The sequence below is a fragment of the Hylaeus anthracinus genome, unplaced genomic scaffold (genome assembly GCF_026225885.1).
Source record: "Hylaeus anthracinus isolate JK02 unplaced genomic scaffold, UHH_iyHylAnth1.0_haploid 12001, whole genome shotgun sequence".
NCBI lineage: Eukaryota > Metazoa > Arthropoda > Insecta > Hymenoptera > Colletidae > Hylaeus > Hylaeus anthracinus.
This window is the reverse complement of record NW_026534348.1, coordinates 19,802,679-19,854,931: the sequence shown is the minus strand read 5'-3', so window position 1 is coordinate 19,854,931 and position 52,253 is coordinate 19,802,679. Positions and strand designations below refer to the sequence as shown.

Sequence of the window (52,253 nt, the reverse complement as noted above, 5' to 3'; positions counted from 1 at the left end):
TGATCAGACGAGAACCGGTGGTTCCAACGTGGTATGATCGTTGACGTATTATCGTAATGACAGATCAAGAAAAATCGTTGTATCTTTGTAATAGAGACATTAGTCTTAATTTCTCAAAATTTTTTCTTTTGTCTGACCCAATATTCTTTTCAATATTTTTACTGAATTAATCTCCTATTCTTTGCATAATTAAAAAGTTGCTGAAGTGATTGGTTGCAGAAAATAAACGTGATTCGGTGACACAACAGTCTATTTCAAAGATATGGTGATGATAAACTGATCATAACTTGCAGACCATTTTCGATATAATCAAAGTGTTCCATAACACTGTCCAACAAATTTAAACTTTTTTTAAATCCTGCGATATCCACTAGGTGATTCTTATAGGGTTCCTCGTCCTCAATACGAATCTGAAAGTGAAATTGCTCCATCGCCTTTAGTTTTCAAGAAATTCGCGATTTTGTAAATACGGTCGATTTTGAGAGAAAACGTAATACTACTTGAAAACTACGAACGCATGGAAGTTCTATTTAGTCTTAAAAGATAGAGGAGTGTTTTCTAAATATGAATACATATTCCTTTAGAATTATCTGCTCCTTTGAATGCCTATAAATGAACACCGAAGTTCAAAGAGTTGGGGACCCGAGTACTTTTCACGAAATACTTTTTTATTTTTATGAAAAGTTATTCGTCTAGGTCGATTTTACTATGCATTATAGGATTCTGCAAACATTTCTGAAGAAAAAACCACCCGCGGTAAATGTTGGAACGTTTTCTAGTTCGTACATATTCAGAAAATATTAGTTTAGAACGCACGAATTCTGTTTGCCGGCGCGCAGGCTTCGCTCGCTTTATATCGGTGAATCAGAGCCGTCGTCATGCGTTCTGTACAATCGTCGCCACGCACTTGAATAATAACCATCAAATTCTGGTAACTTCGTTAAAATTTTGCCCCACATTGGCGAATAGGAAACCATTTGAAAGCTTAATGTTTCTACTTTTCGATACTTTAATCTTTTGTTATTTAAGTTAGTGTTTGGGGGTGTAGACTCTGGTCTAAAGAGAGATTTTTGTATAGGTAGCAGTTTTCATTAAAAATTGACAACAAAATATACAATTATAGATTGAATTAATTGTTAAATAATTCAATTTAGATTTAAATAAAGTTTGCTCAATACCAAATTAGCAAAGGTCGAATAATTGAAGTTACAAAAATGGGAAATTAATGATTAAAATTTAAATAGTGGAAAATTGTGTCCGTTTTGTTGAGTTGCAATATAAATGAAATATTAAAAATGAAGAATTACTTATCTAGAACATGTAAATGTAATACAAAAACCGATAGCGCGTGGCACCGATTAGGCGAATCCTGTAGCGACGGCCCTGACTGACCGAAACATAGCGAGTAATGGCTGTGCAGCGGCAAAACATTGTTCATGTGTTCCGAGTTGACATTTTGTCAAACCATATGGATTAAATACCGTTCCAACATTTGCCGCGGGTGGTTTTCTTTTCAGAAATGTTTGCAGAATCCGATAACGTAGTGCAAAATCGACCTAGGTGAATAACTCTTCATTAAAATACAAAAGTATTTCGTGAAAAATTCACACATCATCACCTTTTTGAAACTCGGTGTTCATTTACAGGCTTTCAAAGGAGCAGATACTTCTAAAGGAATATGTCATCCTATTCAGAAAACACTCCTCTAAAAATCAATCGTTTTTACAAAATCTCGAATTTCTCGAAAACTAAGGGTAATAGAGCAATTTCACTTTCAGATTCGTATTTAGGATGAGGAACCCTTTAAGAGTCACCTAGTGAATATCGCGGAAAAAAATCGTGTTGGACAGTGTAATCCATAAATTTAAACATATGAAAGAAATAATAGAAGATTGCTGATGTGTATAATTGCAGACCAAGCATCTCCAGTCAAGAAAATAGGTAAATCTCGTTTTAGTATCAACTACTTTGTTGTCTCTAGAATTCCAAGTAGATGTATCATAAAATAAACTTAATGGAATGATATAAACGAATTGAATCCAATCATTCTATACAAAATTAAAATAAAATTTATATTAATATGTACATTATTAATAATACAAAGAATACATTCTGTACATCAACAATATATACTAATATAGAATAAATTGGTTTTTATTTAAATAGAAGTTATTTAAATTGATTAGTTAAATGAGACAAGAGAAAGTGAAGTGAAAATTTCCTGCGTTTGTTGAGACCAAGAAATGTTCCTGATAAATTAGTATAGTGTATTCTTATTCGTCATCCATTATTTAAATGAAGTTCTGTCCGTCTCTGTGTTGTGGATACGATACGTTGAATGTGTGCAAAGCCTTAGGGGCCCGTCTATAGATCGGAACGAAATCCGATGACTGATTTACGTCGCGAGCTCTGGCCGCTGTTGCCCGCGTCGACGGATAAGCGGATTCCCGGATAATTGATAACCGGCCGGAGCGATGCTGTGTAAATCAGATTAAGATAAGAAACTGGAGCGGAGAGTGTACGGTTTCGTCGGCTGGTAATTTGTTTTTTGATACCGTGAGCGCAGTGGCGCGATTAAAAAAGTTTCCTGTGGCGGAAAGCTTCGGGAGCCACAGAAGTTTGGGGAAGAAACAAAAAAAAAGTTTCGATAACGTCGATACTAAAATTGACTCTGTTGCATGGACGTTATATTCGTAATCGGTTCTTGAATTTGAGAGGTACTATCCCTAGATACCACGAGTCATAATCTTTATATCTAATCTTCTTTACATTCTTTAAAAGTATATTCTATCGTATAACATTAATATATTTTAATAATAAATTTTTTTTAGAATTCTGTAGTTGTAAGTAGTCAATGCATTTATGATTACTATTTTTCTAACTTTGTGTAACTGGTTCTTTATGCTTTCAACTGTTATTATATATTTTATATTTTTGTGGGAAATATTTAAATATAGAATAATTATTGAAATTATGCTATTCTCGATCATATTGTTTTATTCTTTTTGAAGTAAAATTTGTTTTAGGACATACATATTGGCAAAAATTTAAAATTCTAATTGGATTACAAATATCTATAATTATTATCATTGCAAAGATTTAATTAATTATCCAGTTAGAATACGTAAGCGGGTATGTATGCATATTGTATGTACCATTGCGATAAAAATAGGTAAAAGAATCGATAAATAAAGTTCTAACAAAACATATTATACGTCGCCATTATAAAGTTATAAGTGAAGTTAGATAGTCTTTTCTTTATCTTTTCGCATTTCAAGCAACGTACACATATTTAACTAACATAAATAGAAGAGAATACAATTCACTGTCTCAACAAGAGTGACCACATGTGTTTTTACAAAAGAGCGGAATGAGAACAGAAGGTAACTATACCCAAGTGTTACACTTGACTGACGCCTAATTAAATTTGTACAAGTTGTTGACATATTTATAGCGCGAACGATAATGAAAAATGTGTTACCAGTGCTGCCGGTACTAAAAACCCAGTCTTACAACTGACAGGTTTACAACTCTGCTAGCAGTAAAACAACATGATCCTTCGGCTAATTTGCAATTTCAGCAGCCTTTCGGTTAATTTGCGTCGCGGCTGCCTTCTTCGTTTTTTTCGGGAATCAAATTTTCAATTGGTTTACGAGTGTATGCATAAGTTTCGCAAACAGGAACGCGAGGCATCGAGCGTTTAGAGGATTCGGTTCGTATTAACAGCGAAGTTTTCCTATTTCGTCTCGTTTTGCGTATCTTCAAGTACGATAGATGAAAGTAATGCTCGAGAACAGAGGGGAATACGAGGAAGAAGAGTTAACACGCTCTCAAAGTTTTAACGATGTTTATGTAGAATTTGCATGGTGCTTGAACCGCAGGAACTAACACCTTGGATTCTTCTCTTTCGATTATAGCTCTTGAATTAAACGCTGTCTAAGGTTAGCAGATCGAAAGGTGAAGAAATTTAACTGTCACTTTTGAGGACCTCTTTATCTAATTATTTAATGACGTTACACATCAAAAGTACACATGGGCAGTCCTAGGTTCCTATTACGCGTCACCTACACTGGAGAAATATAAAATTCGTATGAAAATTTTATCCTGAATTTTATCCTACTTTTCTTTTAGAAAATAACTTCATTTTATTTCAGAATGTGGTCTTGGAAGGCATCGAAATATTTCAAAAACTTTTCGACTGTCTTTGCAAACCTTTTCAACGGGTTTAATAAACAAAAAATACTATTACACATATTTCATATTTGTTATATGTATGACTTCAATTTAAATTATTTATACAAGTCATAAAAACATAAATGCTATAGCATACCTATCTTACGTAATTAAAAATTTCTCGTTACCTAAATATATTCGTCACTAAGTATAGAAAGAAGAGCGTTATCCGCAACCCCTTATTCGCTTTTAAGTATTAAACAGGGGTTAAGAACCTCCCAAGCATACAATATATTCGTATATTACAGAGCATCAAGTGGATGCTATTGGATATTCATTTTGATTAAATATGAGACATTTCGTATAACCAAAATACGTGTTTTCTTGCGGGCTGGAAGGAAACTATGACGAAAGAAGTTGAAACTAATCCCGTAGCTGGTAAACGTTGAATCGGCTCCCTTGGAAAACATCGCTATTTAAATTTTAAATTTACTCGATACGCAGAACGTCGTCTTACCCTTTTCTTGCGTTTTTCTACCCGCGGTGGATTCCTTCGCCCTCGCAGGCGCGCTGGCTTCCGACAGATAAGAAAAATACCTCTGAACTTGGATTACGTTCCGGTCCTTATCAACCTTCGTCTCGACGCTGGAATGCGTCCATGGACACGTTTCATCTGTATGCGTGCGTATGCTCCATCCCATTTTGTCGACAGACTTTTCTTTTTATTCGCCGATGGTATCATTCGCCCCTCTCTATACACTATCTGATGGGAATTTTTGTAAGAACCGTATAAAATTCTCCGAATAGTCGGGAAAATGGACAAAAAGCTACACGAAAATCTAGAAATATCACCACAGACAGCATATAAATGAATCGAAGACCCAAGGATAAACTAGAAGAGCCAAAGGGTTGGAAAAAAATAGGAATAAGACTGTGATGTATTTCAATATTCTCGATGCATTGTGTCCAAAAATTGATACTATAGTATTATATTATCCTTAGGAACGTCCTCCAACACTATGTGCTGGTATCAATCAAATACATCATGTTTGATACCTGTTCAATGCTATACACAACTTATAAAAAGTAAGAGAACGGTGGTGTCATCTCCCAATCATAATTGTATAGATTCTAAGATTAGAATTTGATGAATTTTCCATGGTTGATCGTGCAACAATTCTAATGATAAGAGTAAAAGATATGCAACTAGGAGTGATAAAACATATTTCATCGCTAGAGAAGAGTACTGTTAAATATCAAGTTAGAATAAGAAGTGCAAGTTTGATGAGTCAAGCATATTCCTGAACTCTCAAACGTCATTAAATTCTGCGGTAACTCGGAGACTATTGAAAGCGTCGAGTCATTCTCGTTTCGACGAGTTAATTTCCCCAGCGAAACTCCAGTCGTTAAGCAAGCCACAGTTACAAACAACTCGATATTAAATACGTGCCGAGCCAAAGGAACTGTCTTCTGCAAGGACTACCGAATGCATTCCTCTTTTGTATACACACCTAGGAGACGTGATACGCCTGGTCGAGGCATTGCTAGACGTGGACGCCCGAAAAGTATACTTCATTTAGCAAATGAAGCGTCCTGTCTATCCAACGTCCCAGTAATTGTCACTCTCCGCGTCGTTAGAGCGTCTAAACTTGGAAGTTGGCACCTTCGACATACGCATTTGCCGAAGGAATGGTAAAAATAGGAGCTGATAGAATAAATGGACCAAGTGGCTGCTGCATTATTTGTTATTTCTAGTCGTTAAAGAATAGCGTTATTGCTATATTTATCGTCTACATATTTTTTTCTTAAACATAAAAAAAAAAATTATACATGTCGAATTGAGTAACCTCCTCGTTTTTGAAGTCGGTTAATAAATACCTTTATTGAAGAAAACTCAGCAGCATTGTACACGTAAGGTTATTATTCGTTAAAGAAATAATGTGTGCAGAGAAACGACGCACAGTTGGGGTGGCGTTTCTGAACCTAACATCATCACTTTTATATTTCTTATAGAGTGTAAGAATCACGAGCAGAAAATCATGATGAAGACCTGTGTAAACCAATCAATGTCATGTATTTTCACGATTGAAACATGAAATGAGAGGGTTACAAAGTAAATTGGTGTTTCGTCTAGGTTCTGTTGGTGGTCTCGTCAGCAAGGCTGACTTGGCAAACTTTGCCTTAGAGGCTACTAGAGTTTGACCCAACTCTGACTTTACAGTATCCGAAGTCAACTTATAGCTGGGAGCTGTAGATGTTAAATATACATCATCTAGTGGCAAAATTGTTAAAACAAAGTTAGTCTGATTTTAAAGATCGAAAGCGTAAAAAAAGAGTAAAGTTTATAAGATTCAGAAGACAATATTTACTAAATCAATCTTATCGATGAGTTCGCTAATAAACTTTGAACTAAAAGCCAATTTATTTTATAATCTTTTTATTTGATGTTCCAATAACGCAACTAAATTGTATTGATTACCCAATAGAGGCTCTCATATTTACTTTTTTAATTCATAACCTAAAAATTACGCAGTTGAGTCTTTTGTATTCAAATTTGTATTTGGATATTTGGATAAAAAGTTTTTAGTAGAGGATTGAGTGTGTTAGTTATGTTTTACTTCTTTATAATGAAGTAATGTTCTTTGCGTCATTTGTCTGGTATCACTTTGATTCCGAAGAATAATCTACAGTTACTCTAACTCTTTTGTAGTAATCACGTATAGATTCCATATATTAAGTAATAACATTATCTTCAATCCATTTTGAGATTCATACAGAATGTTTGCAAATACTATTCATTTGAGTACAATTCCACGCGAAACCTTCGATCTCGCTATTATTTTCACAGACTCACAGCGTTTGGTTTTCCCTCGAAAACACGAGTCCCTCGTGTGTTTTCACAATTATCTAGATTCCAATTAGGTAGTTCCATTCACCGAGCAGACGAAGCGGAACAACGGCTTCGAATTTGTATCGTTATTACAGTGCTCGGCTTCCCACCGAAGCGTTTTCCAACGTAAACTCCAAAGCTCAACCAACCGTGTACTGGGAAAAGGAATTAACTAACAGGCTTAGAAAGAAAGAGTGAAAAATCTCTGACACAATTTAAGGTACTGTGCACTCTTGCGAACGCGTTTTACATAAATACGGAGCTTATATTGAGGAACAGAGAGTTTCGGGAGGACGTCAACTGTCGCCATTCTCTTTCACTACGCGAAGATACTCGGGAAAACTGACGTTTTTTTTTGTTAATGCTATGAAATTGAGAAAATAAACATGCTTAGAATATAAATTAAGATAATAAATCTCCACTGTTTTATGACTGTACAAGTGTACGAACTTAAAAGAATAATTTTAAAACAGAAAACACATAATTAATTTATTAAGGTTTATCTAAAATCTACTTGTATCGACAACGATAGAAATATCCTTTGTGAGCATGAAGGGATTAAAAGAGGAACCTTATCTGTTGAGTGTTTAATTGTTTTACGTTACAATGAGACATACTTTGATACATACTTTGAGGCATACAATGAGTGTGAACTTTGAGTGCTTGTACATACAAGTTGAAAGACTTAATTGAATCATTTGTCAAAACATTCCCACGACTAGTTACATACCTGGAACGTTTCACTTACTGGTACAAATTATATTAAAAATATAAATCTAGTTGTAATTTTATATCGAAAAATTAATTACGCAAATTGATCATGTTTCCAGAGTCTATCAAGATGTCAAACAGATTTTTCCTCATTGTGATATATACGTGTAAGCACAAGTGCGAGGTGCGTGTATGCATGTTAAGCGATGACACCGACACCACGAGCGGAGATGTGTGTATGTGTAAGACGCGGCGCTCGGGATGTGTTACCTGGACAGTTTTGTTTTGGTCAGTCACGCTGAGGTGAACAATAGCGAGACACATGGCCGTACGTGCACATTCGTATTTCAACTACGTATTTCATTAGTCTATGTAAATAAAGTATAGTTGTAGAGTAAAAGTGTTCCCGACTGATTTGTCTGTGAAGTTAAAGACATCACACTCATAAATCGATCATGAAGGTACACTTCAAGGTCAGTTTTAGCGTACTATTATGACATATTAAAATACATTTAACCAGAAATGCCTATTGTCTACCTCATGGGCTGCGCATCACGAACGCCTCAGTGTGCGGCGAGCAAGTAAACTAGTGGCGACATTACCACCTGTTGATTTGTTCATTAAAGCGATCGAGATACCCAGGCCTGATCTACCTGAACGAATTGAATAAGGCGTACTATTCACTTGATGTGTCGAAGGGTCCAGTTAGCCGGATGTTGGAAGGAAATGGTTACATGTATGTACATGATTCGTTCAAACGCGAGAACTTCTTTAAGAATTTGTAATATCGGTGCTTGTCGAAACCATGTCGTCGTTACCTGCTCGTTTGGACGTGACTGGTCGCTTTAATTTGAACATTTTCACGGAAACGTTTTTACGGAATACGATCCTCGGGCCCCGCGGTGAAACCTCTATCAGGCGCGGTCTATGGAAATTCGAAACGAGCAGAGCACGTGCTACGATTCGCACGATCGTCTAACTCTCTCTTCTTTCGTTCCTTTAGCCAACATCGTTTCTCGCCCCCTCGAGCTTTTTTCCACTTGCACGCGAGGGAAATCGAGAGTAACTCGCAAGGATCGGGACAGTCTTCTTATGCTCTTATTGTTTACGTCGACGAGTTCGAGATAAAAAAACTAACATTTATCCCTTTTTAGGCATCGAAACTTCGAATTTTAAAGGAGATCTTACAGTTCATCATTCCAATTTAGTGTGTGATATTTCCTCGCTGTATCATCATTAGTATGAAACAAAATATAGAAGTATATTTTTTTTGTATCATCCATAATAAGTAGTGAACAAAATCTGTCTGAAGTGTTAAAATTTGAATTTGACCAACGAAAATTATTTGTAGTAATTTCATGACTTTTGTTCAGTAATTTATATAATTTATGTTATTTATAGTAATTAACTTTCTATTGTGACATTAAGAGGCATGAACATCCAAAAAAATCAATCTAGGTCATATTATTCAGGAATTTTCTTCAAGAAAAAGAATTAAACGTATTCATTTGCAATGTATTTCATTCAGGAGTTCAAACTTTAAGAGTAGTTTATACAAAGTTTTGATGAATTTGCCACTTGGTGTAACAATAGATAACGATGACATAATAATTATTTTAAACTTGTCGTAACCGCTATTAACATTGTGTTAAATTTCTTTACTTATACTATACTTGAACATCGCACAGTAAAATCTTGTACCTTCTTCATCTTCACAACTAAAGTATTCAATAATAACTCGAAGGTGCACACTTTGAAGACCCCAACCCATAAGAAAGTTCCAGAAAACTATTTTGCATAAGCGACAGGCAAGACTGCACCCTTAATGAGACCACGGAACGGCCAATTCGCGGTTTGAACGGAATTGAGTGATATATCGTGGAGCACTTTATCAACGATACCCCGGAGGTGCATCGAAAGTTTGCGTTGACGGTATAATGTAACCACCGGCTGAACTGCGGTTAAAGAGTTATTATTCGATTATACCGAACGACTTCATTGCCTATTTGTCATTAGCATTGGCAAAATATTGCCTTATGAATATACCATTAACGTTCCCAGCGTCCCGTAATAAATGCGTAAATTGAATCGATTATTGCTAGAATCATCCAGCGATGAGGGAGGAGGTGGAGGGGCGACGCTCGACAAGTAAATGATGGCGCTAACTTGAAGTGAAACTGATTTAAGCGCGACGAGACGCGGGCGAACGCACGGAAATCAGCGAGATAAGAGAAGACCAGATCGCGTGAGAAAGGGAGACGCAAAACACAAGGGAGGCAGGGACCGTAGGGGAAGCAAAGCCCATCTGCAATTCAGATTTCAACCCCTTATGCCCGTACCTCGCTCTTTCTATCGCATTTGACCTCCTCCGACGGGGATTTTAAATTAAATGAATACAGATACGCGAAACTGATACGATTCAAGCTTTTGGCTGGTTCCGTTCGCCGCTGGAGGGGTTCGGAGGGGTGGTGCGCCATTGATCCAGCATAGGGTGAATCCTTACCTGGCGTGGTTATAATTTCCGTGCCGTCTGACGCAGCGATTAAAACGGGGCTCAGGATTACGTGGTGTTTTGTTAGACGGAATACGTGTAATTTCGTTCGCCTCGGGAATAGAATATGCCTCGTTAAGCTTCACGCTAGCACCGGCTAAAACGGAACACATTACGCTCCGTACAGTGCCGATGAAAACGGTTTGCACGCTCATTCGTCTAAATTATATACACGATTTCGTTTGTGAAATTTCTGGTGTATTGCATCGTACAGAAATATGATAAAATATGTGTGATTTCACAGCTGTTGGGATATGTAGGAGGAGAACTTGAATTTAAAATGTAAAATTACTCTTAACAAACCCTAACATGCAAATTTTGGAAAAATTTAAAATGAGAGTTAAAATAATGTAGAAAATTTTAATTTCAATATATGAATATACACATTTCAAAGAATTTCTTGTAAAATTTGTATCGAAAAATATTGGCAAATGGCGCCGTAACAGGATTTTCATGTGGTAGTCATCGTGGGATCTCAGGTAGTATTAGTCCAATTGACTTCAAATTTTCATAGAATATTCTTATATATGTTATTTCAAATAAAGCGTGGCTGACTTTGAAAATTCTTAATCTTGGGGAAATTGTAGCAAGTTACAGGAAGAATTTAGTTTATTCGCTAAAAGTGCAAGATGAAGAAAAATGTTATAAGAAAATCTGACACTTAGTACATGTTGCATAATTCATACAAGAATATTCTGTACCGTGAAGTCGATTAAACCAATACTTTCGGACTTTGCGTAACAGGTAGGTGAAGAAGTTTTTCTAATATTTTCATTTGAAATTTTCTAAGATATATTTTAAAGTGTACGTATTCATTTATTCCAGTTAAAACTTAATAAACTCTACATTATATCTGAATTTAGTATTTATATCACCTTTTAGTTGCACTACGTCCTTTACACTACTTCCTAAAGTTGAGTATATTTTATATTTTTTTAATTCCTCTTGGTATGATCTTTTTCCTTCTCTGGTAACAAGTGTAATATAGACGTTACATAAATTCAATAAAAATATGTAGCTTCCATCTTAAGAATTTTTCCAAATTAACCAAAATCAATGTATACAAAACAGTTAAGTACGCATGTTTACGTTTCTATAAAGATACGTACTTTCAGAAATTGAAGACGAAACTCGTTTTCTTGTACCCGATCTTTCAGAATTGTTCAATAGTATTTTGTGTTATAACCATAAACAGAGGATAGATTGTAATAAGCAAATCCTATTTGTTCAATACTAACAGGCTTGATATATTTTGTACAAACTAATCTGTCGTCTCTTCATTACTTTTTAATAATCCTGATACAGTCGATTAGTTCAATTCTATTCTCGCTGCAGCTGCTCGCGTAGAAAGACCTTTTACAACCAACGCAACCATAATGCTTGATTTACACAGGGTCAATTCAATACCCATGTCGATTTTGCACTACCCAACTCCCTGGAGTTTAACTACCTATATACACGATACCGAATTCAAGCGTAAATTTGACCCAATTTGTACAATAGTACTGCTTTGTTGTGTCTCGTAATAGTAGACCATTGAATAGCTAGTCAGCAAACAGCCAATAACATTTTCCCAACGTTAATATTAACCGGGGTAGAAGTGATAACATATTCAATACTCCAGTGATGCGGTAGATATCGTATTTCAATTACAAACAGTTAATTTTTATTCAGGATATTAAGGCTAAAATATTAACGCATTTTCATTTTTATAAGATTTTTGTAATAGTTCATGTATCCATAACATTCTACATCTTCCTTTTTGATATTGAAATATAGTGTCCACATAAAAGTAGGGAAGGTATAAATCATCATTTGAATAGTTTTGAAAATATTAAAAGAAATACTACCCCTTCATGTTTGTCGTCTTTACCAATTTTAAACGAAAACTGTTTTCAGAAATAAAGTTTAAATTCCAGAACTCTTAAAAATACTGAACTTCTGTCTTTTCTTCAGTTTTAATTAAAAAGGATACATTTTTTTGAAATCACAATGCCATAGTCAACGCACATACAGTTTTCCAACTGTCTGTTACATGTGTACATTATTTCACTTAGATCAATGTAATATGAAATCTATGTCTAATTTACAGAAGAACACCTAAACCAATAAACAGAAACGCTGAAATAAAAACGCATATTCGAATATCCTTAAAATTCAATAAATTCTGCAATTTAATTAGAAGCACGATTGAACAAAGAATAAGAATAAATTTTCTCGTTAAATTTCTCATCGTTGCAACGTGCACGTTCGGACCATTTGGCAAACGCATCAGCTCGACGCATTATCTTCTCGTTGAATCTACAGTTACTGCATCGATTAGGTCGCACGTTTGATAGAGTCGCCTAATAACTCTTTCATACATTAGCCACGGCCGAGTCGCCGTCGCGTGTATCGTTTTTCTCGTGGCTTTTTAAAGCGGCCCGGAACGAAAAGAGACATTTATTATTTATGCGAGGGTGACCCGCCGGTTTCGGAGAGTTAATGTTTCTGCCAGTCGATTAATCCTTCGTTTGAAAATTATAAGAGGTCCCACGGCAGTGACGACCCGTAAAGAATCGTGGGGTGCATATTTGAGCGGGGCGTTCGACGTCGGCCACCGCCAACAATTTTTTATTCACCTCGAAGCTTCACGGTTCCTTAGATATCCTCTGGGAATTCCGTCATGATCGAACCTCCTTTTTTCCGGACATTTTATCTCATCCCGATTCATGAGAGAAATATCGCACCGCGGACATCCAAACGAAACGAAAACTTATCGTCATGGAAAGTCGAAAATCGTGCATAGAATGATCCATTGAAAGAAATGTGTTTATCTTCGAGAATTCATCGATCAAATCAAATAGTATGTATACTGTTTATTATTTTACTCGTTTCATTTAACGACTGTATTTGTCAGCAGAGATGTAAATGAAATGTAATTATCAGAGATTAAGGATGAAATTGTTTTTTTTTATGGCCAATAACTTAATTTTTTGATGACAGAATTTTATAATACAGCCCCTGAATAGCAATTGTACAAAATTTCAAGTAAAACTTCATGAAATTTCTGAAATTATAGAGCTTGGAGAGAGAATTTTTTAATTCAGTTTATTTAGACAGCAATTATGGCTATCATCAGCCAATGCCTATTTCGCGCCCTCGTGGTCATCGGCCTGTAACATTTATATTTTTGGGAAAATTGGTATATAATACTAAAGTAGTGATAAAACGTGTGTAAAATTTCAAATTAATGTCTTGCATAATTTTCTAAATAAAAAGTGATAAAGAAACCAAGTTTTAGTCCCCGAAAAAAGCAATTCCCCTAAACACTGCGAAAGGAGAAGGTTCAACGAACAAAAGAAGACAATCAAATCTAAAAGATTTATCATGATTAAAGTGAGTTGTATATTGAATAAAATTAGGTATAAAATTACTGTATTTAATAGTTTCATAGAATTTTATTCTATAAACAAAGTTATCCCCATTACATTTATACAAAACTATCAGAAAACTATACGTATTCATCTTTGTATCACTTCCTCGTTAATCTTGGAATTACTAAATAGTGATTGCGCACATTGAGTTATCACCAGAAGTGATGAAAATTCTTATCTGGTAAAAATTTCTAATCACAAGCAACTGATACAGAATACATAGGAAACAATTCTATCCGATCGACGAGTTCGATTTCCATTCCGATAAATAGCAATATCGTGAAGCAATTGCGAGGAAAATCACGCGCATTTCAAGTTATTTCGACCAGCGCGTCTCTCTTTCCGGCGCAGTGTCTATATTGTCACTGCTAATCGAATTCCCGATATCCAAGCCACGATTTTGATCGAACGCTGTAAGGCAAGTCGAAACTGGTCAACTGCGCCGGTTCCATCAATTTCAGGGAGCATTATTAAATCGGTCGTTCTCTCGAACAGTTCGACTGCCACCGAAAGTTCCGGATTGTCGTAAAAAGAAGAATCGATCGTTTCGCGGAGAAGTTTGTCGAGGCTGGCACCTGCAGAAACGACGCAGACCGATAAAACATTTTCTCGGGGCTTGTTAAGCCGCTGAGCCTAACGACCCGTCGGCGTTGAAACGGGGCGCGGGGCGGCAGACGAATTTCATCGAAGGAGCAGCGCACTATTTGAAATTCAATGCATAAGTTAAGAGACGCGTGTCTGAATGGTGAAGATACGTCGAAACGCTGACTACGCGGGAAAAATCGCGGAACAGCGGATATTGCGATTATTCGTATCGACTTCATGTAGACGGCACGATACTCGCTCCAGCTAATTGCAAAAGATGTGGAGGAAAGCTTTCTGTACCGTTAAAAATTTTCTATGACATTCTACTGCAACAAGGCATTAGGATGACCAAGTTCTACCATTAAGAGGTTGAGGAAAACTTCTACTAAAATTAATAATGGACTTCATGCTTGTTGCTATCTAAGTGTTTATGTTCTCGACAAGAATGTGGTCTTTCTTAAAACAAAATATCTACAATAAGTTAGATAAGTATAATTTCATAAGTTCTTTTAAGGAAGCTATCTAATTTGTTGAGTCAAAAAAATTGAATTTTTGGTTAATTTTATAAAAGTATGTACCTTTAAGAATACACACTTTAAGTTTCATTATAAAAATTTGTAAAATTAACACAGTTATGAGGGGGAGGCACGATGCACGAGATAAAATTATACGAGATTAAATTACAAATATTTCGAAAACTATTTAAGATATCACTTTAAAATTCTATTATTTTATTAACAGTTTTGAAGAAATTCTTATATATTATCGAAACATAAGTAACATAGTCAGTGAAGTTTCAATTTATTTTTATTAAGTAGTTTTTATTTTAGTTTACGTCCCAAACAATACCTATTTTCCTAGATAGGAAAGTAGAAATCCCTCTTAAATAAATTACTTAATTTCTGCACGGATTATAGAGAACTTTCAGAACTATGAATTATGAATTAAAAATGACACGGCTCTGAGCTACGTGCTTCGATCAAACGAAACGTCGTTTTAATCCAATTACTTCGAATTGCAGTGCACGAAACAAAATTCGAATGAAACATCTCACTCGCCACGTGAAATGGAATACACATTGCGTCAGCGAGCGAGTTAAAACTTGCGGCACATTCCGCAAGCATTTTGCCTCTCGACCACGTGGAACCAACAGCAGTCTTTTTTTAGGAAAACCGCATGTTGTGTCTTTAAATAAATATATGCATACCCAAACGTATTTGTATAAATTCAAAATACCTTACATGGTTCTTGAATTATTAACGTATCATGTATCTCTTTAAAAAGATTAACTTAGTCCTAAGGAGATATTTAGATATCCTAATTTAAATGTTGCACCTTGTCACGAAGGAAATCAAATAGTCTTTCATTTCTATTACAATTTAATAAAACATCAAATATGGGACCATTATTTAGAAAAAGCAGCACATATTAATACATCTAATAGATGGTCCTTCTTGCCCAATTATTTCGTCAGATGTTATTTTAAAATAATTAAGTGTTGATTTCCCTGAACGAATAAATAATTCGTTTTTGAAGCGTAACATTATTTGGCTATTAATTGTAATAATTTTCTATTGAATTTCGTATTAGATTAAATATTTCCTGAAACAATTGCTCCCATAATTTCTGATTCTGTTATATCTATCGCATACAGGTATCTATACAGATTACTTCACAGTACCTCCCGCACAGAAGCTCACACGCACATATTATACAAAGGTAAATATATAAACACTGCTTAAATAGATTGGTGGAGAGAACATTGTAATTTGCTACAATGATAGATTTTGCAATATTGTTATCTCCCCGACGAAATGTTTGAAATGAGAACAGTTCCGAGAGTAAACCTCGTTACATTGTAAAATAGCCCCTCTCTATCGCCTATTTATGGTTCAAATATCATTCAAAGTACGGTATTCGATGCTCTCAATTATGCAAAATATAGAATTTAAACGTCAAATTATATTTAGGATTAATTGAACAAACTAACTATAGAAAAAATAATCAAATGTAGGTAAACTCATAAAATAAAATACATATACTTTTCATAAGTTATATCTAAAATCAAAATAAAGTAGTTTTATCATTCCAAATTGTTCTTTTTCATCTGAAAGAAAATTTGCCTAAGGTAAAAACAACGTAGTTGAATTGTTTCATTATCTCAAATTGTTTATCATTTTTATCTGAAATAAAATTTACTACAAAGCTTCTACCATTCCACGTTGCAGTAGTAACGTATAGCCGTAGCATCGAAACTCGTTATAGTGTCAGAGGGATTAATTTCCCGCCAGCCATCGTCGCGAGGGCATCATAAAGTGGACACAGTGAAAAAACAAATTTTCCCGAAACAGTGGCAACGGTGTCTTCCCGTGATAGAGCTGGTTGAACGATCCCGTATCTCTTCGCGAGAACGAGACAATCTAGTGGCATCGTATCTCTTCTTGCAGACGAGACCAGACGCATCCTTCACCGCGACGCATCACCGTGCGACGACAACGAATCAGCCCCGATGCATTCCCTTCGCGGCTCCGGTTAACCCACCGTTTCCCACCTTATTAAGGACGAACGAACGACCGCGTCAGCAGCTCAATCTCCCGCAGAAACAGGATCCAAAGGGTAACACGAGACTGGCGGAACGAAGGGACTCAGGGAATCCACGGGGCGGCAGGAAACGCTAAAATAACGAGTTCTCTCGCGTGACAAACAACGCCGACATCCGTAATGATCACGTAATGATAACTGGAATCGGAATAACGACGGCAATGATAATGTCGCGGTCTCCTCGGGACGGTGGCCGTTACGTTCCGGACATAAATAATGACATTAATTCGGTGGCACCGCGGGGCAACCGCTGTTAATGTTTCCTGTAACGGGTACCCGCGGAACAGGTTCCCTACGTAGGTAACGGTGGACATTGCAGCCGTGGCACGTACTAAACATCCACTTGCCGCCGTCGTTTTCTTGGTAATTAGTTGCGGGGCACATGGGAACGGTCCAAAGCACGTGACGATCGTTGCTTCGATCCGAAGCAGAAGCACATCTGTTTTAGTATAACTTTGTATAATTGATTACAATTGCGCTGGGCGCCCTACTGTTTTCTGTTCGGAGGTACGTGGCCGGTATGGATGAATAAGGTTCGGTGGAATATCTAGAAAGTGATATCTTGGTTGATTTACTCAAAAGTGATCCAAGTAATCGTTCACTGTTTTTTATTTATCTTTTATTCTATCATAATATTGCCCACAATCTGTGGGTATTGCTGTCGGAGATTTAGAAGAACAAAACGTCAACGATCATACCACGTTGGAACCACCGGTTCTCGTCTGATCACCGAAGTTAAGCAGCGTAGGGCGCGGTTAGTACTTGGATGGGTGACCGCTTGGGAATACCGCGTATCGTTGGCACAATTCTTTTTTTTGCTACTTTTATTTATAATGGCTGAGTCGTCCAAAATAGAATGCCTAACAGTGACCAACTATATACAATAATGTCAGAGTACATTTAAATTTCAACTATGATTTTACAATCGTAGTTGTAAAGAAATTCATATTAATTAATGTGTCTTTTTACATTGCTAATAGAAAATGATCGTTGGTTCTGAGTTTTATGACGGTGTTTTGGAAAGTTTTTACCTAAAACCGAATAATAAATCTTCAGACCTGTCCTGGTCCTCCGTAGGGGATACATATTATTAATACCATCAATTTACAATTAATAATCGAGTACACAAGTGTCTAGTATTGTTTGAATATAAAGTAGAGTGTAATTTAGAGAATGGTATATCTCACCGCGACAGAATTATAACGTGATAGTTCAATGTAATGAGTGATTCGCTCTTTTTCATTTATCTTTTATTCTATCATAATATTGCCCACAATCGGTACGTATTACTATCAGAGAATCAGTAGAATAATACGTCAACGGTCATACCACGTTGGAACCACCGGTTCTCGTCTGATCACCGAAGTTAAGCAGCGTAGGACGCGGCTAGTACTTGGATGGGTGACCGCTTGGGAATACCGCGTTATTGTTGACCCAATTTTTTACCAACTTTTCATAATATAATTATTTCATAATGGGATATTTTAGTATTGAGATAACAATTGTGTGCAACGAAGGTAAGATAAACTACCGTTTATCTATTATTTTTTTTATTTTAATTATAAAATGAACTTTGTAATCAAATATATCATAGTATACAAACTAGTGTTGAACTCTGCAATGGAAAATTCGGGTAAATCTTAATATGTTAGGTTTACTCGTCATTTCTGCGAATAACAACATGTTCAACCCATGTGCTGCCTTTCTCGACGCGAGAGTAGAAGCAAACGTCACTGATCAGACCAGGCAGAGAACGGACTGATTTTGGTACATTTAAAGGCGACTGATCTGTATCTACGTTTCCTCTAGTTTATTAATTATTGTTGCAATGCGTATTACATATAGAAAATCGAATTGTGAAAAGTTCATTAGCGTTGGGTCGTTATATTAGGAACACTGTGTATTATTGAACTAATATGCTCTGTTTTAATGCTACCATTAATTATTTCACTTATATGTTATTGTTATTGCATTTCTGTACATATGGATACTGTTACTTTCTCAACAGAAACGCTAGGATCAACGATCTTTTGTTTAAGCTTCACAAACAATCAGAATGCAATAATCGTTAACAATCTTTGAGACTTAATTATATATACCCAGAAAACTATTTATATCTTCTAATTAAAAGAGCTCTACTGTACTCAAACTCTTTACGTCAAATAAAAATCTTAGTGTAAAAATCCCTAACGACGGAAACTTTAAATCATTTAACTGTTTAACCGTGCATTACTCTGTTACACGATGTGTTCGTTCGTTTCATTTTAAGTCAAGCTGCCACATTATGCAAACCTCCATCTCAATGATTACGCTCAGCTCCCTGAATAAATTTATGAGGCGCGAAGTATGGCATTTCGTTGATGGACTCTTTCCCCCACTAAAGGTAATAACGTTTAGCAAACATCTAGGCCCTCAACGCTTATCTTAATTACAGAGCAGACAACTTGATTACAAAGTGACGCTTTAATGAAGACATTTACGAGCTTCCTGCTTCAGGTAGAATCGACTGACTTGCGTGAATAGAATGTCTGTATTGTCTATGAGGGGGAAAAGCACGAGTTTCGCAGTTGGCGCCCCGATAAACGAACTTCTCGATTTTCATCGTCTAGATCACGATACCGTCATATCGCGGCCAACGATTAAATTCTCTTGTATCTGACCTTCGGAATCTGACACATGGTGATGATATAACTAAGGTGAAGGGAATCGCATTTCATAGCCTGTAGCAGGTAAAAAACGAAGATGTTACGTGGGAATGTCAAAGTGAAAAGTACCAATCATACGAATGTTTACAATGTTAAGAGGTATAGTTAAGATCTATTTATATTCCCAAATAAATTTTGATCGTAAAATGATTTCTGGTAGGAAAATTTCTAATTCGTATTTCAAATTACCCAAAAATAAAATTATCAGTGACAGTTGTATCAATCATTACCTAAAATAATTCATAATGTTAACAACGAATGAATTATTAAAAATAAAGTAATATGACTTAAACTTAATCCAATTTATAAATTTTCTAATTTGAAATTGCTTCTACAACCACAAAAAAAAGGCTATATTAGTAATTCCATATGAGTAAATCGATTACTACTTACAGTGCAAAATAAATTTGCGGAACTAACCAAAAGTTTGTTATCGTTTTAGATATGCTATCAAGAAGTTATCAAAACAACGAATGTATGAAAGTCTGCAAAGAGAAAATTGATCTTACTGGCTCGATTGGCGTCTCTTTGAAGACTTGACAGAAAAGAATGCGAATGCAGTAATTGTTTCGAACAACTCACCGTCATTAATTCAATCTCCCTTTTTCTCATCGTTTCCCATCACAAAGAATGTTGTGTAATCACTCGCTAAAAGTCGACGAAAAGGAAACGTCAAATCACCGTGGTGTTATTATCGAGGGGAAGTGAATCGTTATTCCATAGCGAGTGGACTCTAGAGCTCACGCGAATTTCCAGTACACCGTGTATGCCACCCGCAGCGAATGGAGGCAGGTTCTCAGTGCGACCATAATAAGGACTCCCGTGCCTGAAGGGGGGCCCAGCCTCCTTTAACACTTACCCCTGTCAACTGCACTCCCAATTCTGTTGTGAGTTATTCAGCAAATTAGATATAATAAATGTTCATGAGTCAATGCACCCATCTCTTCTGCGAGAAGGGCCCGTCGAATATAAAACCATGCGTGTCGTGTTCGCTAAATGCAATTTTTTATAAGTAGGTGAGTATACTTTTTGGAAATGTGAGCAGTAAAAGTACAGTTATTCGTTAATATGTACAATAAATTATATTATATTCTTTTAGGAATATATTATAATTTTATTATACAATCAGAGGAGAATATTCTTTGTTAAATATCGATACACCTAATTGTTGCTAGCTCTTTTTAAAAAATCATTGTTTAAAGAAAGAGTGGTGGTAGAGCAAGGACAAATAATTATATGAAGATAATGAAGGTAATGAACAAGCTATAAACAATATAGGCTATAAACAAAATCATTACGTCATTCAAATAATTACTTATCCAGGATTAGGAACAAAAGTATTAATTCTTAAAGTGGATTATTGATTTTTTTCAATTTAAGTTTTAACCATATCATTATAGGTCCTTTTTAGTGTCCATTAGAGTTGAAATGAATGTGTAAATTTTATTAATAAAATAATTTTTTGGAAAAAAAATTTAACCGACTTCAAAAAAGGTACAGTGAAAAGTATGAAATAATTTCTAGTTAATTTATATGAATACACACTAGCTCTAGATATAATTGCTTGAAAGTATGGGAAAATGCAGTGAAAAGTGTGAAATAATTTCTATTTATACTGCATTATTATTCACCATCGTGTGATGAATTTGGTTAAATTATTAAATACATCATATTAAATGCAATGCACCTTTTTCGGAGGCGGCGCGGATGTAAAAAATTTTTAATTCCGGTTTGGGTTAGCTTTTGGTAGAGGCGGCAATATTGAATGCTGTCAATGTATACATGTTTATTGTCTATGTGGAATTAATAGTTAATGTATATAATATGTATACGGAAATATAGTTTGAGTAGATTTGGGGCTTTTTTGGAGGGGAAGGACGGCAATATAGATTACTGCTAATGTATAAACTCTCTCCATGGAAATACTGTATGAATAGGTTTGGGATAGTATTTGGTGGGGGCGGCGATATTGAATAGTGTTAATGAATATGATGTCTAAAGTGGATGTAATGATAGCAATAATTAAAGACCATATTTTTTGTTTCTCCGACAGAAAGTTAAACCAAGTTTGGCAATTTTGAATATACTTAATTTTAAATTTTGCGCCGCCTCCAAGAAAGGTGAATTGCATTTAATATGATGTAATTAATAATTTAACCAAATTCATCACACGATGGTGAATAATAATGCAGTATAAATAGAAATTATTTCACACTTTTCACTGCATTTTCCCATACTTTTAAGCAATTATATCTAGAGCTAGTGCGTATTCATATAAATTAACTAGAAATTATTTCATACTTTTCACTGTACATTTTTTGAAGTCGGTAAAATTTGTTTCTAAAAAATTATTTTATTTCACTCTTTTTAGTGGCAAGGTATAACTAATAGGTTTCATGCAAAACAATAGTTATGAGCAATATACAGGATGACCCAAAAACGTTGGAGGTCCTTGAAAAGGGTTGTTCCGCGAAATGGGGGGGGGGGAGGTTGAAACAATTTTTCTTAGCGAAAATGTTGCTCGAGACTTCGTTAAGGAGATATTCCAGAAACAGAAACTCCCGACCAATCAGAGTGGTAGCATAGGCTCCGCAGGCGCTCCTCCGACATACTCGCACTCTGATTGGTCGGGGGTTTCTGTCAGTATCTCCTTAACGAAGCCTCGAACAACATTTTCGTTAAGAAAAAATTGTTTCAAATCATCCCCCCCCCCCCCCCGAAACACCCCATTCAAGGACATCCAACATTTTTTGGACACCCTGTATAATTGCAAATGGGATTATCAGGAATACATGTGCAACTACATGTGAAAGGATTGATTGCGTTTGGTAAATTCCTTGTCAAGCTACACTAGAGCATAGCAATTTTGCACCAACAATGATTTTAAACAATGAAAGTGTCCATAAATTTTTGCAAATGGGAACATTTTTGGCCAAACATACGTGAAATAGTACGCTTTTTGGGATAAAATGTGATATAAAGTGGTAAAAAATAAGACAAGGACAAATGTTTTGTTATGGGACCAAATGGCAAATGTTCTTCCAGATGCAAGAAGTTTCAATCTGATTGATCCATCCGTCTCGGAGTAAGAAGCAAGACAAAATTTTTCTGTTTAAAAAAAAAACAGGTAAAAAATGACAAATCACAAAATGTTTCTTTTACGCGACCAACTGGAAGAAATATTCGACAAGATGCAAGAGGTTTCACTCCGATTCATCAAGCCATCTCGACGTAATCGGCAAGCATACCTGAAAATCACGGTTTTTTGGTAAAAAAAAACGGGTAAGAAATGACAAATTGCAAAAAGTCTTGATAGCAGGATCACCGGGGGAACATGCTCTACAAGATGCAACAGGATTCATTCCGATTGGTCAAGTCATCTCGGTCTAATCGGTGAACAGACATTAAAAAAAAAGAAAAAATATATATATATACATATACATGTCGAATTGAGTAACGTCCTCCTTTTCGAAGTCGGTTAAAAATATCGTGACTTTCGAATTACTTTTAAATATTACTATTGGACGTTATGGAAGTAGTAAGAATTCGTTCAAAATGGGATAGTCTATACTAAAATCAAAAGTTTCAATATTGTTGATTATAATATCGCGTCTAACTAAAGCTACAATCAACAATTATTTAATAGATATCAATGTATAAAGCGTATACAATTCAAGACATCTATAGAAGTAAAAATAAAAATTTGATATCTCAAAGGGCAAGATTAATAATAAAAATGTGTACTTAAATTTATTAAATTGTACAATAAATTTTTCTATTCGTTTTTTTTATTCGCTTCTAATAGTCAAAACAATTTCACTCACTTACCAAGATATCGGACGAGAAGTAACAAAATCACTGAAACTTTGATGTTAATTTACTTTATTTCTGCAGATCCTCAACGATGTCTCTGTTCTCATAAAAATATTCCTTTCCGTTGTCTCCAATGAGACTATTTGCTGTTCCACTACAAGATTCGCGAACAGCAGAAAATAATGTAATCTTAAAGAGGTAGAATCAATTGCCACCGTTTCCGCTGTGTTATTGAAGCTAGGGAAGAAGAGAATTCTTCCTTCTACTTTGCTTAATAGCTTCTATCTACTTGCAGAGATATATCTGAACTAAATAACTCCACGCTTTTAATGAACGTGCCGGATTTAGTTATTCGTTGCAGAACGAGAGGCGTTCGTGACTGGAAAATACGTTGATCCAAGCCGCTGCAAAAGCGCAACGGAAAAAGGCAAAGGTTATAGAATACCTTATTAGAATTTTATCGCAACGTTCCAACATCTTAATAGAACGGTGCTGGAATGGTTTTGATATATGTATCATTCGCGTGATTCTCTGACCGCCACTGTAGATTGAAAGAAATTTATACTTCGTAACGAAACGTCACGAAGGGATAAAGAGCTAGGGGAAATTAAAGAATAAATCTTCTTTATAGCTTTCACGTTCGTGACAATGTTGGTAACATAAGTTCAAGAATTCATAAGAGAGTAATAGTTATTAAATTAACTTCTCTTCGCGGGTCGTGATACGATCCATCAATACTGGTAAAATGTTTACAGTCCACGATCTGTAGTCAGTTCTATAAATATTCATATCTTCCATGCCTATTGAGGAAATTTGTCTAAATGAAATGCTAAGTTCGATATTTCTAAATAAATGTTTAATTATAAATATGCACACGAATGAACTTGACACATAGATATATTTATAATGAAAAATTAATTTGGAAACATCAAACCTATCATTTAATTAATTGTCTTCAACAGACATAGAAGGTATGAATACGTCTGGGACTAACTGTATATATGTATAAACAGTGGGCCACAGCGCAATAGTATTAGATACGCTGCAGAGTAGTCGGGCTATGAATGTGTTGAGGAGATCTGTTAGCAATAAAACATTTTTATATACACTACGTTTAAGACATAAGTAGCTTGAATCTATATATATTATAACATATACTTAATAGCATACATGTTTCAACAAAATACGTTATTAAAAGGAGAAAACTGATCCTGTCAGGCATGATATTCCATAAAGAAATATCCATTTGTTTAAATTCAAATAATGGAAAATCACGATGTAACACATTGGTTGAACAAATTTTATTGAATTTTTGGATAGGTAAGAGAAGTGCCAGTGGCTTAGAAGGCTAAATAGCCTATTATGGAATCATATTAGTTAGGATACAGCAATTGTATAATATCGATAGAATTAGTACTTAATACCGCATAAACATATAACCTCAACCAAGATCACCCACGAATTACAAAAAATATTATTATCTGGTTCAAGAAAGTATATCATAAAATTAAAGATAAACACATATGTTTTTTTTCTCAATTTACATATAAATTCATTAACATATCGTTAAACCCTTTTATACGAACCAAGTGTTTGAAGGAGACCTAATGCATGAAAGTGTTAGAATGCTTGTATGAACTACTACATATGTAAATTGAAAGTTCAAATTACAAAGGTTCTCCTACATCTTGAAAAAATATTTATTCAAAAAACTCAGAGCAAAAGTTTGATTAATACCGTTAATTAATACCGTGTCCCATATCGCGACTTAATCTCTCAGATTCTAAAGCAAAATTCCATAGCAAAATCTTTTGGTGATGTGACAGTATTACCTAATCAGGCCAGCGTTCGATAAACTCCGTGCCAGCTGTGATAAGCAACAAATAAATCCTGCGGACCAAAACTCACGAGATCGTATCGCTGATCGTGAGTACCTAGCGTTCACTCGGCTTTGGCGAAAGATGACCGCATGCGGTGTGAAACGGCTCGATGACCAAACCGCCATAGTCGGAGTCCGTGAAAGCTGACGGTCTTTCCGCGTGTGCAAGCGTTTCCGTGAACTCGTATCGCGGCTCGACATTAATCAATCCGGGCATTGATCAGGCCCACAATGGCCGCGTCGTTACACGGATCGCGCGCAATCCCTCGCGCCGAATATACCACACATTAAACGGATAATGCTTCCCAACCTTCCACACACTACGATTTAGAAAAAGTTAATAAGTCGGCTGAAGATGTTTGTTCAGAAAGATATATAAGAAACCAATGCAAGCGTATAAAAAGTATTTGAAAAATATTGTAGCTGTTTCAATGTTTAGAGTTAAAAGGTATTTTCATTCCGTAACCGTGAAACTATGAATTTGCATGAATGTCAGCGGAGTCTGTAGAAAATTATACAGAAATTAGCGGGTAATTGCTATTGTACTAACATTATTTGTCGTCCGGAAACTTTATCACGATATTTATCACCATAGTATTTTTATCCCTTTACCACATGATTTTTATTTCCTTTCATCATTAGTATTCTTCTAAGGAATTTTATTTCATCTTTATTTATACATTCACGAATTAATCAGAAATCTAGGTAGACAAGATGAGAGGGTATCCGTAATAGTATTAGATCTCTTCATACGAAAACTTCGCGTGTAAATCCTGCGATGTTTCCTCGTTAAACGAGTTCTGAGAAAATAAATGAATTCTGTTCTTTCAACCCATCTGAAAACACAACTTTTCTACGGTAGTAAATCATAGATCAGTGATAAATTGCATTCATGAATTCAGTGTATCCGTGTCAATTCTGATCGCAGACACAAAAAAAATATTTCATCCCAGTGGGATAAAAAGTAAATAAAAATCTCGAGCAAGTTATGAAGCCGTGATGTTCGAAATACAGTCACTGCATTATTCAACACACGTGTGAAACGTCAACGCACCGTTGGTGTTGGGGCGTAAATACCTCGACTTTCAACGATTTTCACATGCACACGCAAGATAAATGCATCGATACAGTATCCAACTAGATTAAATAGAAAGTGGCAAATATTCAATTAATAACCTCCATCGTACGTTATGCATGCAAGTATAACCTTTACATTATAATTGTAAATATATGTATATTTTATTTTTAATTTATAAAATAATTTGTAAGGTAACATCCTGAAGAGATCCTAGAAAATGGGAACTAATGACAGACCTTTTATATAATTAAAATAAATAATATTTATTTGTACTCTAGCTCATAAGTATATAGACACTAACCACCTAAAATGAATAATTGATATGGACCGTAAATTATTACTATAAAATTTGTTGGACGACCATCTTTTTAGGAAATTAATTTATATTATCCGCAAATGAGATCATTATGTTTTATTTGTCTTGAAACTTAATTCTACCCTGCAGTTAATAATGACTCAATTGAAGAGAACCCACTTAAACGGGTCACGTATTTAATCGTCAATTTGTTAAATCGATTTCCACGGACGCAGTGTATTACTCAGCCAGAGGTAGAGCGATCTGGTTGAATCGAGTAACAGCCTTGAAACTGTTCCCAGGACAGGAGACGACGTAGAAAACGTCCAAAGGTTGCAATGGGAAAAGGGATGAAAGGATTACGCGGATAGGTTAAGCCTCAAGAATCTCCCTTCACGCCTGGTTATACCGACGTCCACCCACCTGTCCGTCTCGTTGCGATAACCGACTGGCAGAAGTAGGAAGGGTAGTCCAGAGGATGGATTCTGCGCTAAAGATTTCCTACGGCTACGTTCCTCCGATATATCAGGCTGCATGATAGCCCGGGGATGAAAGAGGAGCGTTCATGAGGCATTCAATGTCCGATCCGTCGTATTACCACTCTTGATAAAACGCGGGGTTGCCATGAAATACAGAGTACGGCATAACATGTGGAATTCATTTCGGAGAGGGTTTCAGCACTTGAAAACAGCGAGATAAGTAATACTGGTAATACTGGCAAGAATTCTAGTTTCTCTCCATTGTTCGTTGATGATGTTTGGAATCGTGTGTACAGGTGTTAGTTATTCTCGGAACCACTTCTCCGATTACTTTCTCATTTGATGCACTTCAAAGAAGACTTAATAGTATGTGAATGATAGCAATCTACAATTACTTCTGTATTTAAACGTTATTTTCTGACGTTATTTTCTCACCTAGAAAGTCTTAGTATATAGGCTGCTTAACGAAAGTATATATCAAATCAAAAAGTGTATTCTTCTTTGATGTATTAAGAAAACAAGTACAGAAATGGCAGTCAGAATCATAACTAGATACTACAAATTAATTCATGTTAAGAAAGCTCTAATATTATTGAATTTGAGATGCGGAAAGTTTCGAGTTTCATATCTTCTAGTAGTCATTTATAAAAAAAATGAGAATATCCATTCAATAGAATTGTCTGAATTCGTTTTCTTGACAAGCGCTCCGCGTATTGGAAAATTTGTAACAGCGTTTGAAGTGATGACGACGAGTTATTCAAATATAGAACTGACAGATATGTATTTGATGTATGGACTTATGGAGAGTAGTGCTACAAGAGCACCTGTACAGAAAACGTCCCCCAATAGGACACGTCAATGCTTGACAGTTACGTCGACGACCTCTTATGAAAATGAACACGAGTTACTACAAAGTCTACTACAAAGTTACTACAAAGTGATAAATCACATTTCTATAAAACACTAGGTTTGAAATTTCTCAAAACAAATTAAACTTTATCAAGAATAATAAAAAGTAACCAACAGGTTGAACACCAAATGCTAAAAGGAAAAATAAAAAATTAGTAGAATTGAGAATAAAAAGAAAAATGGAAAGTAAATTAACCAAAATGGTAATACTCATTCCATTGAGAGCAGTCAACTTGGAAAGCTATAAAATCCATAAAAAATTCTCTCTCTTAACGATACCACTAGCGAAGAACAGCAACCAACCAACAGGTAATTTCAATGTAATAGACTCCGAAGAAAACATGTCTTAAGGGAGTAGACTACCGTGCCTTGTATGCTCTCGTACGCACTCACACAGCTCCACATTACTGTATACGTACACGGAACTGCAAGGGCTTGCATTGTTCTATTTTTGTCTCGACAATGCAAATTTGAGACCTCCCAATAGTCGTTTTGGCTAAATAAATGTTCAAATTTGTACGCAAGCTCCTATAGGTAGTATACTTTTGCTTTTTCGTGTCATAATTAATAATATTCAGCAGTATTTCGCGATCAAAAGAAGCAATATGATGGCGCAACAGTGCTGCCGCGTTGTCTGAACTAACGCTGCTGAAACATACGCTGCTGAATATTGTTAATTATGACACAAAAAAGCAAAAGTAGATTACCTTTAGGAGCTTGCGCACAAGTTTGAACATTTATCTAGCGGAAACGACTATTAAGAGGTCTCAAATTTACATTGTCGAGACAAAAATAGGACAATAGCAAGCCCTTGCAGTTCCGTGTACGTATACAGTGATGTGGAGCTGTGTGAGTGCGTACGAGGCATACAAGGCACCCTTAAATCACCCGTTACATCGCCCAGAAAGTAGAACTTCTGCATGTGATCAGAAGGGAAACTTGGGCGAACGAACCAAGCAAATATCCGGACGACCCCGAGGGAGGAAAGGTGAATCAGGTTGAAATCAAGTGGCGGTAAATGCATCGGGCAGGCTGCTAAAGCAGGATCCACGAGGACGAACGAAAGAGCCGGAGGATGCATCCCGAAGAAAGGGAAGACCGAAACGAGACAGAGCGACAGTGAGTATACGAGAGGAAGAGGATCGAAGAGAAACACGGATACAAGAGGAACTGACGTGGAACCTCGAGTGACGTCGCATTCTTCTTCAGCCTCTTTAACTTGCGTCCGTTCCGATCATATTTGCATTTTCGTCGTGAAATACGTCTGGGGATCCGTTGAATTCGTTTACTGCATTACCTTGCTTCCATGAGGTCTCATCAACACCACTAAACAGGTCCCTGCTCGTTATTGTACAGTGTTAATCGGCGAAGTTCTTTATATGTGCTTGATGAGTGTCGTATCTGTCCGGTTACATTTTTGTATAGGGTAGTGGAAAATATTTACACGTGGTGTAGGGAATAATAACTTCTTCGAGGAACATGTTACTGAAAATATAACAGTTATATTACTGTATACATTTGGAGAGATTAACTTAGACGGCGACGTTAAAACTGTTCGATGAGCCTAAAACGAAAGGGTAGTACTCTGTCCGCCCCTTGGAGGAATAATCCTTTGTTTACCTATCGCATAGTCTTGATCAGAACTAAACTTGGTCGCAGAATTTATCATCCGAGTGTTCTACATTACAAGCAGAGCGACTCAGCTTATCGATCGGGTATTCCGCATTTGCAAATTTTACCTACCGAGTGCGCCATATTATCGACAGAATATTATGTTTACCTTGCCAACTGGATACGCTTTTCGCTATCTTGAATCTCTTCTTTTCCAGTGCCCTGCACCTCATAAAATTCCACTACTCTAAAATCTATATAGAAGTACTATTGTTCACTTTTCTATAACTTTTTATTCTAGACTATGTATATTCAAGACAGACTGATGACTATGTGCAGACAAACTATCAAGACTGTGACGGAAACTATCTATCACGGGGAGTGAATAATATCTAGACGAGAACTGCTTGAATGGGACCATGGTGGTCTGCTATCATCATTCGTGATATATTTGAAAAAAATAACTTGAAACAGTATTTCAATATTTTCGAATTGTGTTGATTCGTGGTGCAGATGTAAATATATGGTTAAAAAACACTTTATATAGGACAAGAGAATAGAACAAAAGTTTTCGTAGACTTTTTTTGCTAACCACTGTTTTTATTTTGTTCTAAATGCCAAAAATGTAAACGCCTCAAACTTTACGTTATTACACTACAATTGTCATAAACTTAGAAATGTAAATAAATGTGTTCGACTGCTTTCATTCATTCGTTCACTTTCACATGCATAAAAAATTTAATCACAAAACTGATTCAAATGCTTGTGCCACAAAGGGTTAAGACAAGCCTTAACACGAATTGCGGAAAGGTATCGACAGTCAGAAGGAGATAGCGATCGTGATCTCCATGGAAAATGGCTGAAAGGAGATTACTCGTTCGGGGAAAAAATGCCGTGTGAAAAGCTACCCAAAGAGGTTGAATTTACACCCGACGTCGGGACTTTCATTGAAGAGATAGTTTTGATACCCGGAGGACAATGCGATACACAAGTGCTCGGTCGACCGCGACCAAAGGGATCGATCGTTGAGCGTTTATCGGTGTCGGCGAAGGCGCTAGATAAAATAATTTGACGGTGCCTGGTTACGAATAATGGGCGGACAGGCCAGGAGCTGAAAAGAACGCGAAAGAACCAAGGGGGGTTGGCGCACAATGGAAGAGCGATCCCCATTGTGTCTGTACTCTGGGTGGGTTCGCGGGACACGCGACTGATTTTCGCTCCTGAATAAGATTATGATAATAACGAAGAGCCGCCAGACTCCTCCAGCCTCGACCTTCCGTCCATAGGGTTGATTTTGTTTCGGCTGTTTCATTCCCGTGCTGGTCTCTTGCTTTGTTTGCGTGACTAAACGACGAACGTCTCCGCTGAGGGCGAATCGAGAACGTGTAAAGAGACCCTTCGAGCGAAAAGAGAGTGAAATAAGAGGAAGAAAGGTGATTGCGAAAGTTTCAGCAATAGACGTTGAAGAAATCAAAGGGACATTAATGATTCATTCTTCTCGGAGCTTTCATTCCGCGAGTACCTTTTCATCAGCTGCATCTCCGCGTTTCGTTATTCTTTGAAACACGAATTAGCGATGAGAGGGAAAAATGTTTTAAATGTTTTTACCCTTCTGCCATTTTCTACCTGCATACACTTCCGTAACGAATCCCACGACTCGTGTTTATTGGTTTTCTGGATATCGATTATATGGTTACTAACCACAGCGGTAGCACGGGGGAACGAAGTGTGCTAACTAGTAGGTAATTACGACCGTAATTGACCACGGTCCTAATTATCGCTCAATTTTATTTTAAGCGGAAAATGGAATTTCCTGCGAGTTCCTGGCGCAAGGAAGTTAATATAGTAAAGTTTAATATTACAGCTTAAAGATTTAGTGATATAAATTGCTGCAGCAGTTTCCAAACTTTTTGAAGATGCCCCTCTGAAAAGGGAGAACATTTCTGCTCCAGATAAACGATGGGTTTAAGCCATTAAAACACTAAATATGTTTGACTTCTGACGAAAATTATACTACACTCCTTTCCAAGTAGCTTGTTGAGAAAACAGTAAGTAACAGTGTTGTAAACTGGTTCTTTGTTGTTCGTGTTATTAATGTCATAAGTGGACTGCGGATCTTTATGCAAACTAAAATCTTCGTGAACGTGCCTACAAATATTGAACTTAAATAGAAATTAATTTTATTCTGGAAATATTATAACATGAACTTTACTTTCAATATTTTTTATATTTTTGCATATTGCTTGCATTTTGTAGTTTCTTGCACATTCAAATTTCCTATTCTTGTCTAGTCATAATTAATAACGATATTACATTAGACTTCAACAATGCAGCAAATAGATATGTGACTTTAGAGACGTGCGACATTATAGAGGGGTACAATGATACAAAAGAATATTCTCTTACATCTAGGTCGAATTCTCCATCAATACATGTTGATTATCATATAATAAGTGCATTTAGGCTTTTGATTGTAAATGTCTATATATTTCAATTGTTTCATTGGATTTGTTTAGTAGTTATAGTAATTTGAAAGTTAAGATGCAATGCTTAGCAATATATCGCACTTGCTGAATTTGCTCAATTCACACACTCAGGGCACACTGGTGTATGCTACATTTTTTAAAAGCTGTACTATTAGTAATACGGCCAGCTACCACTGTGTCGTATCCTAATTAACATTTACATTAAAAAAATACTTATTCGAATTTTACCAGTGTCACGCTTCAAATGCCATCTGACAATTTCAATTATCAAATAATAAAAAATGTCAAAGGTATATGAAATCGGCTATATCATATACAACAACCTAATACTAATAGAAAGAATTTTCTACGTTGGAAATTTTCTTTCACATCTTTCTACTTTGGGAAAGACTAATTTAGTTATAAGGCTATAATCATATTATCTAAATAAACTTTATTAAAACGACTTTGACTTCATCATTTCCTTAATATACTCAGTGAAAGTTCAAACCTTAGAAAGTTGAAAACTTACTCAATCTAAAATGACTACGAATTATAATTACTATACCTAATGCAAGCTAATCGTAATCCGATTTACTATCTTCATTTGCCTATGTTAGAAGTCACAAACTCAATTGGTATTAAATGACTTCATATTAAGCTCCACGACTCTTTCCAGAAGTTCTCATTTAAAATGACTGAATAATCTATGCGAACATTGTGTCCATTAATCTGGCTGTTTATTTATCAATCTACTTAGAACGTCGATAATATTTCCGTAATGCGAGTGTTTTGGCGCACGTATCATCGACTCGGGAGAAACATGATTAGGTATAATTAAACGGGAGTTAGTTAATAGTCTAGCCCCAGGCCTTTTAACGATCCAATGCCGATGGACTGGGTCAAACGAACGACTGGCGAACAAAGAGGGACTCCGATGCGTGTGCGAAGAGGCAAAAGAGAGCGACAGGGAAAGAGAGAGGAAATAGGTACTCCGGTCCGAGGGCGGCGAACAGAACCAATAATTATTTGTATTTGAACAATGCCGTCGCGGCTTGATTACTAATGAAATTGTCATTTTCAACGATAGCGCTGTAATGACAGCGGATCCTGCATGGTGTTGGCACTTCATACAAATGCATCCTACGTTTTACCACGACGGATTGAAACGAATGGAAGGGGAGGTACATGGCGGGGATATTTTGTCATTCATCTGTAGGAATAAATACAATTGCATTGGTGATTTCATCTGTTATACTATTTGTTTTTCTAATTGAAAACTCACAAGTTGACCGTAAGTTAATTGAAAGCAGAGAATTATACTTTTCTTGTATGTTTAATGTTTTGACAACAAGTAAATGTATTATGTTGTAACATGTGAGATGTCTGGTAGTACTTGTTACTAGTACTGTTCCTTTATAAAATGTTCTTTTACAGTATGACTAAGAGTATTTTCTGTTTCTTCTACTACATATATGTAGAATACTACAACATTAAAAAAAGAAAATAAAGAAGAAAAATAACCTTTGTCTTATCTTTCAACAATTTTTTTGGCTGGAATCATATACGATATCAATATGACTTTTAAGAAGGGAAGGGTTACATCCTTGACTTGTTATTAGTCTTTATAAATATAATAATGTTCGAAAATAGACATTTTCCGACGAGTGTCATAATTGGCCGACGTGACCTTTTGCGTAGCCTGAATTCACATTCAAATTCTACATTTAAATTTACATATATTTACAAATGCTGTTACATATTATATATTTTTTATAAGATAAATGTTAGATAATAATACTTCGATGATTTTTGTCACTCCTTTAAACTGCATCATCTCTACTAAAAAAATGTCTTGCATCTGTTAATGGTATCATCATTCTTAAAAAGTTAATCAAAATCGGTGCCTTTTAATTGGGTAATGTCGCGTCGCGAACCATTCGGCAGGTAACAGACGCAAAACGTAGTTTAAGGATTGGTTTATTACCATCCTCGAGCAACAGCAGTTACCTTCGATCGCGAAGAGTCAGCAGGTAGTTGCCAGCGAGGGTGCGAAACCACTCGTCTTCCTTACTATTTTTGACATACCAGTCAGTACTCATACAACCTCGTCCAGAGACACAACTAAAAAAAAACCATAGTTCACCTAATACACTAGTATTCTTCTATATGTATATCGCGTAACGGTTTAGCGAGTGAGTTCGAGCATTGCGGGACCCTTCAGGTAATTTTCGTAGACCGCGAGGCCTCTCACAACGCGGGGTCGGGTTTCAGCGAACGCGCTGAACCTGCCTTGCGCCGACTCTGGTCATAATAGTCATTTTCGAATATTGGCCTCTTCACATCAAAATGGAAAATTCTATCTGAACTAAATCTTTGCTGTCACAAAATATACAGCACTATGTTTTTGGTTAAAGTTCTGCAAAGATCAAAATACAGACCAATGAAATTCATTTTTAATTCATCCCAGGAACTAGGTATCCTATGTATCACAACTTACTGGAACTACCGCTGGAAGTGTGGGACTCGGTCTGATTAAAATCATCCACATTTCACTGCGCAACGCATCCTAATCGGCAGGCCGAGACGTGAGATAAATCCTAACGAAGCTTCGACGCGGGCAAGTTTTCGAAATATCCTCGAGATTAAAACCCTAGCTACCTCTTTTTTTGCGGTGTGATCCGACCGCGGAACTCTCGCCGTTAAATATTAAGCGGCGAAATAATTAATACTTTTGCCAGGAGCCGACGGAGAGGTGAAATTTTCAGGACACCGCGTCGTCGAGGAACTTGATAACGTTCCAGGCGCCTTTAACGAACTTGGGCTAAAAACTGGCCGGCACGGTGCTTTAATCGCGTAACGTTATGCTATCCTCATTAACCTCGTTAACACCGTTAACTTCGTTACACTCGCGGTATTGTTGCCAGTGTTCCATCTCCGGTGGGAAAAAACGAACTCTCGGGAAGACAGGTTGAGCAAGGGGTTAACGAGCTTGCGCAAGGTTGGAAATATAGTGGTCCACCTAGTCCAAATCCTGTTAAAAGATGCACAGAGTGTACTTATAGAAGACCAGTGAGTGCTCGCAGTTGGGTATTGTTTAATTACGTGTCTGTGAGACAGTTGATACGCCTACCGATGGACAACGTTCTTTATATTTAGATCAGAGACCGAGATCAGTGCCTCGGTACACACGCTTATGGGTTTATTCTTCTCGAATACAAACTATACCTTAGGTATGTAAAACCGTTTGACCTCGCATCACCATTCAAAGCACAAATACTTTTGGTGAATAATAACATTTTGGTTGTACCTGCGAGGTAAATTGTCACGTCTACTAAAGATGCTTTCTGTAGATAGATATAAGATAGCACTAATGTCTCGATTCACATTGTTAGGGTTTTATTCTTCCCGTTTGATAACAGTGTAGCGGCTAGCTGTAAATGTTTGACAAGACTTCGAACGTGCAAACGGCTAGAACCATAGCGGAACTACATATTTTTGAGAAAGCCGTTATAACGAATAGAGTTTTTGTAAAGCATGTACGTAGCTAGGGTTTGCCAACGGCCTCGATAGTTAAGCGCTAGTGTCATAAACCCTGAGTTTCTTCAAGGGTCTTCGACGAGAGGTCAGGCGACCATCGGCTGGTCGCGCCACGGACCTAGGACCCTGGAAAATTCAGCTGCGTTGTCACCTTCTTCAGCAAACGCTACCTCCGCCAAATGGCACCCCCGCAAGACAACGGGTCACGGGCACCCTGAGGGGGCACGCTACGATTTGCCGGGACTTGACGAGTCAGTCTGGTGCGAGTCACCCTTGGAGACAGTCACGAAAAAATAAACGGAATTTCTCCTACCAGTGATCTATCAATTAAACACGTGTATCATTACCATCCCTTCAACAGTACCTTGGATATGTAAAATCATTTAACGCTACGTCGCCAGTTGAAGTATAAATACACTGGTAGATAAGAACACTGGTATTTCCGACCATTGCGCGTAGGTAGGAATATCGCGTGTACGCGTGATGGCTTCCTGCGTAACTCGCGGCTGTGTGTGTATCCAGTGCAAGGCCTACCGAGTTCCAATCCCAATTACTCACTCTTCTAGTGGATAATGGCCGGATAGTTGGCAGTTAGCCAGGCCTTAGTATGGCGGTCGATTAATTGAAAGGTAAACTTACCGGTCGACTATGGCCAGACTTTCGAGGGGACTGCAGGGAAACGGCGGGCCGAGAGTGAGAGACCACTGGCAGGAAGGGCGAAGGAAGACGTCGAGAGGGGAACGTAGACGCTCGAAAAAGGACGAAGGGTGAAACGATGGGATGAGGGAGACGGTTGGGTATCGTGATAGCACGCAGCTCCGCAGACGACCGCCTTAAGATGGGGTTGAGAGCCAAACGGGCGAACCACTTACCTGAAAATAGAAAAGAAACAGCCGGTTAGCTAAGCTAATACAAATAATTGAGAGAACAGGAGGATAGCCCGCAAGATTCAGCCGTGCAAGGCAACGAAACGCTACCCCGATATCTTTCGCGTTGTATTCTCCAGATGTAATGAAAACGCTCCACCGGAAGGCGTGTCGAGAAAGGGTAGCATCCCTTGCACACTATGATTTCCAGAGTTTACGAGACAAGACTTCTCTTGGGATGAAAGGGATCGAAATTTCGCAAGGAATGGGCAATCATAAGATAAGCTGTGAATTACGAGATGGTTGATTTGTTTACATTGGAGATAGGGGCTATCGATGGATTATAAGATAAGTTTGTTCAATTTTGTTTAATTAACGAACTATTATATTATAGATTTTGTCATCAACTACCAAGTACAACAAGTTACTATACAAGTACGTTATACATATGTTACACAAATAACGTAGAATTGTAGAATATTGTCTGACCAAACGTGGTATCATTCTACTAGCCCACCAAAGAAGTAAAATAACATCGTACTTGTTCCGATGATATTCGATTTCTCTAGTGAAAGTCTTTATTTTAGGGAATTTTGAGATCACGAGCTTTTGACAAGTCCAGGGTATTCAATAACAACAAATTAACAATGGTTTGGAAAATTCAGCATGCTTGTAAAAACATTTATTGTTATCGATGAAATCAAATGATCACTTTTGGGTGCATTTCAGCTTTCAGAATTCCTAATAATAGGGTCACTAAATTATATCTCACTTCAATTAAATACAATTTGCTTATACAGGGTGTTTCCTAATTTTCCGACAACATTGTAGGAGCATAATCTACAAGTGAAAAGAAGAAAAAAATGTTATATGAAGTTTGTTTATAAACGCTTTTTTACGATATTATAAGCAAATATTGAATGTGACCTGAATAGGTCCTCCTACAATTTTGCCGGAAAAGTAGGAAACACCCTGTATAGTAATTTTATAATATCAATATGGATTTTAATTATTAAACGAATATTCTGTATTGTGACTTAAATATCATTGCAAATATTTGAACTCATTTGTCTAGAAATGTTTAGAAAAACGGATAGCAATTTCGAGTAGTCGAAGAGAATTAATCATCTTTGAAAAATGGTACGATTTGAAGTCAATATTAAAAAATTTAGCTGAGGTTTTGTACAAGAAAGAGAGAAGTACAAAATATTAATAACCGACATATTTGCTATATAAATATATTTTGCACATATGCAATATATACAGTGCACAATATAGATATTTACATATAAATAAAAACGTTGCGTAGACTACCATTTTGTCCTGCACTGTACATTATAAGGGATTTCTTTAAAAGTCAATAAATGTCAAATTTTTAGTTAGTTTCAAACTTCATCTTGCTAATCGAATAAGTTTGAAGAATATAGCGCACTGTTTACTACTGTGTCAGAACCTGACACGTGCAAAAAGAATAACTAGGAAGTAGGATTCGAGATGATCTCGCAGAGAGCAATAAACGAACTCGTTACCGAAGAAGCGGGTCGATTTGAATATACGACGCGAGAAACTCGTCACGTACTCGATATTGGCGAATGGCGCGGTAATAACCTATCCGTGGATGCGCTAAAAAACCGTATTAAACACTCCTCTTGAACGAGCCAGGACCACGGAACGGCTAAACCGGTAACTAGCCACGGCGATCCAGCGTCGACCTCCTTACTTATTCGTACCACGAACGCGTTTCCCGCTAGTTGCACGTTAATTGCGAACCACGAAATTGATGGTTTCGCTCCGGACACGGTTGAAACGGTTTTAATTTCACGTCGCTCGGCCAGTAGATAACACGGATCGTTATTCCATGGCGTTCTTGCCCATCTTTCCTGTTCCGTTCACAATTCTAACCTGCTCGAAGAAATCGAGGACGGAAAGACGCAACGAGTATCGTCCAAGCTCCCGATCGCTAATTAAAGGCAAGCCCGTCTACCGATTAATAGACTTCGCATTCGCGACTCTTCTCTTTTCGTTCAGTCGTACGGCCAGTAATAAAGGGTTGATCTCGAACGTATCGAGCAGTAAACGTGCAGACTAAAAAGAACTTAATCCGGACCAGTAAAGGAACTACTTATATAGTAAGGTTTGAAGGAACTCAGTCTTTCGCAGAGTACAGAATTGTTGATTACTTTTTGGAGTCGGCTTTCTTTGCTTTGATGGGTTTCTTGTAACTAGAGATAAACAAAATTCTATGCAATTGATAAACAATTATCAGAAACAGCGTACAGACATCATACTCTATAATTTTGATTGCGTCTCTAACCAAACAAATAACGGGTCGAGAGTTGTTCATCTTGTATTTGTTATTTCAAGGTTTTGTTAGATAAGAATTTTGCAACACAATTTGTTTGCCCGAGTCCCGTGATTCGGGCCTTGAAGATGTTAAAAAATAAAAACAACGTTATTTCGAGGTAAATCGCGAGGAGAAAAGACCTTGTGATCAAAATCTTAGTGAAATAAATATATTTGAAATTAAAATATGCATGAATATGAGGTGTGAATTGTTTATGCGTGCATCGTGATAGGCGGTATTAATTTTTCCAGACGCGTATTTGTCTAAAATGTTTGTGAACTGCCAACCCAGCCACGCGAGATTTAAACGTTTGGAATCGTTTTGATCCAACATTATAAGTTACAAGTTTACAAGTTTACAAAATTTATGAGTTATTATAAACAAATATTTTATATGATAATCTTCGTTTGGTTTATTTGGTTAAAACAAAAAAAAACGTATAAAAATACAAATATCAATAAAAAAGCAAGAATATTGTGCTCATACTTCTTACAATTCTCTTTCTTTTCATACTACAATTAAGAGCGAAGAATAATACCCCAAATTTCGTATTCTCTTTCAATGTGGCAATTATTAGCTATCCTGAATTCTCTTCTACCTCGTCAATGGAGGAGGATGACCTAACATATCTTGATACTTGCACCAATTCGCTAAAGATTATATCGAATGCTTGTAGACCTTATCAGGTACGTCACGAAGTTGCGTTCGTGTGCATCCTTTGAAAAATGGTGAATCGAACGTTACACAAGGAGCTCCGAACGATTAATAATCGTGTACAGGGTGAGTGTCTGCTCTTGACGGCGAATCGTTTCTTACGATGCGCAGCCCTTCTGGTCCGTCAAATTATAAGGCAAACCGTAGTGGAATGGGTGGGACCAGGCACGGAAAAGCCTGCAACTTTGAGATTGGAGGGCTCGCTCGATGGGGGTTTATTGCTTCATCACCGTGTTAATTATTGCTTCATCATCGGTTCGCCCTCTCTTTTAATTAGACCTCCGCATTAATCGGTTTCGCTGCTGGGAGCCGATGGGAAGCTACGCCTTCGTAATCGACAGTAATTAGTACGTTGTCGAACAAACATCATACGTACCGTAACAATTGCACGCAAAGGAACGTCTTGAAATGTTTAATGTACGTGCATCACCATTGAATCCGGGTTGCGCTCCAAATCCCAAAAGATTACGGTAATTTCTTGCAAATTCATCGGGATAAAATTACCACGCGGAATTTAATTGCATTTATTTTAACATAACTTAAACCTAACCATTGCTGTGTTTTTTTATTATTAGTTATTGTTTTGATTCAACAGTTAATAGTTCGCTTCGGTAATTAAAAATCGTAATCATTTTTGAAGAATTCTTCTGTAATTATCTCTCTGATTATAGTTTATTTCTGTGTTTATATGCATTATTCTTTCAGGAAATAAACGATTATTTACGGAAAAGGAAATATATCTAATCAGATTATTAAGATTGAAAATCTGTTTATTTTCGAACAACCGAAATTCATGTCCCGTTATATGACGAAAAAAGCTGTACGGCGATTAAATGGGTGGATAGTAACAAAATAAATATGTCCGGTTCAATTACGGTTCAGAATAAGTATTTATTAGAGACATTAATCGTGAGAAGTTTGTCAATATTTTAATATCTCTTAATTAGACCAACTGAATATTAATATCTGACAATAGTTAAATTAATTACTAACAATACTTATTATTTAAACAATGATGGGGAATATGATTATGCTGTGGTATTAATGTTTCGTAAATTCTTTTGTGGATGGATCCAACGAGCCTTCGAATTGACATGTCACGACATGTCACGCGGTTGTTGTTCGCTCTTCCCCTTCTCTATTTCGAGACGCACAAACGAGGCGCGAGCCTCGACCGACACAGGTATACGAGGGAAGAGAAATCATTCGTCGTTGATCCTTCCTTCCATATGGATCTCGCGATCGCGCGTCTGCGTCTCGTCTCCCTCCTACTTGTAGTTTCCCTTAGTTTCGTAGTTTGGTATTGGTTAGTTTTAAGGCGTACGTGTACGAGTGTCTTTTCTCTGCCAAATAATTATTAATCATTTATTCAATTCTTTTGTTTGTTCGTACGTCCATATTGGATTCGCAACTCCGTTCTTCATTTCGGTCACTATTACTTCATGTGATAAGTGTAGTAGTCAACTGTGTAACTGGACAGAAAGGTCGGTTGCCGTCCTCCTCAAGAATCTGTATTCGAGAGAAAGACGATCGATGCCTCCGGGTCAGTTCTCTACTCCTTACGTCACGTTTGGGTAGTCCAGGACTAGCCAAGCTGCGCAGTAAGGCCAAAGCGCAGTGAGACGGATCGCAAATTGGGTCCGCCGTGACTCCCGACGTGGCGTGGGGTGCGGAAGACTGGTTCGGAGGTGTCGGTCGTCATCTCTCGAGTCAGATCCATCAAGAGTAAACGGGACTGACTCAGTAAGTCCGTTACATGGTCGCGTCGTGTCGCAATTTCCATTTAGCTTCCATTTAATTCAAATAATTATTTGGCAGAGTCAGACATAGACTTTGGAAATCAAAGGGAGTTTGTTTTCTTTGATTTTCACGGTTTCGTACTTATTATTAAGCTCGTCGACTCTATGTACAGTATGCATCTGGTGGTCAGACCAGACCGGACTCCAATTTAACGTGGGCTGTCCACGTACGGCTGCAGGCCCTCGCTCCACTTCTGAACGCCGGCTCCGTCCGGCCCACTTATTACTCTTTCAAATCTGTTCCGATTTGACAACGAAAGCGTGATTGAAAAAATTTGATTTTTTGGGAATCTGTTAATAAAGCATTCGCGCGTCCGAATCCACGAACGGCGTTGACATGGGGTTACTCGTTCACCCTGCAGATGGACCTGAAGTTGGGGGTGGGTTTTCCCAAAAAAACGACATTTTCGTATTTTATTGCCATTCACGCAGGAAAAAGGCATCAAAACTGTGTCAGCCCGATGTCCTGGACTGTAGGACATGTAATCCACGCAGCGTGATAACGTTCCAACCCTTACACTTGGGGGTGGACCACCCCTACCTCTGCCCTCCCCCTCCCTTCAGTTTGGGGGCAGTTTTCGAAACGGGACCTTTTCGGCATTCATCCTTAACATATCGAGAACAAACATGGTGAATTTCATCGCCCTCTGATGTGTGGAAGTGCTCCCTTACGAATTAAGCCCTTCTCATCAACCTTCGCCAATGCAACTTTACACACGTCTAGGGGACACTTCAAAAGTACTCCTCACGCAGTTTCATTTCAATCGGTTGAAAACTCCCATAGTTACAACGGTTTGAAAAAATGTCCCTATTTTTTGCGGGCCAGTGCATGTATGTATACTCTATGTAGAGGGAGATCGAAGGAACTTTGATTCCTTCTATCTATCTCCGCGTCTCCAGTCGCAGCAACCTCCACGTGGTGAGACCTGGTAATCGGTATTATTCGTGACGAACAATCCTTCGTCGCGAATAATATCGAGAGCTAATGGCTGCGAACTTGTAATAAGATCTTTAGATATAAAAAGTGTAAAGAGCAAAAGTGTACAGTGTAAAAGCGTAAAGTGTAAAGTGGAAGAGTAGAAAAGTGAAAAATGGAAAAGTGGAAAGTGTAAGGTGCAAAAGTGTAGTGTAAAGTGATAAGTAAAATTAGATTTAGATTAGCAGGGACAACATCAAGGAGCCGTAGCTGGTATTAGTTAGTTAGATTTTAAATCTCTCCACCTCTTGCGTGTGCGCGAAGTCTGTAAATTTATTATAATATGTATTTAGTTACTTTTGTTTTAATCAGATTATTCTTGTTACATATGTAATCGATATATGTAATCCCAATGTCTATCGAATAACTCCCAATTGTAAAAATAAATTTTTTTTATGACCCACTTGTAAATCATTTTCAGAGCTAAAAGGATTATACACAAGAATATAATTATTCGACAATTCCCTCCTATTCGTTTCCTACCACAATAAATAGTTGTCTTGTTTTCTGTTGACATTAATTATTTTTCGAAACATATATCTTCTATCGATTCTGTAACTTGATACATACACTCGATGTTTTATTACCTAAATAAATGTTTTTTTGTTACATACAATATCTCAAATACATACGGTCGAAATATCATTAAAAAAGCTAGCTTTTACATTAAAATTCCTCCATTATTGCAGAGAATCGTGTGCATTATTTCGTCGAAACGCTCGTGAATAATTACAGAACAATAATGCTTGGTTCGACGTTGTGTTTAAATAATTTGTTTACACCAAGCACCAATTCGTATGATCATTTAATTGCACTTAGTTTAGCATCGTTTCATTTTATTTTAGGCCGAAATCCCCTCGAATCCAATTGAATTTCGCCGTTCGAATAATCGGCGACATTTTGCCCGCGCTGCCAATTGCGCGCGATGTTAATGACCGTTTAATGGGATTACGCTGAATATGCCGTTCAGAGTTTTTAATAAGTAACTTATTGCCAAATGACGTTATTACGGATAAATGTGTTCCACGCGAGCGCATGCCTATACGCGTTACAGTGCTTCACTATTGGGATCGAAATTTAATAAGCGTGTTATCCGTTCAATAAATAATCAAACGGAAATCGATCTGATGCAACGATAACGTTAATTAAATACTGGTCAATTGAATGCCGCGTTTGTCGTGATTTTATTTGTTTTTTGAAGATAGAAAAACGAGAGGAGGTACTAAAGCACGAACTAGGAGGGATGCATACCTTAATTATCTTTATAGTCGATGTGTATATTTCTCTTGACGAGCGATAATAGCAAGCGTTCTCGATTCATAAGCCCTGGTTGCTTTTTAAATTTCACAAATCCAAAATAGCAGTTAATTTTTTTCGAATAAGATATGTTGATAGCGTTAACACAGCATATACACAATTGAACTATAGTATCAAACATAGTACATTTAACACAAATCTTTTCGAACTTTAAATTCTTCTTCGGTGTGCAAGATGATTGTTATTACTCACAAATATGTAAGATAGTATAATGTACGGAAGAATAAAACAAATTGAGCAAATTTGTAAAATGAAGTGCTTACCATAGATAATGAATAATGTAAAATCATTCAATTAAACTAATAAAAGAATAGAGTGTTAAATGTTGTGAATTTTGAAAATTCTAATTACAAAATCTACACTAACGATCAAAACTTAGCGGACAAACATTTAAACGGTTCAAAAACATGGAAGTTTTCAACCGATTTCGACTCTCCTGATCCAGAAAATGCCATCACCCATACCGTGCTCTCCATAAGCGCCCTTTGGGGGGAGGGGGTGGAACAGCTGCAAATTTTCAACCCCCTTTGTAAAAAAACACTTCCACGCATCGGAGGGCGATGAAATTCACTATGTTTGTTCTCGATACGTTAAGGATGAATGCCGAAAAGGTCCCGTTTCGAAAACTGCCCCCGGAGCTGAAGGGAGAAGGGGAGGGTAGAGGTAAGGGTGGTCCACCCCCAAGTGTAAGGGTTGGAACGTTATCACGCTGCGTGGATTACATGTCCTACAGTCCAGGACATCAGGCTGACACAGTTTTGATGCCTTTTTCCTGCGTGAATGGCAATAAAATACGAAAATGTCGTTTTTTTGGGAAAACCCACCCCCAACTTCAGGTCCATCTGCAGGGTGAACGAGTAACCCCATGTCAACGCCGTTCGTGGATTCGGACGCGCGAATGCTTTATTAACAGATTCCCAAAAAATCAAATTTTTTCAATCACACTTTCGTTGTCAAATCGGAACAGATTTGAAAGAGTAATAAGTGGGCCGGACGGAGCCGGCGTTCAGAAGTGGAGCGAGGGCCTGCAGCCGTACGAGGTCAGCCCACGTTAAATTGGGGTCCGGTGTGGTCTGACCACGTACAGGTTCGCGAGTCCGAATCCACGAATTCACCCCGCAGATGGGCCTGAATTTGGAGGTGGGTTTTCCCAAAAAACGACATTTTCGTATTTTATTGCCATTCACGCGGGAAAGAGACGTCAAAACTGTGTCACCCTGATGCCCTGGACTGTAGGACATGTGATCCATGCAACGAAACAACGTTCCAACCCTTACACTTGGGGGTGGACCACCCTTACCTCTACCCTCCCCCTTCTCCCTTCAGCTCCGGGGGCAGTTTTCGAAACGGGACCTTTTCGGCATTCATCCTTAACGTATCGAGAACAAACATAGTGAATTTCATCGCCCTCCGATGCGTGGAAGTGTTTTTTTACGAAGAGGGTTGAAAATTTGCAGCTGTTCCACCCCCTCCCCCCAAAGGGCGCCTAAGGGTGATGGCATTTTTTGGATCAGAACAGTCCAGAGAATGCATTGAGTCCAAAATCGAGATCGTCGTCCAAAAATTGTGGATTTTAGAGGGGGTGGGATGTTGTGAGGGGTCGGTTTGTCCGAGAGCGATTTCATGGGGTGCATTTTGTAGAGGGCATCAAGCAGAGTCGCCCTAAAGGTTTTTTGAATTTTTTTAACCTTTTCCATTACTCCTGGCACCTTCAAAAGTGATGTTTTTCGACATGCCCCCCTTTAAGGGGGTGAATTAACTCCTTCGCATCAACCCTCGCCCATGTAACTTTACACACGCCCAGAGGACACTATAAAACTACTCCTCACGGAGTTTAATTCTAATCGGTTGAAAACTAAGTTTTGATCGTTAATGTATGTCAAGTAAAAATAATGAAGTAAATTTTGAGAACATACAATATGGCAGTTCATATCTCTTAGAATATTTATTTTGGATCTGGCAATCAACATAAATATTCTTATTACTTTCATGATTATCCCTAATACAAAAGTATACGAGATATTTTTTTTAAATTGTGCTGTAAACCAAAAAAGAGTAAAATTCTACTATAATCAGCTAGGACCTTAAAAGGCTAAGAATCACTATTCTAAGTTTTCGAAATGCCAATTACAGAACATACACAAAATAAAAAACGCAGTGCTGACATTCAAGCTAGAAAGCTGAATATTTAAAAACAGATCATTAAGTTAATTGAAGTAATTTTTAATCGAACATATTATTCCGTTCTCGTGTAATTAATCTGTATTTCATTTCGGGTTTATATGTATTCGTTTGAAATTAAAGGTAATTGTATCCTCTAATGGGACCACGTACCCTAGTAGTTATTTTTAGTTAATAAAACGACAATTTTTTGCTGTTTGTTCACAAATCTTCAAAGAAATTACTTACCTCTGTCATCTAAACTACTTACTAAAGCAGAAGATTACAAGTTTTCAAATATAGGCGCCTAAAAATTTAATATGAGTTCTATATAACAACGTCTCACTTTCACAACTTCAAAACACCTTACAAATCACAAGAAAAAGAACTACAACAAAAGATTATAATTCTTATGATAAAAAACGATTTAGAGCCCTAAATATTTAGAATACTGTAAGAGTTCTATTTAACTATCTGTCACTTTCACGACTTCAAAACACCCTACAAATTACAAACAAAATATGGGCAACACAAATTATAATTTTTATGATAAAATAAATATTTAGAACTTTGTAGGAGTTCTATATAACAATCTCTCGCTCCCACAGCTTCATAATATCCTACATACAAATCACAAGAGTAGCAGAATACATCGCGAGGAAAGATCGAACAACGCATTGACTCTCCATTGAATGCTACAGAAGTCGATGTTTTCGATGTCTAATTCATCGATGGAAGACTTGGTTTAGCTTTTTCGCCCCTTTCCTTAACTTTTCACTCGCACCGTGCCTTATTCCTTGACCGTTTTCAGCGGCGACCCCCGTTGCTTTAAAAACAGACGAACGGGCATGTGGGGTGCCAGATCGTACTTCTCGCCCCGTTAATTACCGGAGTTTTAATGAGCAGAATTGCGCCCTCCGTTCAATTCGATTCCCACCACCGCTCCTCGCAACTCCTGGCCACGGTTTGTCCTCACGTGGCGAACGGATACTGCCTATCTCACCCTGCCACGTGGGATCTGTGACGTCCAACCCGCGAGTCCTGTCTTTTCCCTTCACGCAAAATAATTTCGCAGAGAGTGGGCGCATCTTCAGGCCACATTGTTACCGTTCCCGAGCCGTCGAAGTGCTGCGTATCATTATTTTTAATTAACGATCGCGGGACGCGTTCCTGCTGCATGGGAAAACATCATCGACCTCGGCATTAACGGCTCTCCCTGACGCTAACGATGTTTTAATTTTAATGAATTCGAATTCCCGTGGCGCCGCGTCATACTCCCCTCGACTTGTCGTTGTCCCGACTCTAGGATCTTATCTAAATACAAATTTCGACTCACGAGTGGGCAACAAGCGATAAAATCGAATGAGGTAAACTAGTGAAAGATCGTCACAACCTTATCGAATTGAAGAAATTCTAGATTTTATTATGACTAAATGAATACAAATGAAAACAACTTTTGGTCCTTTATTTGTTCAATATCATATATTGTGCATTCCATAAGATATTGTATGTATAAAAGTATGTTTGTGTTTACAATATATATATATATATTCACACACTACCAATCCAAACATTTCAAACATAAATTCAATATTTGTTTTTTTCTATCATAATTAATTATTTACCTACCTTCCTTATACATACCTAACCTTATACACATATTTCATACACGTATGGTTCACAGAATGCTTTCAGTCACTTCAAATAACTTAAATATGTACACATAGTTAAAACATCAATTAAAAATTTGCTTTCCATTAACGATTCTTCTTTGTCGAAGAGAAGTATAATTGTATTACGCGCCTCTTTCTCGAGATCAACCTCTACTACCCCCACTTCCCGCCGATATTGCTACAAACTTCAAAGCTAAAAATCAAAAAAGGGGCGAGCATCGCCTCTCATGTCTGCACGCCCGTCAAGCCTCATTCTTTCGCTTTGTGCCGATTAGCCATGTTGTTAATGAGAGAATTCCTCTTCTCTTCTGTGTAAATGTTTCGCAAAGGGCATAGAGGAGATTATTCCGATGTGGGGAAAACCAAAGTAAGGATCTCAAGAGACGTCTCAAGAAGTTGGAAAAGGAAAATAGAAAGCTGAGGAGGAAAAAGAAGAGGAAGAGCCATCGTCGTAGGCATAGATCGAGTGACGCGGTTACCGACGAGTCGTCGTCGAGCGGATGTAAGATTGTTAGAAAGTTACTCATATTTTGAATATGAGAAATATGAGACAATGTTCAGGACTAACCTATTATTGTCGGTCTAGATTTCCAAATCGTGACCGTCCCAGATATTTCAGAGCGAGATCTTTCAATTTAGATCGGTGTGTTTCTTCAATTCCTCCATATAGGAGTGAACAAGAGGACAACCCGGCAGATGACAGCCATGCAGGTCAGATGCATCGGGTTTTGCTGGATTCCACGAGTCAGTTGACAAATCTACGGAACATCCCTGTCAATGATGTGCCACTGGTAGATTCTGGTGAGCCAGCGGTATTGAACATAGAAGCTGCGTTAAGTTCTGATATTTTAGACATTTTTGGCAAGCGTATTTGCGAAGAAAGAGTCTTTGGTCCCCCAGTTCTTAAAGATCTGGTGGTACGCTGCGAAAATGTTATTAAGAAGGGTCTGTCGGAGGAAATTAAAGTAGAGGTTTTGAAGAAATATCCACCTCCTAGTAACTGTACGTCCATTGATCCTTCCAAACTAAATCCTGAGTTCAAATCTGTTGTCCAGGAGTTAGTTACGAAGAGGGATGACCGCATTCGGAAGAAACAGGAAAAGATTACTGCTTCCTTGGTGCTTGCAATGCAGGCAATGTCTATTGTTGTGAAGGGGAAGGAGAATCCTGAAATGCTGGCTTTAGTTAAATTCTTGTTGAACTTGATCCAATTATTGGCGGATCTGCAACACGATGAATTTTTTGTTCGTCGAAGCCTGATATTAGCCAATATCAACGCATCTCTTCGAGACGCCGTCAACGCATCTGGCTGCGGAGAATTTTTGTTTAGAAGCAATTTGGAAGAGGTATTGAAGAATGCAAAAACGTTGGAAAGTTCCTGCAGGGAGCTCAAGGTCGCTCAAAGATCGCAACCTTTGAAACAAACAAAAAACTTGAAATTCCCGCCCCGTCAACCTCAGGCCAGGAATTATCCAGCGGCGTCGAGCGGACAGAAGCCGAGGTATCACTTGTTACAAAAGAAGCAGTCGCAGTTTGTTCAGAAACCTCGCTACCAGAGACACGATCGCGATCGGAACCGAGATCGGGATCACTTGAAGAAACGTTAGAGGTTGGTGTAAGCTTTATAGCCGGTAGACTCGGTCTCTTCAAAGATAAATGGTAAAATATAACCTCTGACGAAAAAGTTTTGTCTTGGTTGATGGGTTATAAGATCCCTTTTTGCACAAAAAATAAAACAGACCGTGCCTTCGAGTGTTTGGAATTTCACAATTAATGAAAGGTCAATAATCAGTCAATTAATTGACGAGTTAATAGTTAAAGGTGCAGTTCAGCCGTGTCAGTCGAGCGAGGGTCAATTTGTCTCAAGTTATTTTCTAGTCCCTAAACCGGATGGATCCAGTAGGTTTTTTCTAAACTTGAAGGCTCTGAATCAGTTCGTTGAAACCACTCATTTTAAATTCGAAGATGGTTGAACGGCCTCAAAGTTATTGAGTCCTGATTCTTTCTTGGCAACTCTCGATCTTAACGACGCCTATTATACAATTCCGATCCACGTATCTCATAGGAAGTATTTGAGATTTATTTTCGATAAGCAGTATTACGAGTTCACGTGTTTGCCGTTTGGCTTGTCAACTGCGCCTTGCGTGTTTACTAAAATGTTAAAACTCGTAGTAGCTTACTTACGCCAGTCGGGTTTAATTTCGGTCATTTACGTTGATGACATTCTTTTAATAGGAGACTCATTTGAGCAATGTTCAATTAATGTAACGAAATCTAGTTTGTTTCTCGAATCTTTAGGTTTTGTCATTAATAACAAGAAAAGTCAGATGACAACGAAGAAAACTTGTCGATTTCTCGGTTTTGTCTATGATTCCGTTAAGATGACAGTTGAATTACCGACGGAAAAGAAACTTCGGCTCAGAAGCGAAATCAGAAAGTTCAGAGTAAATCAAGAATATAAGATTAGAGATTTCGCTAAACTTGTGGGCACTTTAGTTTCGTACTGTCCAGCGGTAAAGTACGGTATGGTTTATACTAAGGCATACAAGAGGGCTAAATATCTCGCACTTCGTGAGAATAATGATGATTATGAGGATCTTATAGCTATCACTCGAGATGTTATGGATGAACTTGAGTGGTGGAGGGCGACTGGTTCGGTGTCTCCTAAGCCAATTAGAAATTCGTTGTTCGATCTAGAATTATTTACAGACGCCTTTCTCTCAGGCTAGGGAGCTTTCTGCAAAAGTACAAACGAGAAAACGCACGGTCACTGGTCATCGCAAGAAAAAGCTCGACATATAAATTTTTTGGAGTTGTTTTCAGCATTCTTTAGTTTGAAATCTTTTGCAGATCATTTATACGATAAACAGATTTTGCTCCGAGTTGATAATACGACCGCGATTTCCTACATAAACAGAATGGGCGGCGTTCAGTTCGAAAAATTGAATAGATTGTCTAAAAACTTATGGAAATGGTGCGAGCAGAGAAATTTGTGGATTTTTGCGTCGTACATTCCACCCGAAATGAATTATGAAGCTGATACAGAATCGCGAAAATTAGAGTCTAACACCGAGTTCAAGCTGTCGCGTGGAGCCTTCGAGAAATTAAGCGCATTGTATGGTAGACCAGACATCGATCTATTTGCGAGTCGAGTAAATGCCAAATGTGCGATTTATGTATCCTGGCATAGGGACCCGGACGCATTTGCTGTGGATCCGTTTACGCTCTTTTGCAAACCCTTTTTCTTTTACGCCTTTCCACCATTCTCGATCATTCCGCGAGTCTTGCAAAAAATTAAGAATGAGAGATCAAAGGGTATTGTTGTGGTACCTGAATGGCCTTCTCAACCGTGGTTCCCTATTTTTCAGTCCCTGTTAATCTCAGAACCGTTAAAGTTTAGACCTAATTCGAGTATAATTGTTTGCTTCAACAGGAATGCGTCAAAATTTTGGAAGAACCTTACCCTGATTGCAGGAGTCTTGTCCGGATGAGCTTCGAGATGAAGGAGGTTCCAAAAGATTCAATGAGAATATTGTTGGCATCGCTCAGCGACTCATCATGGAAACAATATGATTCCGCTTTGAGGAAATCGTGGTCTTTTTGCTAAACGAGAAAAATCAGCCCGTACTCAAATTCTGTTCCAGATGTTTTAACTTTTCTGACAGAAGCATTTGAAAAGGGAGGTTCTCAGGGCACATTGAATTCCTATAGATCCGCTATTTCGTTGCTCGTAGGGCCAGAGCTAGCTCACGATTTCAGGTTAAAAAGGTTTTTCAAGGCGATGAGTAGATTGAGGGCGTCGAGGCCTAAGTATAGTTCAACTTGGGATCCGAAGATGGTCTTAGATTATTTAGTTACGTTGCTGCCAAATGAGAAAATGAACTTGAGAGACTTGTCGTTAAAACTTATCATCTTACTCGCTCTTACTACGGGTCATCGAATGCAAACCTTTTCGCTAATAAAATTAGAAAATATTCAGCGTGAAAGTAATGCAATAGAAATAAATATTCCTGCACATATAAAAACATCGAGCAAAAACAGGAATCAACCCGTATTGGTGTTCCCTTTTTATTCAGCAAACGTCATAGTTTGTGTTGCTTCGGCTCTGGAGTGTTATATCGCGAGGACCGTGAGTATTCGAGAGTTAGTAAGTTCGCTGTTCGTGTCATTTAAAAAACCGTTTGGGGCTGTTGGAGCTCAATCACTTAGCCGTTGGATCAAGGAAGTTCTGGGTAAAAGCGGGTTAGACACAGATATTTTCACCGCTTATTCCACGAGACACGCGTCGACTTCAGCGGCGAAGAGAAAGGGACTTGATTTAGATACTTTAAGACGAACGGGGGATTGGACTGTCAACTCGCAAACTTTTGCCAAATTTTATGTTTTACCGTTATTGAATCCTACTGATTCTTTTGCTAACACGATACTAGATGATTAAAAAAGATAGTCGTGTTTGGAGTAGGGAAAAATGTTCTATTCTTTACATGTAAAATAGTTCTGAGTAAAGTACTGTTTATAAAGGCTCTTTTTTACTTTACTTCCGTTTTATCGCCGTAACAAGTAGTTGAACATTTACAGGTTGATCTCGAGAAAGAGGCGCGTAATACAATTATATGATTAAACGAATTTACCTAAGTGAAGTTCTATCATAATTGTATGAAGTGCCTCTTTCGAGATAATCAACCCCACCCTATAAATCCCTA

At 37.4% G+C, this 52,253-nt stretch overlaps 1 protein-coding gene and 2 non-coding genes across 3 annotated transcripts; all 3 read left to right on the top strand.

The window, feature by feature from the left end:
* Positions 1 to 17,611: 17,611 nt before the first annotated feature.
* On the top strand, positions 17,612 to 17,730 carry LOC128891482 (5S ribosomal RNA). Its single transcript, XR_008460834.1, has one exon. It is a non-coding gene; the product is annotated as a 5S ribosomal RNA (ribosomal RNA).
* A 512-nt stretch (positions 17,731 to 18,242) lies between these two features.
* On the top strand, positions 18,243 to 18,362 carry LOC128891486 (5S ribosomal RNA). Its single transcript, XR_008460838.1, has one exon. It is a non-coding gene; the product is annotated as a 5S ribosomal RNA (ribosomal RNA).
* A 29,832-nt stretch (positions 18,363 to 48,194) lies between these two features.
* Positions 48,195 to 51,525, top strand: LOC128891254 (uncharacterized). Its single transcript, XM_054150655.1, has 2 exons — positions 48,195 to 49,159; positions 50,984 to 51,525. Exon 1 carries the CDS (start codon positions 48,267 to 48,269, stop codon positions 49,155 to 49,157), a length of 891 nt encoding a protein of 296 aa, XP_054006630.1. The 5' UTR covers positions 48,195 to 48,266; the 3' UTR covers positions 49,158 to 49,159; positions 50,984 to 51,525.
* The last annotated feature ends 728 nt before the right edge of the window (positions 51,526 to 52,253 follow it).

Excerpts from the sequence above, each read along its gene's own strand:
- LOC128891254 (XM_054150655.1), top strand. The coding sequence starts at position 48,267 with ATGCATCGGGTTTTGCTGGATTCCACGAGTCAGTTGACAAATCTACGG.